General features: G+C 41.0%; 1 protein-coding gene and 1 pseudogene across 2 annotated transcripts; one reads left to right on the top strand and one right to left on the bottom strand.

Annotated features, from left to right (window-relative positions):
* Positions 1 to 2,236: 2,236 nt before the first annotated feature.
* Positions 2,237 to 52,674, bottom strand: letm2 (leucine zipper-EF-hand containing transmembrane protein 2). 2 transcript variants are annotated; one of them, XM_059966382.1, is made up of 12 exons: positions 52,596 to 52,674; positions 47,285 to 47,438; positions 44,119 to 44,170; positions 28,281 to 28,713; positions 26,817 to 26,960; positions 26,239 to 26,376; positions 9,994 to 10,104; positions 9,283 to 9,486; positions 8,304 to 8,423; positions 6,151 to 6,267; positions 4,710 to 4,823; positions 2,237 to 2,801 (listed from the first exon to the last, which is right to left on the bottom strand). In XM_059966382.1, the coding sequence occupies exons 2-12, from the start codon at positions 47,322 to 47,324 to the stop codon at positions 2,748 to 2,750; spliced, it is 1,527 nt and encodes a 508-aa protein (XP_059822365.1). In that variant the 5' UTR covers positions 47,325 to 47,438; positions 52,596 to 52,674; the 3' UTR covers positions 2,237 to 2,747. The 2 variants fall into 2 exon arrangements, with proteins under 2 accessions (XP_059822365.1, XP_059822371.1); XM_059966388.1 differs by lacking the exons at positions 9,994 to 10,104; positions 52,596 to 52,674 and having other exon boundaries at positions 47,285 to 49,500.
* On the top strand, positions 22,749 to 24,582 carry LOC132392960 (ras-related protein Rab-24-like; annotated as a pseudogene).
* Positions 52,675 to 72,089: the final 19,415 nt, after the last annotated feature.

Below are 72,089 nucleotides of genomic sequence, written 5' to 3' on the forward strand. Positions count from 1 at the left end.
TTCAAATCTGGAGCCATTCCGCAAGTAGTCTCTGTAAGTGCTGCCCGAGGGTTTCCCCACCTGTGACAGTCCAAAGATGTACCAGGTAAGTTAATTGGTCATTGTAAATTGTCCCATGATTAGGTTTTGATTAATCAGGGCTGTGGGACTGCTGGGGCAGCGCGGCTTGAAGGGCCAGAGGGCCTAGTCCACACAGTATCACTAAATAAAATACATGTTTGCATTTCCAATTCTAGATCATCATTACCAATTAGGAAAACAGCAGGACTGGATTAGAATTCATACTCACACCCAAGGCCAAGTGGCAGATGTTCATTGGTACAAGCGCTCATCTTGTGCATGTTAGCTGGTATCGACTGTGGGTTTTGTTCAGGGAACCAGAATGTTATAGCTGATTAGGTGTGGCTCCATAAATCAATTACACTCCATTTAACAGTTGTCGAGAGTAGTGTCAATAAGATTTGTTAATAACGTGTTTCCATTTCCATACAATTGTTCATTTTACTACCTTGCAATAGACCAGTGTTTTGGCTCATCGCCACTTTGAACAAATAATCACTCAAGGCAACAGACAGATTTACAAAAGAAGTTAAGTATATAGTTATAAATTAATAAAACAGTACACCTCCAAATCAGAAAGGATGAGCTTATGTTATTTTTTCAATATCTCTACAAGCCTAAGAATACAGTAGCACCAGACACACATCATTTAAGATGATGCACTCTGCAATAAATTGTCTTTCCTAGGTATAGATGGTACCTGAGGATTTGGCAATCTTGGCAAAAGGAACATTTTTGTCAAGTGTGACCAGCTTAGTTCCTTTTGCACTCTACTGGCATAACATCAATCCCTGTCAAAAGACACGCTAAGAGCCACATTTCATCTGTAAACCCAACAGCTACAATTAGCATAAGGTTTGTGTGAATTTGTCCCATTCCCGGTGGTGACAGCAGCAAGAAAATAAATATCAAACACGAGGAAATCTGCAGATGCTGGAAATTCAAACAACAACACACACAAAATGCTGGTGGAACACAGCAGGCCCGGCAGCATCTATAGGGAGAAGCGCTGTCGTCGTTTCAGGCCGAGACCCTTCGTCAGGACTAACTGAAAGGAAAGATAGTAAGAGATTTGAAAGTCAGGGGGGAGGAGGAAATGCGAAATGATAGAATAAGACCGGAGGAGGTGGGATGAAGCTAAGAGCTGGAAAGGTGATTGGCAAAAGTGATACAGAGCTGGAGAAGGGAAAGGATCATGGGACAGGAGGCCTCGGGAGAAAGAAAGGATGGGGAGGGGGGAAGCACCACAGGGAGATGGAGAACAGGCAAACAACTAAATATGTCAGGGATGGGGTAAGAAGAGGAGGAGGGGCATTAACATAAGTTAGAGAAGTCAATGTTCATGTTGTTGTTGTCAAGGTGTTGTTCCTCCAACCTGAGTTTGGATTCATTTTGACAATAGAGGAAGCCATGGATAGACATATCAGAATGGGAATGGGACGTGGAATTAAAATGTGTAGCCACTAGGAGATCCTGCTTTTTCTGGTGGACCAAGCGTAGGTGTTCAGCGAAACGGTCTCCCAGACTGCGTCGGGTCTCACCAACATATAAAAGGCCTCACTAGGAGCACCGGATGCAGTATACCACACCAGCTGTCTCACAGGTGAAGTGTCGCCTCACCTGGAAGGACTATCTGGGGCCCTGAATGGTGGTGAGGGAGGAGGTGTAAGGGCAGGTGTAGCACTTGTTCCGTTTACAAGTGCCAGGAGGGAGATCGGTGGGAAGGGATGGGGGGATGAGTGGACAAGGGTGTCACGTAGGGAGCAATCCCTGTGGAAAGCAGAAAGGGGGGGGGGAGGCAAAAATGCGCTTGGTAGTGGGATCCCGTTGGAGGTGGCGGAAGTTACGGAGAATTATACGTTGGACCTGGAGGCTGGTGGGGTGTTTAAAAAAAGAAGACATCTCCTTCGTCCTGTTCTCCATCTCCCTCTGGTGCTCCCCCACCTTTCTTTCTTTCTCCTGAGGCCTCCTGTCCCATGATCCTTTCCCTTCTCCAGCTCTGTATCACTTTTGCCAATCACCTTTCCAGCTCTTAGCTTCATCCCACTCCCTCCGGTCTTCTCTTATCATTTCACATTTCCCCCTCTCCCTACTACTTTCAAATCTCTTACTACCTTTCCTTTCAGTTAGTCCTGATGAAGGGTCTCGGCCCGAAACGTCGACAGTGCTTCTCCCTATAGATGCTGCCTGGCCTGCTGTGTTCCACCAGCATTTTAGAAGAATATAAATATGTTAGGTTATATGTCATAAAATGATTACATTTTTAAAAATCACACTGTAAATTGTGACATGGATTGTATCCCCCCACTAATTGTTCTTGTTCGTAAATTCATGAGATGTTCTAGAGGTAATGTTTTTACATTGCACCGTGAACATTGTGTAGGTAAGCACAGTGGGATTATTTTACCTGTGCCATTGCCTATGAGACAAATCGTTACTTTACAGACACATTATTATTCATGATTACTTTGCCATTTTTCATATTGAACGGAGCTGGATTCTGTTCAGCTGCAGCTTTCACACTGAGGTTTTGTGAGTGATATCCCATTTTAAACAGGAGAGCCAGCCATGGAGATATTTCCATCCCTCTTTCTTGATCATTAGTGTTATTGCCCAACTAGAAATAGAGTCCCTTTAACAGTTTCCCCATGGTGTGAAATCCTTGCATCGCCAAGTAACTACATTCATCATGATCCATTCACAGTGGCCTTGGTTTTCTGGGATTCTTTAATCTCTTGACCCTGCAAACAAGAAAAGAAACTTTCAGAGTCTGCACAGCAGCAGTTTACAAAAGGTTTATGCTGAAGAATTTCCAAAGCTTCACAACTAATCCAGTGTCCAAACTGACAATGGTGACAAGGGCAAAAGAGAGCATTGTGTTTTAATCTGAACTCCAGGTTCAAAGTTCAAAGTAAATTTATTATCAAAGCATTGTAAATATATGTCACATATATGCTTGCAGGCATTCACAGTAAATACAAAGAAACAAAATAAATCAATGAAAAACTGCACTACAAAGACTGACAAATAACCAATTTGCAAAAGATGACAAATTGTGCAAATACAAATAACAATTAATAAATAAATCATTCATATCGAGAACACGAGTTGTAGAGTCCTTGAAAGTGAGTCCATAGATTGTGTGTTGGGATAAATAAAGCAATCCACTCTGGTTCAGTAGCCCAATCACAAACAAGAGAAAATCTGCAGATGCTGGAAATCTAAGCAACACACACACAAAATGCTGGAGGAACTCAGCAAGCCGGGCACCTTCTATGGATAAAAGTACTGTCGACATTGCCAGCTGAGATCCATCATCAAGACTGGAAAAAAATGATGGAGTGTTTCCTCATCTTATTTTCCAGTCCAATGAAGGGTCGCAGACCAAAATGTCAATTGTACTCTTTTCCGTCGATGCTGCCTGGCCTGCTGAGTTCCTCCAGCATTTTGTGTGTGTTTCCTAGTTCAGGAGCCTACTGGTTGAAGGATAATAAACTGTTCTTGAACCTGGTAGTGTGGGACCAAAGGATCCTGTACCTCCTTCCTGTTAGCAGCAGCAAGAAGAGAGTATGGACTGGATGGTGGAGAGCCTTGCTAATGGATGCCGCTTTCCTGCCTCAGAGACCCTTGCAGATGTGCTCAATGGTGTGGAGAACATTACCTGTGATGCACTGGACTATATCCATTGTTTTTTGTAAGTTTTTCCATTCAAGAGCATTAGTGTTTCCATGCCAGACTGTGATGCAACCAGTCAGTACACTCTCCACTGTGTGTCTATAGAAGTTTATTACATTTTTAGATGACATGCCAAATGTTTGCAAACTTCTAAGAAAGCAGAGACGCTGTCGTGCTTTCTTTATAACAGCACTTTCATGCTGGATCCAGGATAGATCTGAAATAATAATGCTGAGGAATTTAAAGTTGATGACCTTCTCCAAGGTCCCCTGATGAGGACTGAATCATAGACTTCCGGTTTCTCCTCCTGTCGTCAATAATCAATTATTTGGTTTTGCTGATGTTGAGTGAGAGGTTGTTGTTGTGAAACCAGTCAGATTTTCAATCTTCATCTGTTTGCTGATCTGTCAGCACCTTTGATTCGGCCAACAGTGGTATCGTCAGAAAACTTAAGTATGGCATTGGAGCTGCACTTAGCCTCGCTGTCATAAGTATAAAGCAAGAAGAGCATGGGGCTAAACACACAGCCCTATGGTGCATCTGTGCTGTGGTGATCGTGGAGGAGATGGCATTGCCAAACTGAAATGATTACAGTCTGCAAGTGAGGAAATTGAGGATGCAAAGAGGTTATCAAGGCTAGGTCAGTTTATCGATTAATTTTGAGGGAAGCATTGTGCCTATTAAAATATTATATGCACAACTAACTTTAACACAACGACCCAAACTGGAGAAATTGCTTTGTCCTAATTTTACTTAGAGAAGGGAAAGGGACTGGCTTCTGAGCTTCCTTTACCTCCCAAGGCCAAACATCCATCTCACTTCTCCGTGTACTTGTAGTATATGCTGCTGTCCCTTTGAGTAAACTTTAATATGTTGATTTTTATTTAATGATGATTATGTTACCTTTATCACAAAACAAAGTTTAGCAGAAATGGACATTACTTAAAACACGATGTTCGCAGACACATCCATACCTTGGTGTCTTTCAATGTCAGGGGCAGGTCAGATCTGTCAGAGCTTGGTAAAGTTTGTCCTTCAGTAATCTCTTTCGTTGGTGGCTCTTTTTTCAGTGAACTAGTAATTCCCAGCTGGAAGATAAAGATCACAGTAAGTACAAATAATACAGGTCAAGATAACTTTTGTAATTAAATGCTCAGTTACAATGCTCTGCAGAAAATAGAGACAAATTCTCCTTTATATTACTTTTCCCATTTGCCTTTTTCTTTAAAAAGATGAATTTATACTTTCTTTTATAAATTGCTATAGCAGTAAATTGTAAGGATCAGTCTGTCAACAACACACACAAAATGCTGCAGGAACTTAGCAGGCCAGGCAGTATTTAATGGAAAAGAGCACAGTCGAAGTTTCGGGCTGAGACCCTTCAGCAGGGCTGGAGAAAAACGGATGAGGTGTCAGAGTATGAAGGTGGGGGGGAGGGGAGGAAGAAACACAAGGTGATAGGTGAAGCTGGCGGGGTGAGGGGGAAGGGTGAAGTAAAGAACTGGGAAGTTGACTGGTGAAAGAGATACAGGGCTGAAGAAGGGGGAATCTGATAGAAGAGGACAGAAAGCCATGGAAGAAAGAAGCGGAGAACCAGCGAAAGGCGATGGGCGGATAAGCAGATAAGGTGAGAGGGGGAAATGGGAATAGGGAATGTTGAAAGGGGTGACATTACCAGAAGTTCAAGAAATCAATGTTCATGCTATTAGATCAGAGGCTACCCAGACAGTATACAAGGTGTTGCTCCTTCAACATGAGTGTGGCCTCATCCCAACAGTAGAGGAGGCCATGGACAGACGTGCCAGAATGGGAATGGGAAGTGGAATTAAAATGGGTGGCCACTGGGAGATCCCGTTTATTTCTGGCCGATGGAGTATAAGAGCTTGGCAAAGTGGTCTCCCAATCTACGTCAGGTCTCACCAATATACAGGAGGCTACACTGGGAGTACCTATACAATAAATGACCCCAACAGACTCACAAGTGTCGCCTCACCTGGAAGGGCTGTTTGGAGTCCTGAATGGTAGTGAGGGAGGAGGTATAGGGGCAGGTGTGGCACTTGTTCCACTTGCAATGGTAAGTGTCAGGAGGGAGATTGGTGGGGAGGGACAAATAGACAAGGGAGCAATCTCTGTGGAAAGCAGAAAGTGGGGGGGGGGTGGGAAAGGTGTGCTTGGTGGTGGGATCCCGTTGGGAGTTTAGATTCAACAAATTTAGATTCAGGTTCAAACAAATGTGTTAAAAGGTCAAAATGGCTTATTTACCAATCTTTACTATCACCATGTAATAATGGCATTGTTTTGACACAAGTTGTGTTTCCATTTCGATCATATCTTTATTATCACTAGTCATAAGCAATACCAAATTACAGCACATATTGATATTTTGAAAATGAAAGTACATTTAAAGAAATTCACCTGGATTATTGGCACTTGGTGCACATTAAATTTTGGCTTGGCCTCAGTCAGATACATAGCACGAGACAACAACAGCAGTGATGGAGGCACATTCTCCTTCAGATGCAACTCAAGCCACTGGGGGAGAAACAAGATACTTCATTTCCCTCTCTAAGAGAGATAAAACAATTTCATAATAGAGTGAAGGACATAAGCTAAAACAAGGCTTTTGAAAATTCTTCCCCTTTAATGAAATCTAATAAAATTTTCTTGGATTGGTTATTTAAAGGGTTACTCAGCACAACGAAGTGAAGGATTCAGTAATTGATTCAGCTACTGGTTATATTGTTTGCCTTAGTCCATCAGCATAATAACAAGTTAACTCTAGTTGGTCTGCCCTGGTCCAAGAAAGACTGAAAATATTTGAGGTTCAATGAACATCTAAAAAGAGGGCAAAGAGCAAATTTGGCTTTGCATTGTACTAATTAAGATTGAATTAAACTAAGAAGCTGCCCTTTCTCAAAACATCCAGTATACTCTAAGCTTTGCCCTGTCAGAATATTAAATTAAACAGTGGACGTCCTCAAAAAAACTGCTGGTTGCAAAGTCTGGAAGCTTAAATATATGCTCATGATAATGGTGTACAAACTCTCCAATCTTTTCTCAGATGAGCAGATCATCCTCATTTTGTTCAAAGTAATGTAATGTGATGCTGAACAATGCCCTGAATGCATTACAGAACTGGTCTTCTGTCCTAGCTGTCAATCTGCAGATGCATTAAGCAGATTGCTCCACTATCCTCTTTACTCACCCTGCACATCAATTCTATACCCTGGGATGGATATGTTTATAACCACCACCAACCAGCTCAAAATAATTTTTTAAAAATAGTCTATACACAATTTGGCAGCTCAAATAAATTGACGACAGACAAGGAGGGTGCGTCCTGGATTTTAACCATAGGTCAATTGCACGGAGAGGTCTAGAGATCTAGAAGACTTAAGTTCTTGACAGATCAGCTAAACAGAATACCTAACAAGTAGTTTGGAGGCCCCTCAGGTTTCAGGAAGCTCAAGGAGAGATTTGTAAGATAGGAATAGTAAAGGTAATGGGGAACCTGGAGGCACTAGGGACAGAGATGCTGGGCTAGGGATGACAATACTGCCTTAAACCAAATTGAGGGCAATGCCTGTCACCAGTATCACAAGGGGTACTGACATCAGATGAGACAGTCTGCTTACCTTCTCAGCAAGGGACTTCCTATCATGAAAGGACTGTTGACAAACCTTGGGTAGTTGGAGGGAGATAATCAGAAAGCAGCAACAGAAGTTCCTTGCAAGAGCCTAACTAGTGATGGTAAGCATGAGGGGTAGATTATTGGGGATGGGCCTGAAGTACACATTCTTAACACTGCTGGCCCAAAGGAACAAACTTCTTAGAAAAACTATCCTTGGATATTTTTAAATGCCAGGTTCTCAGGAGATTGTAAAAGCTAGCCAGATGGAAAATGAGAAGTTTGTGGAAATGAAGCCTGAGAGGCTCATTAGAATTTTCAAATAACAAACCTTCCATCCAGGATCAGACTGAACACCTGCTTCTCTCCACACTTCTAATTAAATCCAGAGTCCTGGTTCAGATCATTTTTAAACAACTGACAGCATTCCAATCTACCAGAATTAAAGTTCAGACTCCTATGTCCACACCAAAACAGAAAAAATTCAAAACTCAAAACATGCTAGGCTAATATCAGCTAAATTTTGGTGATGCTGATACTATTCGCTAAAATTCTGTTAAGCACACAAATAGCAAAGCTCATGTGAGTTACTCCCCAGTCATAACCAAATTTCCATCACAGTTATTTCTAGGAATACTAACCGCACAATGGAAATGAAAAGAACAGCAGCCAGCGCCGGTGAGGCACTCAGAAAACCAATGTGGATCTGGTCTATCCACTTACTAGCCAGATTCCCTGCTTTTCACCAGAAATCTGAAGGCCATTACAATTTTGCTAATTGCATATTAAGAGGCATCTTAGCAAAAGTCTTCAATTTTCAACATTAAATTGACTTAATATGTCACAGAAGGCGTATTTTGTACTTGTTTCATTGGCAGATTGGTGATCAGGTGACATAAATGCTGCAGTATTTGCTCAGTTACTTCTCCATGTTCATCACCTGAATGAGCTGTTCCCTCAGTTGCTTTTCTGTCAATCCCAATGATCTCATACCCCTTGCTCTACATGCTGTCTGTAGTTCTGACACAGTCAAAACTTCACAACCTTCTTTGGCAATCATCTGAAAATCAAAAGATACAGTGGTAATTATTGGTAATGGAGCACAAATAACTCATTCACAAAATGCCAAATAGCACATGAATAGCACATGTACATACTATCATCAAATATCTATGGTATCTATCCTAATTTCATTTACCAGCATGGTTGGTAGTCTACACTGCCTTGGCAATTCAAATGTCTGTCCCTCTGCCACCATGACCCCCTCAGGCAATGCATTCCAGATTGCAATCATCCTCCAGGTGAAATAAAACCCCTGTAAATGTCTTACTCCTCTCACCTTAAACCTATGCCCACTCTTGAAACTCAGTTCTTTTAAGAATCGTGTTATAAAAACTCAAGTAATTACCTTTGCCACTTTTTTTAAAATCATTTAGTTTATTTTCCTTCAAGAGGTTTGTGAATATTCAAAGAGAAGAATTTTAAGTAAAACCTTCAAAGCCTGAAAATTAACTAGGCATATTAATCCATCACTGTATACACCATTTAGTTGTGAGTCACCAGCATGAAAATTCTTTTGTTTAAGGCCCACAAGAACCAGGGCACTTCTGAAACAACCTCATGTGACAGAACAGCCTTTGTTGCTTGTGTTGCGGCAATGCAGTAATCCAAGTAGGGAAATCGGCAAGTCTAGTCAAAGGTCAGGGAAGCCACAAGGAAGAGAGACCAGACAGGATGAGAGTCAGCTGCTGGCAATGGTGGTTATTATCATCAACAGTCAGCAGCATTGGCTGATCAGGATGGCCAAGTATGATGACACTTCTTAGGGGATATCAAATAGTTCGGAAATTGCTGTTACAAAGCAACCTGTGGTGATTTTGTTATTATGATTAAGAATAATGGGGACAGTTTGTTCTTACTTCATCATCTGCTTTTATGGATCTTAACTCCATCTGCAGCTGGAAACGAAGCAAGTTGTTTGTACCAATGGGCTGTAATTCCAAAAGCCTACACAGTGCTACCAGTTGAGGACGGCTGAGATGCTCCAGGGTCAATTCAGCTTCAAAGAGTTTGGAGAAACGCACTATGTCCTTTGTACTTGGATGTTCCCCTGAATGACGCACCTTCAGAGAAGCAGAAAACAACTATGATTACAATCACAGCATCACACTTTTTCTATTCCCTTTTATAAAATGACATTAATTCAAAGTCTACGCTAAACAAAATGCAGAATCAATTTAAAACATGGTATAAGCAAAGTGTTTTCCCTAATGCCTCTAAATTGAATTATTCTCAAATTCAAATATAACTATCTTTAAATCACAAGCTCATGCTGTATTTCTCATTACCCCCAAAGTGTAATTTTAAATTTAAGTGCAAAGATCTTGTATTGCAGTTTTCTTTAATTCACACAAATTTTAAATTTTTGCTCTTTTCCAGAACAAAACATCTTTTGATGTTATCTGAAATGTTTCAAAGCTGGCTTGTGTGGGACAGTGAGGAGGAAATGGGGCTCAGTAGATGACAGAACTATTTTTAAAGTAAGAAGCACATTAATCTATACAAATACCGAATATTTTAAACTAAAATGTTTGATATATTATAAATGGCATGCTTCTATTAAAAAAAACCTGTTGCTGCTTGAGAGGGCAGCCATGGAGTAAAACCCAATGCTGTAAAATTCCACGTTTCACATCATCTGGAGTTGAAGCACCCGTGGTCTTAAAACCACTGCCAAGATGCTATAATAAAAATTACAATAAAGATATCATGAAACAGATTGTATATTTTCTAAAACAGCAGCTACAACAAGTAGCTTCATGATTATAGTTCTAGGGGATGATGCTTTCATAATACAAGAATGAAACCAATAAAATTTAGATCCCCACTAATACCTTCACAAGAAGCTTTGGTACACTTTCTTTAGTACAATAAATAAGAACAACCTGACAAATGAAATTATTTTGTGGTGTGTGAAATGGCAAGTTTAAAAGCACAGAATTATATGGCAGGCAGTAATACATACAGCTGTTTAAGTGCATCTGTTTGTAAAGCAGTACATCCTTTTAAGAACAAAATGTCTAATATGTTTAAGGTCTAATGTCTAATACTTTCCAAAAATACTTAATGGAAATGGTTTGTTAAAATGTTCCTTAATAAATATTGATGACTAGATTTATCTGTTTAGAGAGATCCTGATGTCTCACCACTGCATCAGTTATGTATAATTTCCTATCCTATTCTGTCCTTAAGATTTTTTCTGTGTGCTGTTATTTTTGTGTTAAGAATTTCCTGATATTCATCTCAAAATGGATCTTCTTTAACTTGAAAGTTGAGTTGCCATATCTTTCATGAATATAAATTGATGTTCTGTATTAACTGTTTCTATACAGCCTGAAGCACTTTGTCACTCTACCTTCTTTCTTGGCTGAAGAACCCTAGACTTCAGGACGTTATACACATCCTGAAATCCATATTCTTAAGATACAAGATTATTTAAAAACATGCTGAAATGTGACACATGCATTAACAGCTAACACAGCCAAGGATGTGTGGGGGCAGTCTGTAACTGTTACCTCACATTCCGGCATCAATATAGTGTGCTCTAAATGCTCAGCGGACAAAAACCGAACACAATAAGTGACAAAACAGCAGCAAATCAAGCCCCATTCCTCCTTCCCATCTACCCATCCATATGCACAGTATTCCAAACCTGTGACAGGCCACCTTCAGCCTCTCAAATCCAGTGGACTCGGACTCACAGACACTGGCCCCTTGACTTCACCAGTGGACTTGCAGTGATTTGTGGCTCCAGGCATCGGGCCTTGATTCCTGGACAATCAAGCAACTTTCAATATTGACCGAAAGACTCGCCCATCACCAAACAGTAGGCCTTAAACTCCAGCCTCGTTAATGATAGGAGGCCAAACACTAGGCCTCAAACTCCAATCTCACCGATCCGCATACTTGGGGGATCTCCAGCCATTGTTCCTCACGCCTGCACAGAATTCCAATTCCAGAACATGTGGATGACTTGCTAGTCTTCATCCTACTACGGATATCCTACACCCACAACCTAAAGATTTGTCTGTTAACAATTTTCCATTCCATTTCCAATGCTTGTATGTCAGAGTTCATAGTTGGAAAAAGGCCCTTTGGCCCATACTCGTCCATACTGACTAAAATATATATTCAAGTTAATCCCATTTACTAGCACTTGGCCATATCCATTTAAATTCATCATATACCTGTCCATATACTTCTTAAATGTATCTTCCTTATCCACATCCTATGGCACTGGTTCCATACATCTGCCACTTGCTGTGAAAAAAAATTGCCCTTCAGGTTCTTATTAAACTTTTCATCTCTAATCTTAAAACTATGTCCTCTAGCTTTCAATTCCTCAGCTCTGGATAAAAGATTGCTCACCCTTTCAATACCCCTCAGTTTCCTATGCTCTAAAGAGCAAAGGCTCAGCCTGTCTAACCTCTCCCTATACCTCAGTCATGAGTACTGACACAATCCTTATAAACCTTCCTTGCACTCTTCCCAATTTAATCACATCTTTCCTAAAACAGGTGACCAAAACTGAACATAACACTCCTAGTGTGACCCCACCAATGTCTTGTACAATGGCAATGTGCCTTTCTAACTTTTATGTCCGATGCCCTTATTAATGCCAGCATGCCAAAAGTCTTTTTCACAACCCTATCCACCTGTAACTACATTTTAAGGGAACTATGCACCTGTACTCCAAGGTCCTCTGTTCTATAACACCATCCAGTACCTTCCATTCAATGTCAAAGTCCTACCTTGATTTGTCCTTCCAAATGTAACACTTTGCACTTAACTGAATCAAGCTCCATTTGCCATTCCTTGGTCCAACTATCTAATTGACCAAGATCACATTGCAATTCTTGCAACTCCTCCTCACTGTCTACAGCTCCAACTATTTTAGTGCCATCTGCAAACATAGTAACTGTTCTTTGTATATTCCCATCCGTCATTAATATAAATGACAATTAACATGTATGTCTCCTATTTTGTGACACGATGCTTGGTGCAGCATCTATGGGGCAGTGACCAGAATTCTATAACATTTGAGACCATCATCTGTTCTGACTTGCATTCCACTATTCTGGTCATGCAGTTAGCACATTTCACCTGCTGACTGCTGCTCTATAATGTTTAGATATGTCAGAATAAAACTTAAGGATTGATTATTGCCTCAAAATGACAGGAAAGAAAGGATAACAGTGGGGCTACTTTTCCCTCAAGAGGATTTGCAGTGGTACTGTTCAACAGTTAACCTCAAGTTCATTACATCTTATAATTTTTATGAATGACCCAGGAGGAGGAAGATTTTTAGCAATAGGGTGCAGCCAGATTTTTATACTGAATTTATTAAAATGTCTTTTTTTTGGGCTTCCCATTACCATATTCATGAAGTATCATCTTTGACGACATAAAATTTCAACCACTGTTGTTTTATTCATTAACTTACTTTGTCCAAAGTATTTGGAACTTTCTAAATTACCTTTCTGATTCCATCATACCTCTAGCTTGGTATCATCTGCAAATGTGACCACTTTACAATGAGTTTCTGAATCCAGATTTTTTTGGGGTAAACAGAAACAGAATTCCCAGCACTGAACATCAGGGCTACAATTCTCACCACCTGCCCCTTTAGCCACTGTGAATAAACTCCTTCAAAGATTTGGAAGTCTGGTTGATTGCCGAGCTTGGTAAAATGATTGCAGACGTTTTGGCTCCAATTGAGAAGCCATCATCAGTTGAGGGGGTTGTCTCCTCAGAATGCCGGCTAATATACTCCTTTGGGGTCCGAATGGATATTAATTAGACATCATGACCAAAGATTTCTTGTTTACTAATCTTCAAATTGGTTCTTATTTGTCCTAAAGCAGGGTTTATCTTAATTTCTAATGCTTTGACTTAAACACACAGTTGTATGAAATTTGGTCATGGGTTCTTTGAAAGTGAAAATAATGACGTTGCACATTCATATACCAACTAAAACAAATAAATTGATAAGCTTTGTAGTAGTAGTTTATACACTAGAATTAAATATTCAAGAATTTGTTGGGAAAAAAAATTACAAGGAATTTGACAAGAAAAAATTCTGCAGATGCTGGAAATGTGAATCAGATTTAATATCAGACATATGTCATGAAATTTGTTTTGCTGCAGCAAACAGTGCAACAAAAATACTATTAATTACAATAAGAAACATAGGTATAAAAATAAATTAAATAAGTAATGCAAAAAGAAAGCAAAAATAGTGCGGTAATGATCACAGGTGAGGTAGTGATTCATTGTCCATGCAGAAACCTGATGGTGGAGGGGAAGAAGTTATTCCTAAAACATTGAGTGTGTTTCTTCAGGCTCTTGTACCTCCCCCTCTGATAACAGTAGTAAGAAGAGAGCATGTCTTGGGTGACAGAGGTCCTTAATGATAGATACCACCTTTTTGAGGTATCGAATTTTGAAGATGCTTTTGCTGATAAGCAGAGCTTGAAACCCTCTGCAGCTTTTTTCTGATCCTCTTTGGTGGCCTCTCTATACCAGGCGGTGATACAAGTTAGAATGCTCTCCACTGTACACCTGTATAAATTTGCTGGAGTCTTTGCTAGACTTACAGGAGGGACGTGGATCTGCTAGTTGAGTGCAAGGCTGTTTTTGCAGCTACACTCAACTAGCAGATCCACATCCCTCCTGTAAGTCATCTCATCACCATTTGAGATTCTGCCAACAACAGTTGTGCCACTAGCAAATTTATATATGGCTTTTGAGCTGCGCTTAGCCACACAGTCATAAGTGTAGAGAGTAGAGCAACGGACTACGCATAGAGGTTGACTATCAGCAAGGAGGAGATGTTGTTTCCAAACCACATTGACTGCTGTCTCCTAATGAGGAAGTCAAGGGCTTGCAGAGAGAAAAGAGGCACAGGTTTGAAACTTACTGATTAGTTCTGAGGGGTTGATAGTGTTGAACATAATCAATAAATAGCAGCCTGGCATAGGTGTTGCTTTTGTCCAGGTGGTCCAAAGCCGAGTGGAGAGTCAGTAAGATTGTACCTATCCATCGTAGACCTGTTGTGGCAGGAGGTAAAACGCAGTGGGTCTAGGTCCTTGTTTACACAGGAATTAATTCTGGTCATGACCAACCTCTCAAGGCACCCCATCACTGAAGATGTGAATGCAACTGGGTGATTGTCGCTGAGGCAGCTCACCCTGTTCTTCTTGGGCATTGGTTCTCTTCTTCAGTAAATTTACAAACTGCTAGAGGAACTCAGCAAGTCAGGCAGCATCTCTGGAGGGGAATAAACAGATTCAGGCCAAGACCCTTCATCAGCATTGGAATGGAAGGGGGCAGATGCCATCTCTACTGACAGAATATCTAATCACATAATTTATAAAACTATCTTAACTCTCAGTTATCTAGACTATACCTCTTCCCACCCTGTCTCCTGTAAAAATGGTATTCCTTCCCTCAATTCCTCCACCTCTGTCACATTTGTTCTTAGAATGAAACTTGCCATTTTAGAACATCTGAGATGTACTCTTTTTTTCAAAAAAAAAACTGGATTTCTCTTTCACCACCATTGATGCTGCCCTCACCTCCTTAATTTCCTGCACATCTGCCCTCAGCCATCTTCTTACCACCACAACATGGACAGGTTTCCTCTTGTCCTTACCTACCATCCCATGAGCCTCCATATCCAGTACAACCTTCTGTCATGAAGATCCTACCATTAAGCACATCTTTCCTCACCAACCCTCCCCCCCCCCCCACCACCTCCACTTTCCCTAGGAATCGCTGTCTTTGATTTCTTTGTTCACTTATCCCTCCCTACTGATCTCTACCAGTGTGACAGGTGCTACACCACCTCCCTCACCACTACTCAGGACCCTAAAAAGTCCTCTTACTATCTCTCTATCCTCTTACTATCTATCCTTTCAGTTAGTCCTGACGAAGGGTCTCGGCCCGAAACGTCAACAGTGCTGGCTGGCCTGCTGTGTTCCACCAGCATTTTGTGTGTGTTGCTTGAATTTCCAGCATCTGCAGATTTCCTCGTGTTTGCCCTAAAAAGTCCTACTAGGTGAGGAAACACCTCACCTGCAAGTCCTTCAGGGATCATCTATTGTATCTAGTGTGGCCTCCTCTACATTGGTGAATTCTGAGGCAGATTGAGCGACCGATTCATCAAGCACTTTCAATCTATCTGATGCAAAAGACAGGATCTACCATGGCACCCATTTGAATTCAACTTCCCACTCCGATTCTAACATGTTTGTCTATGCCTTCCTCTACTGCCACAATCAGGCCAAACTCAGGTTGGGGAAGCAACACCTCAAATTCCGTCTGGGTAGTTTCCAACCTGATGGGATGAATATTGATTTCTCTAACTTCTGATAACTGTTCCCTCCTCTCTTTTGTCATTCCTATTTATGGCTACCCTCTTACCCCTTCTTTCTCACCTGTCCATCACCTCTCTCTGGTTCTCTTCTTACTTCCCTTTATTCCATGGTCCACTGTCCTCACCTATAAGATTCCTCCTTCTTCAGACCTTTATCTTTTATGCCTATCACCTCTCAACTTCTTCATCATCCCCTCCCCCACCATAGCAAATACAGATATTGTACATAAAATCTGAAAAAACAGCTACAACTTGTTTAGTTTATTATGTTTTGCAAAAGTACTTTAGAAATCCAGTGCTTCAGTGATAAACAACAATCTATCAGACTAATGTTAAATTTATACTGAATCCAATGAGCTTTAAGACAAAATTTTCAACAAGGCAGTGAGGATTAAAAAAAGTTGTGTGTTTTTTCCAAACCAGCATTCAAATTGTTTGGCTTTTTCAAGATCCCTATGAAATATACAATTTCCAAGATTAGAATAAATAAATCCATTTCATCTGCATATTGAAGACATAAAATGTGACAATATAATTGATTTGTGAAGATAGTCACTGGAGCTTCAGAAACATGGATTTGAAGCACAGGTTTGATGAAGTATGGTTAACAGGATAATGTAGGAGTGAGGCCTTCAGAATTATTTATCTTGAAGATTATCTGCGGGAAGGTGAGTTCTGTACAAGCAGGACCAAAGAACCTGAATTGAAACAGGAGTGGTTATCTTAGTAAGGAGGCTTGCTTCCAGTTTTGGGGAGAGTTTAAACAAATTTGGCAACATTATGGGCAAAGAGTTGATATACAGTTGAGGATGGCAGAATGAGGTATAGAAGGAATAAAAAAGGTAAAGTCTAGTTAGCAGAGTAGACAAATGCGTCTTCATGCATATGGGAGGAATGCATCTATTTTATTGCAAGCCCAACGCGAAAGGCAAGTGAACAAAACAGTGTTGAACAGCACAGGGAAATGTAATTTTACAATTGTTGAAGGAAGAGCAGGACCAGTAATACAACATTCTGCAGTGATAGGGGAGAAATTAAAGGGGGAGGGCTGGTTGTAATATTAAGGAGACCATCAGAGCAGTAATGGGGGAGGTTGCCTCGAGGAAACTTCAAATGAGGCGTATGGATGGAGCTTAAAAATTAAAAAGGGCTATCACTGGTTGCAGTTATACTCCTGGCATCCCAATAATCAGGAGAAAGGAGGATACACAGCAAATCACAGAGAGGTATACAGCAATAGGCTTATGGCAATAGGCTTATTTGAATATTTCAAATTCCCAAATTTAACTGAGATCACATTATGTGATTACCTGGGTGTCATTATACACCAGTCATTGAAGATGGGCATGCAGGTACAGCAGGCGGTGAAAAAGGCAAATGGTATGTTGGCATTCAGAGCAAAAGGATTTGAGTACAGGAGCAGAGAGGTTCTACTGCAGTGTACAAGGCCTTGGTGAGACCGCACCTAGAATATTGTGTGCAGTTTTGGTCCCCTAATCTGAGGAAAGACATTCTTGCCATAGAGGGAGTACAGAGAAGGTTCACCAGATTGATTCCTGGGATGGCAGGACTTTCATATGAAGAAAGACTGGATCGACTAGGCTTATACTCACTGGAATTTAGAAGATTGAGGGGGGATCTTATTGAAACGTATAAAATTCTAAAGGGATTGGACAGGCTAGATGCAGGAAGATTGTTTCCGATGTTGGGGAAGCCCAGAATGAGGGGTCACAATTTAAGGATAAAGGGGAAGCCTTTTAGGACCAAGATGAGGAAAAACTTCTTCACACAGAGAGTGGTGAATCTGTGGAATTCTCTGCCACAGGAAACAGTTGAGGCCAGTTCATTGGCTATATTTAAGAGGAAGTTAGCTATGGCCCTTGTGGCTAAAGGGATCAGGGGGTATGGAGAGGAAGCAGGTACAAGGTTCTGAGTTGGATACTGAATGGCGGTGCAGGCTTGAAGGGCCGAATGGCCTACTCTTGCACCTATTTTCTGTTTCTATGTAAGTCTACCTGCTCTGGATCTCTTTATTGCCAACTGCCAATGGGACATCAACCGTCTCGACTTCACCACACCTTGTTCCAATTCCAATCTCACTCCTTCCGAATGCTCTGTGCCCCACCCCTCTACACCAATCTTAACCTTACTATAAAACCCGCTGATAAGGGGGGTTGCTGTTGTAGTCTGGCATACTGACCTCTACCTTGCCGAGGCACAGCGACAACTCGCTGATACCTCCTCTGATTTACTCCTTGATCATGATCCCACTAAGGAGCACCAGGCCATTGTCTCCCACACCATCACTGACCTTATCAGCTCTGGGGATCTCCCATCCACTGCCACCAACCTCATAGTTCCCACACCCTGCACTTCCCATTTCTACCTCCTACCTAAGATCCACAAATCTGCCTGTCCAGGTAGACCCATTGTCTCAGCTTGCTCCTGCCCCACCAAACTCATTTCTGCATACCTCGACACTGTTTTATCCCCACTTGTTCAATCCCTTCCCACCTATGTTCGTGACACTTCTCATGCTCTGAATTTTTTCAATGATTTTAAGTTCCCTGGCCCCCACCACCTTATTTTCACCATGGATGTCGAGTCCCTATATACCTCCATCCCCACCAGGAAGGTGTCAAAGCTCTCTGCTTCTTTTTGGATTCCAGACCTAACCAGTTCCCCTCTACCACCACTCTCTTCCGTCTAGCAGAATTAGTTCTTACTCTTAATAATTTCTCCTTTGGCTCCTCCCACTTTCTCCAAACTAAAGGTGTAGCCATGGGCCATGTGGTATGGTCACAGCTATGCCTGCCTTTTTGTTGGCTTTGTGGAACAGTTTATGTTCCAAGCCTATGCTGGTATCCGTCCCCCACTTCTCCTTCACTACATCGACGACTGCATTGGTGCTGCCTCCTGCACGTATGCTGAGCTTTGCCTCCAACTTTCACCCTGCCCTCAGATTTACCTGGTCCATTTCCCACACCTCCCTCCCCTTTCTTGATCTTTCTGTCTCTATCTCTGGAGACAGCTTATCTACTGATGTTTACTATAAGCCTACGGACTCTCACAACTACCTGGACTATTCCTCTTCCCACCCTGTCTCTTGGAAAAATGTCATCCTCTTCTCACAATTCCTCTGTCTCTGCCGCATCTGCTCTCAGGATGAGGCTTTTCATTCCAGGATGAAGGAGATGTCTTCCTTTTTTAAAGACAGGGGCTTCCCTTCCTCCACCATCAACTCTACTCTCAAACGCATCTCTCCCATTTCACACACATCTGCTCTCACCCCATCCTCCCGCCACCCCACTAGGGATAGGGTTCCCTTTGTCCTCACTTACCACCTCACCAGCCTCAGGGTCCAACATATAATTCCCCGTAACTTCCGCCACCTCCAATGGGATCCCCACCAAGCACATCTTTCCCTCCCCCACCTTTCTGCAAGGATCACTCCCTACATGACTCCCTTGTCCATCCATCCCCCCCATCCTTTCCACCGATCTCCCTCCCAGCAATTATCCTTGTAAGCAGAACAAGTGCTACACCAGCCCTTACACTTCCTCCCTCACCACCATTCAGGGCCCCAGACAGTCCTTCCAGGTGAGGCGACACTTCACCTGTGAGTCGGCTGGTGTGATATACTGCATCCGGTGCTCCCGGTGTGGCCTTCTATATATAGGTGAGACCAGACTCAGACTGTGAGACCATTTTGCTGAACACCTACACTCTGTCCGCCAGAAAAAGAAGGATCTCCCAGCGGCCACACATTTTAATTCCACGTCCCATTCCCATTCTGATAATGTCTATCCATGGCCTCCTCTACTGTCAAGATGAAGCCACATTCAAGTTGGAGGAACAACACCTTATATACCGGCTGGGTAGCCTCCAACCTGATGGCATAAACATTGATTTCTCTAACTTCTGTTAATGCCCCTCCTCCCCTTCTTACCCCATCCCTTATTTATTTATTATTCCCCCCTCTTTTTTCTCTCTCTGTCCCTCTCACAATCACTCCTTGCCTGCTCTTCATCTTCCTCTGATGCTCCCCTTCCCCTCTTCCTAGGCCTCCTGCTCCATGCTCCTCTCCCTTCTCCAGCTCTGTATCCCTTTTGCCAATCAACTTTCCAGCTCTTAGCTTCATCCCTCCCCCTCCTGTCTTCTCCTATCACTCCAGATCTCCCCCTCCACCGCCCACTTTCAAATTTCTTACTATCTCTTCTTTCAGTTAGTCCTGACGAAGGGTCTCGACCCGAAACATCGACTGTGCTTCCTATAGATGCTGCCTGGCCTGCTGTGTTCCACCAGCATTTTGTGTGCGTTGTTCACATTGTGTAAGACTGGATTTTTTTTAAATCCAGGAGAGCTTTTTAATGGATAGTCACATGGATAGTCCTAAATCTTAAGTAATGAAGCTGGGCAAACAGTTGAGATGTTTGTGGAAGAGCATTTTGGAGAATAGTGACCTATAACGCTGCAAGTTTCAAAGTAGTTCAGAAAAAGATGAAGGTATTTGGGAAATTCTGACATGCAAGAGACTTTTAAAAGTGAAATAGTGTGAGGTAAGTTCAGGCAACCCTGGATTTCAAGGGATATTATGGGTTTGCTAAAGAAAAAGCATTTGGCATGCGGTCAAGGGGAGAATGTAAAAACTCCTTCCAGGCAGTGGTGGGAACTGAACCCAGGTCACTAGTACTGTAAAGCATGTACCACTACATTCATTAGATCAAAAGTACTTCCCTACACCTGCCCTGTCTCATTTCCTGAGATTCAGTATCATGCTCTCTTGTTGAGCAAGAGAATAATGCCAAGGGGTTTAAGAATCAAAGAGAGAAGGCAGGAGAATGATGTTGAAAATAAAAATCTAAGTTTAGTTTATAACCAGAAAAAATACCAAATTGAACCAACAAGGATAAACTAGCGGGAATAGACCTATCAGGGTCAGAAATATATAACAGCAAGTCATCAGCATAAAGTGAATTATTTCCCTTAAATGCACAAACTTTATTGAGTGATAGGATACCATTTAAAGTTATTACTGATAACTTTACCTATTTAGGTATAAAAATTACCAAGAAATATAAAGATTTATTTAGACTGAATTTTTTACCTATGCTTCATCAAATTCAACAACTTACTACAAGATGGTCTCCTTTATTTTTATCATTAATTGGTCGGATTAATGCTATTAAAATGATGATCTTACTGAAATTTTTATACTTATTTCAAGCCTTACCAATTTTTATTTCTAAATCTTTTTTTGATAACATTGATTCAAAAATTTCCTCATTTGTGTGGCAAAATAAAAACCCTAGGTTAAGTAAAAGGCAATTACAAAAATCTAAAAAAGATGGTGGTTTAGCTTTACCTAACTTTAGATTTTATTATTGGGCAAATAATATTCGTAACTTAATGTATTGGAAACTAGATTTGGATTCACCATTGTGCCCACAGTGGGTAAATTTGGAATGTAATGAGGTAAAGGAATATTCTCTATTCTCTGTTCTTGGTTCTTGTCTTCCTGCTGATTTAGTTAAATTTAATAAACAAATATCTAATCCTGTTATTAAACATACATTACGAATTTGGTTTCAATTTTGTAAGTTTTTTACTTTGAAAAACTTTGTTCTTGATAGCCCTATCTTACTTAATTTCTTTTTCAAACCCTCTTGGACAGATCAAGCTTTTAACATATGGAAAAGGAAAGGTATAAAATGTTTTCGTGATCTTTTCTTTGAAGATACTTTGATGTCCTTTGACCAACTTTCTAACAAATTTGAATTACCTAAATCTAATTTTTTCAGATATTTACAAATTAGAAATTTCTTACATAAAGTTTTACCATCTTTTCCTAATTCAACTTTAGTGGATTTTGCAGATTTGATTTTTACCTTAAACCCCTGTCAGAAGGGATTAGTAGCTTTTATTTATAATATGATTATGAAGATACAACCAGAAATATCAGTTAGAATTAAACAAGAATGGGAAAAAGAACTTCGATATAATATATCAACAGATAAATGGGAAAAAATTTTACAAATGGTTAATTCCTCTTCTATATGTGCTAAACATGCTTTAATACAATTTAAAATTGTACATAGAGCTCATATGTCTAAAGATAAACTTGCTCGATTCTATTCTCATATTAACCCTCAATGTGACAGATGTCATTCAGAAGTGGCCTCATTGACCCATATGTTTTGGTCATGTCCCACTTTACATAACTATTGGAAGGACATATTTACTACCATTTCCTCAATTTGGAATATTGATTTACAACCTCATTTTATTACTGCAATTTTTGGCAAACCAAATGAAGATGGTAATCAGTTTTCCCCTTCAATCAGTCGAATGATTGCTTTTGTAACATTAATGGCCAGAAGGTCTATATTACAAAACTGGAAAGAAGTAAATCCTCCTACCACGTTCCAGTGGTTTTCTCAAACTATTTCTTATTTGAGCCTGGAAAAAATTAGAAGCACTATTTTTGACTCATCAATTAAATTTGAAGAAACTTGGAGACCGTTCATTCGACATTTTCATATGAATAAATTTGGCCTTTTCCAGACCTTCTTTCTGCTTATTCATGTTCAGGTATGGAGTTCTGGAGTTTTTTGACACTATCATATACTTGTAAACTATTATTATTGCCCATGTTAGTTTAGTTTAGTGTTTTATTTTTCTTAATATATATATTTTTTTCACATATTTTCAAATTTTTTCTTCTTTCAACGGTTATTTTTGTTTTTTTTTCATATATAATTATATGGATTTGATTGATTAAGGTATTTTCTTCTGTTGATGTTTAATAGGATATTGTTATCTTATTATTAATGCGACTTCAAGTCAATTGTATTCATAATTTACTCATTATTATGTTATTTTTTTATATGTATATATGAAACAATAAAAAGATTGAAAAAGAAAGAAAGAAAATAAAAATCAGCCATGATTGTATGGAGGAGCAAACTCAATGGGCTAAATGACCTAATCCAACCAAACTAAAATCATAGTAAAGTTAGCGGCATTGTGTTTGAATACAGGAGGCACTAATAATCAAAATTGTTGACATAGACACAAATGATTATTGATCTTCTATATATTATAAATAAGTAGGTCAGGGATGATACATATATTCCAGGGAACCTGACAATTAGAAGGAACAGAAAAAGATGAACAGATGTGTGCCCATACGCACTAACTATAAATGAGTACCGATCACCATACCCAAAGGCGGTTACTCAGGCTTCAATTCACTAAATTGATTCTTAGGAAGAGGATTAGTCCTGGCACAACTTCTGATCTCGGTTAGCTCTGCCTCGCCTTGTGCGAGGCCCTGCCTCTGTTTGTGTTTCGCTCCGCGGGGAACCGAGGATTGCCCCTCTGCTACTCACTCTGACACATCGACACAGTCCCAGCCCGTGCTGTAGGTAAAGGTGAAGCCATTCCTGTTGACAACAACGTTGTTGTTGTGAATGGTGAAAATAAGGTTCTACTATTGCATCTACACACATTGCAGGCAGCAGAAACCACAGAATGAGTGGACTGAGGGTTGATGTGAAGGTGGTAATGCTGGGAAAGGAGTTTGTAGGAAAGATTAGTCTGGTGGAGAGATACGTTCACAATCGTTTTCTCAATGGCCCATTTCAGAATACAATTGGGGCTGCGTTGTAGCCAAGCTCATCCACATTGGTGAAAAGGCAATCACACTTGGCATCTGGGACACTGAAGGATCAGAACGGTATGAAGCCAAAAGCAGAATCTACTATCGGGGTGCCCGAGCAGCTGTGGTGTGCTTTGATCTGATTGACAGTAGCAGCTATGCAAGTGCTAGATTCTGGGTGAATGAAGTCCAGAACTGCGAGCATTGCAAGATCTACCTCTGTGAAACAAAGGGTGATCTTGTACAAAATTATCACAGTGCCCGGGGAGTTGATTATCGTGATATTCAGGATTACTCAGATGAGATTAAAGCCAAGCTGTTTGAAACCTCTAGTAAGACTAAACAGAATGTTGATGAACTCTTTCAGAAAATAGCAGAAGATTACGTGAATATAACAGCTTTCAAGGTGACAACAGGAGATGAAGCTGTGAATTTGACTGAGAAGAAATCTCCCTAGTTGTTTAGCTGTTGTCATCAATAGCACCAGACTTGCCAATATTTTAAGGAGAAATTCTTGCACAAATTCCATGGACTTAATCTCCTTACTCAAACTGTTGGAATAAGCTTTCAAGAATTTAGAGGCTGGATCAACATAATGTTGTTGTCGAAATGATCCTCGTACTGAAGTGACCTTTTTTGTTGCAATACTTCTTTTGAGTTCATCGTGGAGTCCTATGGATAATCTCTACAAACAGCTAACCATAAGGCATTTAGAAAGCTCTGAGATTTTCTGCATAATGTACATTTTTTGCCTTATTTTGTGATAATTTAGTTATTTTTGTGTTATCTAATGAAAACAGTGGCAGATTTCAGGAATATTCAGCACAACAAGCAGGTGCACTCCGCCTGTCTTATTGCTTCACTAGGTTCTAGGACCTGTGTTTCCATATCTGGATTTTTAAACAGTGCATTAACTTTTTTTTTGTTTTGGAGATTATTTTCAGCTAGTACTGAAACAGAATTGGCTATGTGAGTATTGGATCTTGATGCTGGCAAGGTCAAGTAGGAGCTGAGTAGGATGAGTTTGCACTGAGTGTTTTCTTTTTGGTTTTACTGTTCTTCATTTTGCTATGCCGTTTCTGAACACGTTCCAACACAAAGAGCATCCCAGATGCTCTAGAGTTTTGCCCCTCTGATCGAAGGGAATTCTAAATTGCTGCTCAAAGGTGTAACACTGACAAAAGCCCAAACAATCTCTGATGTACCTATGCTGCCTATTTGTCGTGAATGCAGAGGAAGAGGAGAGGCTGGGAGCTGTTGTGGAACCTGCAGAATATGAGATACCTGCAAAATAGGAAATGCCATGCTTAGACGACGATGGTTGCACTAGGATTTAACGCAAGACCAAATCTCAGAACACCTTTCTGGGTGCCCTTTACTACGTTTGACTATATGAATTCTGTCGTGTATGAACTCTACCATTTACAGGTAGTAGCCTTTGTGCCACAGCCAACATGTTAAGCATTGCAAGTTTCCCTGAATTATGATTATCTTAGTTTTTGTCATCATTGCAGGCAGCATCATCCCATTATTCCCAATACAACTGGCCGTTAACTCTGGGAAACTCTAATATTGGCCTTGGTAAGAGGTTAGGTGTTAAATGCTAATAATCTCTTGTAATGCAGGGTACATTTGGGTAGACAGAAAATGCTGTTTATGCCATCTGTTCAAATTTAAGGGGACAATTGAACTCAAGCAATGGTTGGCTATTTTACTGAAACCTGTGAAGCCTTTTAGTACAATTAGTTTTTAAATCATTTTTCTCCCTTTCTGCCCTATTGTTCTGCTGTTAGGAGGAGCATTTTCCAATTGCTTCTGCCTTAGTGACCTAAGGAAGCAATATTTGCAGTTACCTCTAATTTGATGAAGTTTCCTGATTTGGTCACTATCTGAACACTTGCTGTGCCCAAATTTCAAAATGAAAGTACTAAAACTTGTACTAATACCCAAGGTAAGCTCAATGTGGTCTACTTTTTAATAATGAAAAATATCAGCTAAACAAATAATTGAAAATATTTCATTACCCAAGATCATGTCCTCTGAATTTAAAACCAAATTTAGAGATATGTGAAGGTATTTGGAGTTTTAAGTGAAAACAAATGACAGTTCAAATAACTTATTTCTTGGGAGTTTATGAAAGCTCTATTTGTTTAACTGAGATTGAAACTCCCAATGGAATCTTTTGTCATCGTAGCTGGGATCTTCTCCCTGTTTTGTTGAATGGCCTTGTTCAAGTTAGAATATTATTATGATTAAAGTTGTACACATAAACACTTAAAAAAAAAGGAAGAGGATTAGTCCTAAGAGGGGAAGTTGAATAAGACTGACTTGCACTAACCAGAGTTAGAAATTGCAAGAGATTATTTCACTGAAACGTACAAGACTCTTGCACACTTTTCGAACTCAACGATCTGGATGCCATGATGTTGGTTTCAAGGGCTGGTTAAGTTAAGAGGGTACAGCCACATTATAAGGGATTATCTTATTAGAACTAAAATGAGGAGAAATTTTTCCAAATAGATGGCTGTACATTAAGGAATTTTTTTTACATCAGAGGGCTGTGAATGCTCTGTTATTGAATATACTTGCTGACATCCATAATTTTGGACACAAAGAGAATCACAGATTATGGGTCTCAGCCAGAAACAAAGCACAAAATCATCCATGACCTTATTGAATGAAAGTACCAACTTCAGGAGACTTCTAAGTTCTCACACACTGACTTGTGATAGTTAGATACCTAACATTGCAGAATCTGTGTGAATGGTTGAAGCAAACCTTCTGCACGTAGGAAGAAAACTGTTCAGTAGCTGCTCCACTTTTTGTTTTATTTCTTTTGGCCATTTCTATGATGGTTTCCTGGAGAAATTTTGCAATTTCAAGTTTTGCTGCCATGGTCTTCTTCTGCTTTTTTTCCTAGAAAATAAACAAATGTACAAAGCACATCAGGCAAAATTCTTACATATCACTGTCACCTAAAAGTTGGTGCCAGCAGAAGCCACTATTTAAGTAGCTTTTTCCAGTTTTAACTGGATTATGCCAAGTAGTTATTGATTCTACCTCACCACTGTAGGACAATTGAGTAGGAGTATGGTTAATGGTATGCTACTTTATGTTAGTTCTTCCATTCTGCTCTATAAATTGACAGCTCAGAGTGAAAAAAAATGCTAGTTTCAATATTATTCCAAAGTTTCATTTTCTTTGATTGGCACTTCATCCCTTACTCTGGTTTCTAGACACCTACATATTTCTGCTCAACATAATTTCCACACATTGACATCTTTTACCTTATGCAAAAGTAGTGGTTAAATATTCCATCATATTACAAGTTTTATGTAGAACAAATTGTCACCAACCTGACTCAATTTTGTCTCAAATGTAGACGGCAACATTTCAGGAAACAACTTTAAGAAGACAGGCAGCAAAAACTCCATAAATGGCACAACCAGGAAGATTATGAAAGGAACTAGACGGAAGAGGTCAACAGAGGTACGCAGAAGCTGAAACAGTTTAATACAGAACAAAATTTATGAGCTGCATACCAACAAAAGTTTACTTACAGATTCTAGTGCATAAAGAACACACTGATATGATAAAACATTGACCATTTTGGATGTTGTCCAGCTGCATCAAAAGCTAGTTGTGGCACATCAGGCCCACGGCTGCTGGAAGGTTGGGGATGCGGGTTTAAGAGCGGCTGGATACTTGAGGCTATAGTCAGAAAGGAATCGATATTAAGAATCCTTCTAGTAAAGAGTTTTCCAAGAGAACTACAACCTTGTCGTGGTTTGAAGGCTTGCGTACCTCAATGACCCAGAGAGTTTTGCTGGCTGGAGTCAGGGCTTTATGCTCTGGCTCTTGGTAGGGTAACTCATGCCAAACAGGTCAAATGGTACACCTGTCCTCGGGGGTTCAGCTCAGGGCTAACAACCCTGACCGGTAAAACAAAATTGTTACAGAAACAGCAATAAAGCAGCGTAAGTAAGTAGAAAGGAGTGGGGGCTGATTGCCCAGCATTTGGGATGGAGTAGAGGGAACATTGACCACAATGGGGAGAGGGTTTTTTAAAATCAAGGACGCTATCGTATTTTTGCAAGAGGAAATCAGGGGCAAGACCATGACAAACACCAGAATGGGACAGAGATCTGGAAATCAGTGAGGCAAGTGAAGGTAGTTTTAATGAGGGCTGTGGACAAGTAAATATATTAACTAATCTGTATGTTCAGTATTGTGATTTAATGACCATCTTCTTCAACAGTACAAAAAGAATGACATAATCACACACACTCTGACTTGAAATTTTTGTCAAGATTAAAAGGTTTTGCTGGGTCAGGTTTCATCATTGCAAGATTATTTGACTCAGTGTTGGTTGCAAATGTAATTTACTCAGGATTAAATTTTTATTTTGTAGCATTATACTGCAGACCTAAAGTATAAAACCCTACTTTTAAATGACTAACCATAATGATTTATTCAAACAACAATTTTTTTAATTGGAAGTCAGTAATAATCTAAAAAAAATCAGATTATGGAAACTAAAGATTATCAATCCCTGGTATAACATTTGAAGAGATTTCACAAATAGTATAAAAGGTGGGAAATAGAACAGGATGCACTACTGGCAGCTTATGTATACAGAGTATGTACCTGCAGTATGTGAACAACCACAAAACACAGATCGGGAATTGCTGCTTCATAGCAGGAGGGGAAAAACATGGAGAATTAAAACAAAGTATTGCTCCACCTCCTTAACATTTCAAATAAAATTCAATTACAACTCAATTACTTTTAAGAAATGGCTCGTAGATGAGATTACATACCCTTCGCCTCTCTCTACGGCTGATCTGGAATCCATACAGTAATCTTGACAGTATCCTTGTCGCTATCTTTATGTCAATCCAAAGTAATCTGAATCCATTGTAGTAATGTTTCAGGTCATTTATGACTTTGTGTTTCCAGGATTTTTTCACCACATCCTTTTCAGTTGTTTGCGAAAGTGAACCTGGTCTTTCAAAACTTGGTTTGTTAATATGCTTATGGGATGATCTTTTACATTCTTCAAGCCATTGACCCGACAGGTGGAAGTTGCAGATAGGTACGACAGAGGTACATCTGTGAGGTAGATTGCAGTGGAGGAGATGAGTCCTCCCAAGTTCTTGAACTCTGGGATATAATCTATTTGAATGTAAAGCACGGACACGCAGGACCACCATAGACGGGTACAAAGTGCAGTGCATTAGACAGTGTCGTCCTCTGTTTCAAAACAAAAGTGTTTTTTACTTGAAAGTACAACAATAATACAAAAAGACAGTCAATTAATTTGAGAGCTAGAGGATTTTTGATTACTTTTCTTGCAAAAGGGTAGCACAATAAGTGAATGCATTGTGACAATCATATTCAGCAATTTTGCTCAGAAAAGACTGTGAACTCAGTGATTGATAATTCTTTGTTTCAATTGACCAACTTCAACAAAAATTATTCAGAATTTTTAACAGAAATTCACTTTGTTTACATGCATTGCACTTTCTCTGTAGTTGTTACACATTATTCTGCATTCTGTTATTGTTTTACTTGTTCTACCTCAATGCACTGTATAATGATTTGACCTGCCTGAATAATATAGAAGACAAGCTTTTCACTATATCTCTGTAGATTTTACAATAATAAACTACATCCAATGAAATAAGGATACAAACAACACACAATTTTAGGAAATAAATTTGTCCAACTTTCTTTTTGAAACCAATTCTTCATAACAATAATTATTCTGTTCCTGTAAATGTACCTTTACTTCTCCAATAAACAAGTATTGTACTAATTCAAGAGACTTTTAATGTCTTTCAGTTTATTAACTTGTATAAATAACATGCTGTAACATTGTTTCCTCAACTTTGTAAACAATATATTAGTAGAATTTCAGGCTTTTCCAATTGGGCCAATTTATTAAATTTTAAATAAACAAACAATATTAAATGAAAAAAAGGGATGAACAATTCCTGACTTCACCTTTCTACAAGGAATATTGAAATACAGAAGATGCCCCTCCCAATGCACTACATGCAACTGGTTTAAAATATATCACGATTAATCAATTGAAACAGGGTGAACAAAAAAGGGGTGTCTGAATTATTCCTATCAGCTTCAACTGGTAGAATTTCAGTCATAGATTTATATCATTTAATGTTGTCTGAAGATAAACTGGGGCACATTATATAGTCTACTAATAGAATTTAAGACAGAATTTCCCACAATGGTTGTGTTTGTTATTACAGATTACATACAATATTTTCAAAATTTATCAGACCAATCTTCAGCTTCTTTATTGATGACTCTCCTTCTAACACAAGGTCAAGTTTAGAGCAACAGCTTGACAAGTTCAGTGTTCAGATCCATTCATAATCCTACCCACAATACAGTATTCAAACCTACTTATGTCAAGATTCAGAGTACATTCTGCTTATGTTAACAATAAGAAAATGAAATCTATGCCCTAAAAGAGCAGACAATGATTCCCTTTAACAAGAGAAATTGTAATCATCTTCCTTTTAGTTATGAACAGTACCATATCACCACCATGCCCAAAATCAGATCTGGACAGAAACTGGCCTGTCTCCCAATACTTGAAAGATTCTTCATCATTAAGGTCATTCAAGCTTGGAATATAATAAATACATATGGTGGCATGCAAAAGCTTGGGCACCCCTGGTCAAAATTTCTGCTACTGGGAATGGTTAAGTGACTAGAAGATGAATTGATCTCCAAAAGTCATAAAGTTAAGGATAAAACATTCTTTTCAACATTTTAAGCAAGATTAGTGTATTATTTTTGTTCTACTGTGCAGTGACACCTACACAAATATGACCTTCATGGAAGAGTCATCAGAAGAAAACCTTTCCTGCATCCTCACCACAAAATTCAGTGTCTGAAGTTTGCAAAGGAACATCTAAACAAGCCTGATGCATTTTGGAAGCAAGTCCTATGGACTGATGAAGCAAAAATAGAACTTTTTGGTTGCAATGAGCAAAGGTATGTGCAGAATTTCATGAAAAGAACACCTCTCCAACTGTTAAGCATGGGGGTGGATCGATCATGCTTTGGGGTAGTGTTGCAGTCAGTGGCAGGGGGAACATTTCACTGGTAGAGGGAAGAATGAATTCAATTAAATACCAGCAAATTCTGGAAGTAGACATCACACATCTGTAAAAAGCTGAAGATAAAAAGAGTAAAAACACAAAATGCCGGCAGAACTCAGCAGGCCAGGCAGCATCTATGGGAGGAGGTAGTGACGACGTTTCGGGCCGAAACCCTTCATCAGAAGTGAAGTAACATGGGATGGTCAAGGGGGGATAAGAAGTGGGGGGAGGGATGAAGTAGAGAGCTAGGAAGTGATAGGTTGGAGGGAAATGGGCTGGGGGAAGGTGGAGAATTATGGGAAATAAAAGAGAAAGAAAGGTAGGGCTGTGGGGAGACAGACAACCAGACTGAAATAATAGCTAGGGATGGGAGTAAGGGGGAGGCAGGGGTATCAACCGTGGTCTGTGAATTGGATGTTCATGCCGGCAGGTAGGAGGCTACCCAGATGGGAGATAAGGTATTGCTCCATCGACCTGCGCGCGGCCTCATCTTGACGGTAGAGGCGGCAAAGGACAGACATGTCGGAGTGGGAGTGGTCTGTGGAATTGAAGTGTGTAGCCACAGGGAGATCCCGCCACTGCTGGAGGACTGAGCGCTGGTGTTTGGCGAAACAGTCGCCCAGTCTGAGGCCGGTCTCCCCAATGTATAAATGGCCACATCGGGAGCACCGGATACAGTATATCACCCCAGTTGACTCTTCCATGAAAGTCATATTTGTGCAGGTGTCGCTGCACAGTAGAACAGTGCACCACCACTCCAGAGTCTGCTAAATCTTCCTGAAGGTCTTTTGCAGTCAAACGGGGGTTCTGATTTGCCTTTCTAGCAATCCTATGAGCAGTTCTCTCAGAAAGTTTTCTTGGTCTTCCAGACCTCAACTTGACCTCCACCGCTCCTGTTAGCTGCCATTTCTTGATTACATTACGAACTGAGGAAACAGCTACCTGAAAACTCTTTACTATCTTCTTATATCCTCCTCCTGCTTTGTGGGCATCATCTATTTTAATTTTCAGAGTGCTAGGCAGCTGCTTAGAGGAGCCCATGGCTGCTGATTGTTGTAGTCAGGGTATTTATAAAGCTTTGAAATTTGAATCACCTGGCCTTTCCTAATGATGACTGTGAACAAGCCATAGCCCTAGCAAGCTAATTAAGGTCTGAGACCTTGGTAAAAGTTTTCTGACAGCTCAACCCAAACTTCTGCATGGTGCTCCTTTCCCTTTTCCCCCACTCTAAAATTGTACAAAACAAAAATAATACACTAATCTTGCTTAAAATGTTGAAAAGAATGTTTCATCTTTAACTTTATGACTTTTGGAGATCAATTCATCTTCTAGTCACTTAACTATTCACAGTAACAGAAATTTTGACCAGGGGTACCCAAACTTTTGCATGCCACTGTACAGGTGGTACTTACAAATGGACAAGTAGTACAACACATTAAGGTCACTGCAATGAACTTGATAATGAATTGCTCCATCACTGCTAAATAAAAGACCCCCTTCAAGTTGCTTCATTGTAACACCCACCACCCAGAAAGAAGTCAAGTCAAGTCACTTTTTATTATCATTTCAACCATAACTACTGGTACAGTACACAGTAAAAACGAGACAATGTTTTTCAGGACCATGGTGCTACATGAAGAACAAAAACTACACTGAACTATGTAAAAACAACACACAAAAAAAACTACACTAGACTACAGACCTGCCCAGGACTGCATAAAGTACACAAAACAATAAACAATTACAATAAATTACAATAAGTAATAAATAAGATGATAGGCACATTAGAGGGCAGTAAGTCGGTGTCAGTCCAGATTCTGGATATTGATGAGTCTGATGGCTTGGGGGAAGAAACTGGTCATGTCTGGTCATGAGAGCCTAAATGCTTCGGTGCCTTTTCCCAGATGGCAGGCAGGAGAAAAGTTTGTATGAGGGGTGTGTGGGGTCCTTCATAATGGTGCTTGCTTTGCAGATGCAGTATGTAGTGTAAATGTCTGTAATGGCGGGAAGCGCAAACCATATGAATATAATCACCTCCAAGATAAACCCCATCCTGAACTGGATGTATAATCACCAACATTTTCCTACCCAATAGGATTACAGAAACAGATACATCACCGGCTTCTCAGGAAAAGAAGTCAGGGTACAATCATCCAATCTTGTAGATAAGAAATATGCAACACTTGAATCATTGGATTCAGCTGATTGTTGTAGCAGGACCATTTGTACCTATTGCTTTCAAGTATTTAAGTGAGTGATCCATTCCTCTGTAACGCTTGTAAAGAGGGTTTCTTCTTTTTGTTAACTAGCAGGAATGCTAATTTACTGATAACGAGAATGGTATTCCTTTGTAAACCAAATGGGGATTAATGTTCTTTCTTCTGAGTCTGTAAGCTTTTGTTGACGGGCTTTTGGGCAGATCGGCGCGAGGGGGTCGAGAAAGAGGACGCAATGCTCTAAGCTGGGCGAGGATCGGACCCCAAAGGGGGGGTCCGAGGCCGGGAGATTCTCCGAGGAGGGGGGGGGATGAAGCTAGATGTGCTTGGTTGACCACTCGGAGGGTCCTGAGCTGTTTGGAGAGTCGAGGAGTTCGGAGGGTCCTGAGCTGTGAGTCGAGGAGTTCGGAGGGGATCGAATGGTGGCCAGAAGACTTCAGTAATTGAGCTCCAACGGTTGTGCACGAAGTGGTTTGGACTTTGATAAGTTTGGCGCCTTTTCTTTAATTTTCTCTTCATATATACTGTATCGTTATTAATCACTTAGTTATAGTAACCTTTATAAATTGTACTCATTTAATCGCTTATGGTGTACTGTCTGTTTTTGGGCGAGGCGGGGACATCACACAGCATCCACACCAGCTGATTACCCAGTTTGGCGGGGCCGAAGGCTGCTCCCCCTAGACGAGAACGAGCTGAGCGAGCCTGAGGCGACCCAGGGGGTTACATTGTGGGGTGCTCGTCCGGGGTTGATTTCTGTGGAAGCTGTGTGATCACCCTCTTTAAATTGTGTCTGCGGCGAAGAGCTGGTGTGCCTTTGTGGGTGTGTGATTGCTGGTTATCGCTGCGTGTGTGTTGGGTGGGGTGGCTGCTGTTGGTAGCCTGGAGGTCGTTGTTCGAGTTCCAACTAGTGCTGACGAAATGGTGGTGGGACCATGGGTTGTCCGTGCTGTTTGGAGAGTGAGGAGTGACAGGTTGGGATGTTTCAGCAGTGGTGGGCTCCGCCCGGTTATTGGAATAATGTCCAGCCCTAAAGGAGCGGAGGCGTGGGCGGACCGGACCCCTCAGTTGTTGGGTGAGTGGCAGTGCTTGGCTGAGGGAAAGCGACAGGGTCGGGTTGAAAGTTTGAGTAGGCGGGCTGGTGACTTTGTTAGAACTGTCGGGCGCAATTACCTCGAAGTGACCGCTGCCAGTTCTGGGAAAGTGTGGGAAAATGCGTGTGGTTCGACTGGAAGTCAAATGCCGCAGCTGGGGGGCTTATCATATCCGTGGCAGGAGATTGGTGGGAAGTTTTTAGGGTATCTCTTTTTACCTAGGGGGGCAGATAAATTGCTTGTGGTGCCAAGGGGATCTGTCAAGGGGACCAGTTGTTCCGTTGATTCGAGAGGTGTCGGGAAACTTAGAGGAGGCCCAGTGGGGGAACGGCTTGGGGTCTCTGGGGGAGCACATTCCCAGCAATGTACCAAGGAACTCCCGAAAGGAACAGACCCTATTCCTGAAGGCTTAGAGGGGCCATGCGCACAGGTGTTGTTACGGATGGATGGAAGTCAAGTTAAAGCCATCCTCGGCACCGGGGCGCCGGTTAAGTTGCTGTACAGTTTGTTTCATAACCGTTATTGGAAGCATTTACCCTTGACGACATTGAGGACACTGGAGATTTGGGGTACCAGTGCCGGTGATTATCCAGACGACGGTTGTTGGTCAGTGAAAATGGAGTTCTTGGAGGCAAATGTGGAGGAGACTGAGGTTCAGGAATCATTAATGCTGATGTGTCTGGACACTGTTGAGACGGGCAGCGTTTCTGTTCTAGAGAGAACCAATATCCTGCTGGTGCGCTTGGGAGCCTGCCCGGAGGAGGCGGGTGAGCGTTGTTTGGAGGCATTGGCGACGCACCCAGAGTTTCGAGCTGCTTGTGTGGACGTGTGTAGCAGCATTGGGCCGATACCGAATTCAAACAAGAGCCAGTGGTGGTACGGCCTGGGGGAAGTATCTGAGGGTGAGACCCTCTTAGTGGACGCTGCGAAATACCACGAGGGAGGGGAGTTGACCGCTGAAGACACCTCGGAGAGAGAGAGGTTGCAGCGACTGGCCCCTGAAGCCATGGAAGACGTAGTGTGTGTGGATTGTATTGCGTTGAAGAGACGCACTGTCAGTGACCAGAATACGTCCCTGAGGGCCAGAGAGGCGATAGCCTGTCTGAGTGGTGCGAAATGGTTTAAGGTGCTGGATCTGGGGAGTGGATGTTGCCAGATCCCGTTGATTGGGGCCGACAAGGAGAAGACGGCCGTTATAAATTCCCTAGGAGTCTTCGGGTCCGAAAAGATGCCACAGGGCATATCTGGAGCCCTTGCAACCTTCCTGCGGGGCAGGTGGAAGACCATAGGGGATGTGGAGGCGTTTGGAGTTTTGGTGTATGTGGATGATCTATTGGTATTTGGATTTGCCTCAGGAGAATATGAAGTGAGGTCGTTGCAGGAGCAGCTGAGAACTACCGAGTTAAAGTGTTTTCGGGACACGTGCCAGGGCTGGCGAAGGTCGCAGCTCGTGAGAGACTGTCTCTACGGAATCAAGTTTGAAATGAAGACGGAGAGACTGGAGAAAGTGATCTGGAACCATTCGGAAGACTTACAAGTTGGAGAGAATGAAGAAAGTTGTCTGACTGAGGGTAATAGCAAACTGAGAACCCGGAGAGGGGAGTTTGCGGAGGTGAAGAAATTACAGACAAATCTCAGAAGAGAGAAGCGGAGGCTTGAAGGGAACCTGAAGGTGACCATCGACAGTTCAAATGAAGTGCAAAACCTGAAAGTTTATCTGGAAGAAGTCATGAGGAAGAAAAAGCTGGAGAGAAGTGCAGTGAATACTGAACAGGAGGCTGAAGAGACTGCAGGAGCAGTGCAGGCCACGTGTTTCGATTTGGAGAAGATCAAACAGCAGCTACCGATCACAGGAATGAGGAAGAATACAGATTCGATGGATGATGTGCTGGATGTGTGGTACATGCTGCCTTTTGCTGACTTTCCCTCGATTGAGGAAGAGACCTTTGGCCCTTCTCCCATTGAGTCAGGTGTAGCGGGAAGGGTTAGCTGTGTGCAGTGTGGGGCATGAGTGAGAGGTTGAGAGAGGAGTTGGTAGTGGGCCCAAGGTATCCCCAGTTGTGTCCAAGCCTGAAGGGTTTAGGTGAGGGGGTACGGAGGTCTCAGAAGGGTTAGGGAACTCCCAGATAGTTGGCCTAAGTAGCGCCTGAAAAACAGGGCGTGAGGGTTACTGTGTGGGGAGGAGATGTCACTGTTTGTGCTTGGGTTACGGTGTGTTGGCAGGAAAGGTGGCGAGTTATTTAGTAGTCATGAGGACATGACTTTTATTTGGTGGAGGGAGAGTGTAAAGAGGGTTTCTTCTTTTTGTTAACTAGCAGGAATGCTAATTTACTGATAACGAGAATGGTATTCCTTGGTAAACCAAATGGGGATTAATGTTCTTTCTTCTGAGTCTGTAAGCTTTTGTTGACGGGCTTTTGGGCAGATTGGCGCGAGAGGGTCGAGAGAGAGGACACAATGCTCTAAGCTGGGCGAGGATCGGACCCCAAAGGGGGGTCCGAGGCCGGGAGATTCTCCGAGGACGGGGGGGGGGGGGGGGGGGAATGAAGCTAGATGTGTTTGGTTGACCACTCGGAGGGTCCTGAGCTGTTTGGAGAGTCGAGGAGTTCAGAGGGTCCTGAGCTGCGAGTCGAGGAGTTCGGAGGGGAGCGAATGGTGGCCAGAAGACTTCAGAAATTGAGCTCCAACGGCTGTGCATGAAGTGGTTTGGACTTTGATAAGTTTGGCGCCTTTTCTTTAATTTTCTCTTCATATATACTGTATCGTTATTAATCACTTAGTTATAGTAACCTTTATAAATTGTACTCATTTAATCGCATATGGTGTACTGTCTGTTTTTGGGCGAGGCGGGGACATCACACAGCATCCACACCAGCTGATTACCCAGTTTGGCGGGGCCGAAGGCTGCTCCCCCTAGACGAGAACGAGCTGAGCGAGCCTGAGGCGACCCAAGGGGTTACACACTAAAGCAAGGTTTCTCAACCAGGGTTTGCAAAAGATCGTGACTTAAAAAAATAAACATTATTTTTTGAACTTCTTGTAATGCGTGATGCTAGCACTGCTAGTGACCGAGCAGCCACATTAGCCATCTCATTAGAGGTCTCTCAGCCCAGTATGGCTGTGCACAGTAGGGCCGTGTTTAATTGGCTGAGTCCATTCTCAGTTTTTGACACGAGATAGGAAAGGCCATTGATAATTAGTGAGCACTGTATTGCACTGAGGGGAGGATGGTAGGCTGATGAGGAACGTGAAGTGCGTTTTTCAGGCATTGAATAGACCTGTCCAAATTGGGCTGTGACTTCTGCCTCTCCCTCCCAAGTTTCTCCTCACCTTCCCATTGCGAGCCGCCAACTGACTTATGGGAGCGAACTATAGTGGAAAATTGGAGTGAAATTTTCATTCTAAAGAAGGAATTTTTACACACTGTGACTCAGCTGCTGGCCTGCTGCCTTGTTGCTTTTGTAAATGTTGCAAAAGGTGGATTGTGTAGGCTATTTTTAGTGGTTTTCTTATTTAGATTCTGATAAGAATAATGATAAAGCATTACAATCTTCTGAATAATTTCGCTGCACTAGTGCAGCAATGGACAAAACAGAAGTCCGTATTTACAATGAAAGCTACTTATCAATGAGTTTTGCATGTACTGATGATCCAAGTTGTCCTATTCCATTGTGCTTAGTGTTACATACCTCGCAGGTATTTTGTGACTGTCTTATGAGCATGATGTACTTGAATATCTTATGACATGATATAATTGAATATCTTGTGAGCATGATGCAATGGTCTGGTGATGTAATTATCCTGCCAGTGAGGTCATGTGATTACATGTTATCAACAGGTATATAACAGGAAGCCCCTGTTGTTACGCAGTTGATTCGTTGTTTAATTTGTCAGTTACTCCATTATGCTGTGTATTTGTCTCATGATGTAGTTTCATTTTAAAGTGGAGTTTTACTTTCTATTGTAAGGTACAGAATCATTGTGCCAGCAGTTTCACCAATCGCTACCTGTTTTAAAATCTAAGTATTGGAAAGTGAAGACTTTACTGAAGTATGGGAACCCAAAAGATCGAGTAAAGTTGGTATCATTCAGTGGTTTTATGAAGGATCGACCTTATTGAATCTTTGTTCAAAAATAGTGGCCTGCATTTGAGATAACCTCTGCAAGAACAGGAAGGTTTGGTGCAGTGTCTATCCTCCAGAATAAAAAGGTCAGTTTCTTTAAACCGTTTTATTTCCTTCATCGTGAATCCTTCGGACAAGGCATATTTTGGCTGGGATCAGCAGTAACGTCATGTCGTTGAGGAATTCTTTACTTCAGGAAAGTCTCTCCTAATTGACTGCATAAATCACTTGGACTTTCGAATTTACCCCTTTAAAACTGTTTTCACATTTACCACTTTAAAACTTGTTCAAATTTACCACTTTAAGAACTGTTCCAGAGTTGCTGTTTAGCAGTTAACTTCTGGTTAAATTAGTTGTTTGAATACTTTTCACTGTTGTTGAGCAGAGTTTAATAAAGGTTTATGTTTGTTTATAAAACTTGACTCAATTATATATTCATTGTTGCTGGACACGTGACACTAGTCTGTGGCAAACAATTTAGCAAGACAGCAATGGCTCCCACAAAAATGATAAGACACAACTACAAACCATAGCCATATGACACATTAAAAATGCTGATTGTTTTAAAACAGCTATTGGAATCTGAAAACAGAGTAAAGCTTTTGTTTGTAAAGTCACAGTCAGTAAAAAGACTCAGGAAACAAGTTATTTAGTAGCAGAACTTATTTCCCAGAAAAGGAAAAGACACACAGTTGGTGAGAACCTAATACAGTAATGCCACGTGTAAAATTTACAGTGGGTAAAATGTTAGGACAAGAAATTGAAAAGGTTTCACTCTCAAGCAGTATGACAAATCAAAATATTGATGACATGTCACATGATACTGAAGAGGTTTTGTGTAATAAACTGAAAAACTACAGCTTCTCTATCCAGGGTGATGAGCTTTAATTAAAATCAATTTACAACCTTTGTTTAAATTAAATCTACCAAGCCTACCTTCAGAAAATTAAACCCTATTTTGGCTTAAGTCAGATAATTAACAGAAATTTATTAAGCTTGCCTTATGAGTTTTTAAAATTTACAAAAAGAAAGATTAATTTCAAGAAAGGTAAGCTGAGCTTAACTACCTATTTTTTCATGAACAGTTGGCTAAAAATTCATTTTCTACTCAAAAGAGTTTTGACACAAAATGCTGGTGGAACGCAGCAGGCCTGGCAACATTTATAAGAAGAAGCACTGTCGACGTTTCAGTTCGAGACCCTTCATCAGGACTAATGAAAAGAAAAGATAGTAAGAGATTTTAAAGTAGGAGGGGGAGGGGGAAATCCGAAATGATAGGAGAAGACTGGAGGGGGTGGGGTGAAGCCGAGAGTTGGAAAGGTGATTGGCAAAAGGGATACAGAGCTGGAGAAGGGAAAGAATCATGGGACAGGAAGCATAGGGAGAAAGAAAGGGAGAGGGGAGCGCAAGAGAGATGGAGAACAGGCAAAGTGTGATGGGCAGGTAGAGAAAAAAGGGGGAGGGGGAATAAATAAATCAGGGATGGGGTAAGAAGGGGAGGGGGGCATTAACGGAAGTTAGAGAAGTCAATGTTCATGCCATCAGGTTGGAAGCTACCCAGACGGTATAGAAGGTGTTGTTCCTCCAATCTGTCTGTGGCTTCATCTTGACAGCAGAGAGGCAATGGATAGACATATCAGAATGGGAATGGGACGTGGAATTAAAGTGTGTGGCCACTGGAAGATCCTGCTTTCTCTGGCGGACAGAGAGTAGGTGTTCAGCAAAACGGTCTCTCAGTCTGCGTCGGGTCTCACCAATATATAAAAGGCCGCACCAGGAGCACCAGTCGCAGTATACCAGACAAAGCCAACTCACAGGTGAAGTATCGCATCACCTGGACTGCCTGGGGTTCTGAATGGTGGGGAGGGAGGAAGTGTAAGGGCAGGTATAGCACTTGTTCCGCTTACAAGGATAAGATGCCAGGAAGGAGATTGATGGGAAGGGACGTGGGGGACGAATGGACAAGGGAGTCGTGTAGGGAGCCATCCCTGCAGAAAACAGAAAGGGGGGAGGCAAAGATGTGCTTGGTGGTGGGATCCCTTTAGAGGTGGCGGAAGTTACGGAGAATTATATGTTGGACCCGGAGGCTGGTGGGTTGGTAGGTGAGGACAAGGGGAACCCTATTCCGAGTGGGGTGGTGGGAGGATGGGGTGAGAGCAGATGTGCATGAAATGGGAGAGATGCGTTTGAGAGTAGAGTTGATGGTGGATGAAGGGAAGCCCCTTTGTTTAAAAAAGGAAGACACCTCCTTCGTCCTGGAATGAAAAGCCTCATCCTGAGAGTAGATGCAGCAGAGACGGAGGAATTGTGAGAAGGGGATGGCATTTTTGCAAGAAATTTCCAGTATCTACAGATTTCCTCGTATTGACAATTAGATTTGGATTATTATATGTACAACTTACTGATCATGCTAACGTGTCGTGAGGTGTAGTTATAGTAATTTTTTTTACGCAGGGGTTTCCTAAGACCTGAAAGCTATTTCAAGGGTCCCTCCAGGGTGAAAGGGTTGAGAAAGGCTGCACTAAAGACTAGACACAGCTTCAATTTCTATTTACATATCATTAATCTGTTTATTAAGCCACTTTGTATAAAAAGCTGTTTAATTCAGTTTTAGAAAGGAAAAAATGCACAGTGCAGGCAGTAGCACCTCAAATATATGCTTGACTGTTGTTCATCCTTCTGAAAAAAAATCACTACAACCTGCAAAGGTACCTGAATATTTTTCTCCAAAATTGAATATCTTCCATTATCAATAAGCACAATAGTGAAAAGAATGCGGTCATGTCTATAAAATTCTCTGAGGATGTTCTTAGTCCCATACCTTTGTTAGCTCACATAAACAAAAGAAATGAAAATACTACCACCCTGCAAGAGGATAATTTTATATTCCTGCCGCAGATCAAACAACAATCTAAAGCATCCCCATAGAAATTCTTAGTTTGAACAATAGCTAGAAGAAAAGGTTGGAAAAGCTTGGATTGCTTTCTCTGAAGTGTTGGAGGGCAAGAGCAACCAAAGAATACAAAATTGAGGGTCTAGATACAGCAGATATTTACAACCCATTTCTCAGGATGGAGATGTCAACTGCAAGGCAAGTACAACTTTAAGATAGAAGGTACAGATGCCTCAGGACTTTCAACGTCAGATTTTGATGTTGAAAGGTTCTTTAAGGCTCAAAGTTCAAAGTAAATGTATTATCAAAGTACATGTAAGTCACCATATAAAACCCGGAGATTCAATTTCCTGCAGGCATACTCAATAAATCCAAGATAGAATAACAAAATCAATGAAAGACCTCGCCAATTTGGGCATTCAACCAGTGCACAAAAGACACAAACAGTGCAAATACAAAAAGAAAGAAATAATAATAAATAAACAATAGGTATCGATTCCATGATATGAAGGGTCCTTAAAAGTGAGTCCATGTGTTGTGGGAACATTTCAATGATGGGGCAAGTGAAGTTATCCCTTTTGGTTCCAGAGCCTGATGGTTGAGGTCATTCTGGAAATAAGGAATTTAATTTTTCAATATTGATTGCTTAGTTTAGAAGATTGAAACTGCTTCCATTTTCAACAAAATTATGGCCTGAGTACAACTTCTTTCCATTTCTGTATTTATGAAGGATACCAATCACAAACACTGAATACACTACGTATAAAAACCTTCTTTTCCAAGCATCCATTAAGGTCAATGTCCTGAATTATTCATCCAGTTGTTTGGGAAGTGACAAGCTCCCTGTATATACAGACATCCCATCTCTCCTGGAAGTTCCGGGAGTCTCCCACATATTGATAGCGGCTCCCTGACGCCTGCAAATTATGTACAATATCCTGGAAATCAAGTCTTTTGGAGCGCGGGGGGCAAGAGGGCGACAAAGTGACAGAGAGAGCATCCTAATTGGTCTCTCTTTGTGCTAAGAAGACCTATCATTTTTTTCTGTGGGTGGGCTTTACAGACAACCTCTCTCTCTTCTATTGTCCATCAGTTCAGTTTAGTGACCTGCAGTGCCATGGCAGTGTGTTCCAAAAAAAGAAAATGTAAAACATACTTCAGCCCAGACTACATGAAAGTGTACCCCTGTCTAATAGGGGTCAAAAATAATGACAGTGTTGCTTGCTGCACTGTTTGCAACAGTGACTTTTCTATTGCCCATGGTGGGTTAAATGACTGCAAAAGACACATTGAGGTGAGTTTAACAGGTGTCATTTGTTCATTAGCATAGCTAACGTTATTTAAACTAGCTGGCTGGTTGCTAAGGAGCTACTCTATTGATGTCCTAAGTGATGAGGCCAAACTCCCTATAGACGTGCTTAAAGTTGCAATAGAATAAAATTACTCCATGATAATATAAGTACATATTTTAATGTCACATTTTTGCATAATACAATATATTAAAGAATTCAGAAGTCAGCTGTCTCACAAAACACTTGTGAATCTGACATTTTGCAAAATTAACAAATTCATTGATACAGACTGCTATGAGGTTGAGACATTCGGCAAAATGCTCAAATCTGCCAAGCAACCCACATCACAGTACAAGGAAAGTTTGCAAAAGAAATCGAAAAGCTATTTACATTAGCATTTAGCTATTAGCAATGAGACTCTACAAGGAATATGCATATGGGGTCGGCCCTCCTTATCCGCAAGTTCCACATGTGCAAGTTCAACCAACCGCGATTCGAGAAAGCCCGGAAGTGCTCTTCCAGCACTTGTTGTTTGAGCATGTACAGACTTTTTTTTCGTGTCATTATTCCCTAAACAATGCAATATAACAACTATTTTACATAGCATTTACATTGTATTAGGTATTATAAGTAATCTAGAGATGATTTGAAGTATACGGAAGGATGTGCGCAGGTTATCGTGGATCAAGATCGATTAAAAATTGGAAGTTCTCTTATTAAGTAAGTCAGAACAGGTACATCCGGTATTATTTAGCATCAGTTAGTCAAACATTTGTCTTAGTATATAGTATATATTTCACCTTTCTATGCATATAAAACACTTAAGAACATATGTTTCAGCGCCGGGTTTGGGAACAGAAGTTTCCGAGTTCGATCCAGTGACAGATCACTCCTGAGCACTAACATGCCTGGTAGATGTGAAGGATCAAAAACCCAAAACCCCAAAAAATTAAACCACTGCGTTGCTTAGTAATAATCGTAGCTTTCTTCGGGGAGGTCCTTTCACATGCTCCATTAAAATTGTTCCGATCATTGACCGACTGTAGCCTAACGCTTTTCCAATGACCGATGGCGTTTCACCTCTTTCCGATCGTTTATTATTTCCACTTTATTTTCAATCGTGATCGTGATTATTTTTGTGAACAGAAACACTGCAGATTCAGAGCTCCGCCACCAGGTCCTAATGTCCACTTCACTGAGACAGGTTAAATAAGGTCTGGGGTTCCGCTGGGTCCTAAGATCCACCACATTAAGGCAAGTTGAATAAGGGACTTGAGCATCCACATTTTTTGGTAACCATCAGGGTTTCCGGAACCAATCCCTTGCGGATAAGGGGGGGGGGGGGAAGTGGGGGTGTGTGTGTATGTTTATATAAATAGTTTCAATATGTGATCAGTTAAATTATTGTTCTTTCATAATCAAATCTCCTGTATACATATACCCTTGGAGGTCGACCATGGAGGGGGGAAGATATGGGGTTGCAGGGGGCAGGGATGGTGGTGCTGCCTCCCTGAAATGAGTTTTTGCAGGGTGGGATGTCTGTATATCATTTATGTACTATCAGAAATGAGTAAATGAATATTACTTTATCTTTCTCAGCACTGAGAAAGTACAAGTTCCAATAGTGATTGTGCACCTTTCTGTCATATGGAGGATGTGAATGGAACCACAAGAAAATTGTGGAAGTGTCTATAAGAAAATCAGAGGGGCATACATACATGTTCATGCTCATTAGAATTAAATACTGAATTTTTTACAGCTTTGATAGGAAAAGAAATCCTGAGCAATTATTATGACAGTGTAGTCAGTATACAAAACAACATCGTCTGCTGAAAATGACACTGCAGGAGTTTCAAATGTAACTGTTCCTTAGTAATATAACTTTAATGAGGGTTCTCCATCTTACCTTGATCTGGCAACAGAGGTAAGTAAGGAATAGTTGCAATAAGCCATGTCTTCTGTAAACAGAACATGTGACTTTAAATGATGTATTTATATAACATGTTAATTATTTTTAAAATACAAAAATGACTATTAATAAGTTTAAACAATGTTTTACTTAACAAGTGGAATGCCAGCTTGTACATTTAAAATTACTTACACATGGTTAGAAATTTGGGGCAATATTTTAAACATTAGACAAATATTAAACAATATTTTTAAACCCATCACTGCAGAAGCAACATGTATATTAAATACTCTAATTTCTTCAAGAATATCTGGCATTAAAACACAAAGCTCAAATGTACTACGTTTTGCACTAATAAGCTATAAAATCAGAGTTAGGTCTTCAAGTAGAAACCAATTAAAAGCACAAAATCGAACTCTGCCCAGAGTGAAACATCAGTCAAGATTTTTAATAGTTCATTATCACAACAGAAAAATGTACCCATTCAATCTGTATGCCTGGAATTAAAGAGAAGGCACCACATTCTGGAAATTGTACCTAGTGCTAGATCTAGATCCTTTTTCATGTAGGAAAAGAGAACATTCAGCAGATTTGTTTAAAATTTTTAAAAAGATCTTAAGTTTTAAATAGAGGAAATTATATTCTAAGAATATAATTAAGAATTTAAGTTAAAAGTTATGTTTTATAGCAAGCAGTTGAAAATGTTCAGTAAAAGTGTTAGTTCTGTATTCATACAATTTTAGCAAGTCTATATCTCCTGTTGCTTATTCATGACCAACTACAGTATTACCAGTCTGTAACCTTTCCATGCCAACTATAGAAAATGTAATCTTGTTTAAAGTAGTTCCTAAATGCTTTGCTTCTACCAGTAAGTAAAAACTGGTCCCTAACCTAAGTGAACTTAGTTTAGTTTCTAGTTCACAATAGCAACTCTGTTCATAATTAACTGCTGCAATGTTCAAAAGGTAATATTAATTTTGCATTATCATTCAGTAAGTTACACTGTAAAAGCACATGAAGGTTGGTGAGAACAGAATTAAGCTCAAATTTGGTGGTTCCCATCCTGCCAGTAATTCTATTGGTACAAGGATGCACATGAAGGATTGTCATTTGAGTGACATTCACAAGCACAACCATCAAGTCACATCAATGTAACAAATCAAAAGTTCTAGGATGGGGAGGGATATTCAACAATAAAATGTTGGGAGATTTTTAAAAATTTAGCTGTGTAATTGATAATTCCTTTAAAATTGATTTTCAAATAGAATACTGATGATGCAATTATAAAAGCCATTTACTTTCAGCAACAGTGCAATAAATAGAACATTTCTATTTCTTGCTGGATCAGCTCATCTACAAAATTCTTGTGTAAGAGTTCCATTCAAGCAGAATTCATGAATTATCATTCACTTGGAAATTGAAAGATGGACCCAGACTCTCTCCCAGGAATAATATCTATATGCTTTTTAAAATATAAACCTGACAAACTACATCACAAAATATTACCAGAAATAACTATAGAAGGCAAACTGCAGAAATGCAAATATTCCTTACATTGAATCTTCAGTAAACTCCAAATATTTTACAATCTCACCATCCAAAATTAATGAAAAGGTGAATATCAAAATTGTTTTTAAGACTCCTGTTTTCAATTACAGTGTATAGAATTCAGACTGAGTTTATGTGACTATAGAGAGCAGCAGCAAATAAGCTTTTGTTCTAACACAGGCTCTATGATCTAGATAGTAAATCAAAAGCTAAAACTCATCAAGGATCCAAAAAAATGCCCACAAGAAAATGAATCTCAGGGTGACATATTGATGATAAATTTACTTTGAATTTTTTCAAGACCATCAGGATAAGACGGTACAAGGTGCTAGCTGTTGCCCATTGCTCAAATTGAGCAATATTCTTAATTGTAACTGTACATTAAGAAATGAATGGGTTCAGATGTAACAGATTCCTCACCATGGCATAAGGCACAGAAACAAGCCATTCAGCCCACAGCTTTGCTGACTATAAAAACCTACCTCTAGCAATCACATTTACCAGCATTTGGATTAGACTCCTGCACCTTTTGCACTTTTCGTCAGCTACCTACAGGAAAGATGTAAATAAGGAAAGAGTACAAAAAAAAATCTACAAGGATAATGCCAGGTCTGGAGGTCCTAAATTACAAGGAAAAGATTGAATAGGTTAGGACTGAATGGGTCCTAACCTAAGATTGAATGATTAAGGGTGAAAGGTGAAATGTTTAAGAACAGAAGGGGAAGCCTTTTCAGAGGGCCACAGGTCTGTGGAACGAGCTGCCAGCACTATGACACATGCAAGCTCAATTTCAACAATAGGTACATATATGGTATGGGCATGGAGGGCAACGGTCTCAGTGCAAATTGAGAGGAGTAGTCAGATTAAATGGTTCAGCACAGAGTAGATGGGCTGAAGGGATGTTTCTGTGCTGTACTTTTCTATGACATCTTGGCAATCCAAGTGCTCATTTGGACTCTTCTTAGATGTTGTGAATATACCTGCCCCCTCTCCCCCCCCCCCCCCCATCATCTGTCACATCCGGGGCGACTCATGTAGCAGCAGAACTCTCAATGGATATGATTAAATATTCTTGTTTCAGCTTGACATAGCTAAAAAGCACATATACTTCCAAGGTCAGTACAGTCAACAAAGATGTCTTAATGTATTTAAACAAACTATTGCTGCTTAAAACTGACGGAAACAATGCTGATTTGGGTCGGATTTGTCCTCATAGGATTCCAAGCAAAAACATGACCGCAGGTCAGGGATACAAGTGTGTTGAAGGAAACAGGGTTTTAAACTCCCAATACCGACTATCTTACGGGCAAATATGCTGTCTCCAGTGAATAAAATCGATGATCTCAGAGCTAGGGAGCTGAATCAGAGGGACATTAGGACCGCATGTGTCCTTTGTTTCACAGAATCCTGGTTAACCCCTTCCATGCTGGATGCAGAGATTCAGTTCGACGGGTTCACAAAACAGCATCAGGATAGATCTATAGTCTCTCAAATGCAGAGGTGAAGGAATATGCCTCATGATCAACTCTTCTTGGTGCACAAATATCAATGCCGTCCCAATTCTGCTCACCAGACCTGGACTATCTAGCATTTAAGTGCCGTCCTTTTTACCCACCTCGAGAGATTTCCGGTATCATTTTGGTAGCAGTAAACATTCCACCTGAGGTCAATGTCAATCAGGCTCTAGATGATCTGAGCAATGGGATCAACATGCACGAAACAGAGCTCCCTAAAGCTTTCACCATTGTTTTGATTTTAACCAGGCTGGTCTGAAAGAATAAAATCACTAAGCAATTACCATCAATACTAGAGGAAACAACATTGGACCATTCTTACACCACCATCAAGAATGCCTACCATGCTATTCCATGCCCTCACTTCAAGAAGTCTGATCACCTGGCTTTACTTTTGCTCCCTGAGTATAGGCAAAGACTGAAGACTGCAGCACCAGTAGTTAGGACCAAGAAGGTATAGACAAGGGAAGCACAGAAGCGCCTACAGGACTGCTTTGAATCGGTGTACTGGACTGTATTCAGGGATTCATCTTCGAACCTGGATGAGAATGCCTTCATGAAAACCTGTGTGGATGAATGTGTGCCTACAAAGACTTACCATACATTCCCAAACCAAAAGCTGTGGATGAACCAGATGATACGTCATCTGCTGAAGGCTAGATTTGTGGTATTCAAGTCTGCACCTGATGACCCTGTGATCTCTGTCTCAGAGGCCGACGTTAGACTGTCTTTAAAGAGAGTGAACCCTCACAAGGCAGAAGGTCCCAATGGAGTACCTGGTAAGGCTCCGAAAACCTGTGCCAACCAGCTGGTGGGAGTATTCAAGGACATTTTCAACTTCTCACTGCTATGGGCGGAAGTTCCCTCTTGCACCAAAAAGGCAACCAGTTCCCAAGAAGAATAATGTGAGCTGCCTTAATGACTTATCACCAAATAACACTGACATATACAGTGATCAAATGTTTTGAGAAGTTGATCATGACTAGACTGGATCCATTGCAATTTGCCTATTGCCACAATAGGTCAATGGCAGATGCAATCTAAATGACTCTTCACATGGCTTTAGACCGCCTGAACAACACAAACACCTATGTCAAGATGCTGTTCACTGACTATAGCTCAGCATTTAATTCCAACATTCCCACAATCCTGATTGAGAAGTTGTAGAACCTGGGCCTCTGTAACCTCGCTCTGTAATTGGATCCTCAATCTGTGCAGATTGGTGATAACATCTCCTCCTTGCTGATGATCAACACTGGTGCACCTCAGGGGTGTGTGCTAGCCTACTGCTCTATTCTCTATATATCCATGACTGTGTGGCTAGGCATAGCTCAACTACCATCTATAAATTTGCTGATGATACAACCATTGTTGGTAGAATCTCAAATGGGGACAAGAGGGTGTACAAGAGCGAAATATGCCAACTAGTGGAATGGTGCTGCAGCAACAACCTGGCACTCAACGTCAGTAAGACTAAAGAGATGATTGTGGACTTCCAAAAGAGCAAGACGAAAGAACACACATGAATCCTCATAGAGGGATCAGAAGTGGAGAGAGTGAGCAGTTTCAAGTTCCTGGGCATCTAGATATCTGAGAACCTAACCTAGTCCCAACATATCGATGCAGTTATAAAGAAGGCAAGTCAGTGACTATACATCAATAGGAGTTTGAAGAGATTTGGTATGTTAACAAATACACTCAAAAACATCTATAAATGTACCATGGAGAGCATTCTGACAGGCTGCATCACTGTCTGGTATGGGGGTGGGGGGGGGTGCTACTGCACAGGACCAAAAGAAGCTGTAGAGGGTTGTAAATTTAGTCGGCTCTATCTTGGGTACTAGCCTACAAAGTGTGCAGGACACCTTCAAGCAGCAGTGTCTCAGAAAGACAACATCCATTATTAAGGACCTCCAGCACCCAAGGCATACCCTTTTATCACTGTTACCACCAGGTAGGAGGTACAGAAGCTTGAAGTCACACACTCAGCGATTCAGGAACAGCTTTTTCCCCTCTGCCATCCAATTACTAAATGGACATTGAACCCTTGAACACTACTTCACTTTTTAAATATATATTATTTCTGTTTTTGCATGATTCATATACTGTAATTGGTTTGCTTATTTATTTATCTTCTGTATTATGTATTGAACTGCCGCTGCTAAGTTAACAGATTCCAAACACATGTCAGTGACAATAAACCTGATTTTGATCTTCTCCTCTTGGTGAAAAACCTTCCTCAGATCCACACTTACTCATCTTAAAAACTTCTGAAACAGAAAAGTTCCTTCCCATCTATGTCCCTCATAGCTTGATAAACCTGCATGAGCTCCCCCCCCCCACCCCCCCAGGCTTCTTCATTCCAAGAAACCCTTCTCTCCTCATCATTGAATTGTTCCTTCCCAAGCATCATCCTGGTGAATGGACTCTGCACTCTGTCCTGCGTGGTAACCAGAAGTGGATACAACATGCTGTGGTCTAACCAATGTTTTATAATTTGTATCAAGAACTTCCTGCTTTTATATTCTATACCCTGGCTAATGATGGCAAACATCCGGCATACCTTCTTCACCACTCTATCTACCGGTGTTGCACCTTCAAGGATTTTTGGCCTTGCATAACTAGCTCCTTTTGTTCCTGAATACACCCTGGGAACCTTATTGTTTATCCCCTACCTTTATTAGCCACTCAATGTACATCACCTTAGGCTTAAAGGGATTAAATTCTGACAGTTGAACAGCTCATCAATTTGATATATAAAGGCATTTTTAATAACAATTTAGTAAGCTCTTGAACTGCCATTGCAGCTTTCAGTACCTTATTCACAGAATGATAATGGTATAGAAAGGAACCACCCAACCTGAGACTTTGCTTGTTCCTTGTAGAGCAAATTATTCAGTCCCAACACCTTGTTTTTTCCCAGCTAGCCCAGCAGGCTACTTCCTCTCAAGCATTATCTAATTCACTTTTAATTGGATACATGATTCATTTTGCAATTAATGAAAGCAATGAGCAAACAGAAGTAGAAACCAAAATATCAGCTACTTAAGGAAGCATATAAATTAAATACTGTGTGAATGTTTAGTGCAGATTTTTCTGACTACATCATATGGGAGTTTTAAGCACTAAGAAACAATAGGTTTGGTGAATTAGGTGAGTAAAATAAAACAAAAATTTCCAACTCATCCACCAACTTTCAATTTTCACGGTAAAAGATCAAACAATTAAACTTCTTAAGGAGACTCTATATATATACCTTTTAACTGCAATTTTATTTGAACTCAAAACTAGGATTACTGACAAATTAAAAAGAACCAGTTAAGTTATTTAGGTTCTTCTTGCTTATTGGTAAAATTCCATCTCCCCTGGAAAACACTTGTGCAATTCTACTCTGCCACCACAGAGAGCATCCTCACATCAGCCATTACTGTCTGGCTCGATGCAGCATCATCTCAGAATATACTAAATCTACAGAGAACTGTTAGGTCAACAAAAAAAAAGGTCATTGGTTGCTAACTACCATCACTGTAGTACTTATATGCGTCAAGGACAATGAAGCGGGCAGGAAAAAAATCATTGTGGACACTACCCACCTTTCAAACAGCCGTTTTCAAAAGCTCCCTTCGGGAAAGCATTATAAGGCTACTAAAACCAAAACTTCAAGTCAACTTAAAAGCTTCTTCCCCCAACCATTCTAATTAGAATCTCATTCCTGTCTATTACCCCTGTCTTTGCACAACACTATAAACACTTTAAACCACTCTTTATAATGCTGTGGTGTGTTGGCCAGGGTGTGTCATGCAACAAACAAACAATATTCAACAAGTATAAGAATTATATAAAAATAAAGTTAGAGATTAAGGTATGGATAGGGAATAAAATATTATGAACATATTTCTTATTTCTTTAATCTCTAACTTACACACCAACACACACCACAGCAAATTCCCAATACATGAAAATGTTTATGACGAACAAAATTGATCCTTGATTTATTTGTTGGTGAGTCAGATCTTTCCTCTAGATCTTTAATAAAACTTAGCTCCACACAATTACACCTCCATGATACATGATTGTCTGCTGGGGTAGGAAACCAGAGGTCTGTGAGCCAGTCCTCTTCCTAAGTCCAGCATGTAAGTGCCTTCCAATGAAAGCACAGCAGCACTTCTACTTTCTTAGAAGTCTGTAAAGATTCAGCACATCATCTGAAACTTTAACAAATTTCTATAAATGCATAGTGGACTGTATACTGACTGGTTGCATCACAGCCTGGCATGGAAACAACAATACTCTTGAATGGAAAAGCCTACAAAAAGTCAAGAATATAGCCCGTCAATCATGGGTAAAGCCTTCCCACCACTGAGCACATCCTGCCACAGGAAAGCAGCACCGCTCACCAAGGATCCACACCACCCAGGACACGCTCTCTTCACGCTGCTGCCATTAGGAAGGAAGTGTCTCAGAACTCCCCACCAGGTTCACAAACAGTAATTACCCTCCAACCAAAAGGCTCATGAACCATAACTTCACTCAACTTTATTCACTCCAGCACTGAACTGTTCCTTAACCTATACACTCACTTTCAAGGACTCTTCAGTTCATGTTTGTTTTTTTTTGTATTTGAAGTTTGTTGTCCTTTTGAACACTGGCTGTTTGTCCTAACTGGTGTGTGGATTTGTCATTGATTTTATTGTCTTTCTTTGTGTTTACTGTGAATGCCCACAAGAAAATTAATAACAGGGTTGTATATGGTGCCATATGTATTTTGAACTTTGATCAGCTTTGTCCAACTACTGACCACCTCTACCCCTATACAAGGTCCAAAATAGTTTTCCATATTCTTAAACACTTCTATACCAGCCTTCCCCTGTCCACCTCCCCCCACCCCCACAAGCCACTTCCCCTACAGCCTTTCCCCTACACCCCCCACAGACTCCTTCACCCCACGAATCACTTCACCCCACACCCTTCCCCTACAGCCTTTCCCCTACACTCCCCACAGACCCCTTCACCCCACAAATCACTTCACCCCACACCCTTCCCCTACAGCCTTTCCCCTACACCCCCCACAGACCCCTTCACCCCACGAATCACTTCAACCCCACACCCTTCCCCTACAGCCTTTCCCCTACACCCCCCACAGACCCCTTCACCCCACAAATCACTTCAACCCCACACCCTTCCCCTACAGCCTTTCCCCTACACCCCTCACGGACCCCTTCACCCCACGAATCACTTCAACCCCACACCCTTCCCCTACAGCCTTTCCCCTACACCCCCCACAGACCCCTTCACCCCACGAATCACTTCACCCCCACGGAGTCCTCCCCCTGCACTCTTCCCCCACCGCTCCCACTTCCCTCTGACGAAGGGTCTTGGCCTGAAACATTGTTTCCACGGGTGCTGCCCGACCTGCTGAGTTCCTCCAGCGTGGCTTTGAGCCCAGCATCTGCAGAGTACCTGGTGTTTACGTCCCCCTTCCCCTCTGCCCAGCCACCCCGACTCCCCGCTATTTGCCTAACCCTTCCCACCCGGGCCTTCGCCCCTCCCTCGTTCCGGTGACACTCACCCGCCAAACCCCGCCCATGCGGCGCCTCCGCCGGCCCCCGGCTCCCGCAGACGGAGCGGCCGCCGCGCCAGACGGCCAGCCGACCGGCCCGAGACAGAACGACGACGCCGGCCTGGGGCTGAGGGGAAAACAACCGTCAAACCGCCGCGTCACGTCGACCGGCACGCGAATAATTGACACCCCAGCTCTCCAATGAAAAGGGCAGGTGTTAAGATTGACACATGACTTCAGGAGATGTCGCTTTGTGACGTACAACAGGGAAAGAGACCAATGGACGGCGTGGCCTCATTTGGCCGCTAGGTGGCGTCTACAAATAGCGTGATTACAGAACAACAAAGTACTTTGTTGATCCCGAGTGGGAAATTATTTCGTTACAGCAGCAACAGTTAAAAACACACTTAGCAATAATAATAACCAAGTATAGAATAATAATATACACGATCATAATTTACCAATGTGCAATAACTTATGAAATAATAAAGCAGAGACTGTGATCTGTGTTCTGTCTCACAGATATGCACTCTTGTAAATGCTTATTAAATTATTATTAGGAAAGCTTTTCTGTAACGATCCTTGTGACAGCGAAACTGAATGAGTCTGTTCGAAAGGGTGCTCCGCTGCTTATTCAGTAAACCATGGAGAGGAGGTGCCTGAATTTCCATAATAGATAATTGTTTAGTGACCTCCTCTCCACCACTAACGCAAAAGAGTCCGGGTTGTAGCCAAGGACGGATCCAGCCTGTTTGATTAATTTATTTAGCCTTTTTGCATCACCAGCACTAATGCTGCTCCCCCAATATAAAGCGACAAAGAAGACCACGCTCGCTACAACAGACTGGTAAAAGATCTCCAACATCCTGCTGCGCACATTGCAGGGTCTCGGCTTCATTGGAAAATAGAGCCTGCTCCTCCCCTTCTTGTAAACAGCCTTGTTTAAATGATGCTCAGGGACAGGTAACTAAAAGGAAAATGTCACTGCACAGGAACACCATGGAGCAATTTGCACGTGAAGCCAACGTGTTGTTCAGATTCAGTAAACAGATTGATGTGACTATTTACATCATAATTTAGAGTCACTGAGTAATCAAACGGCGTGGAAACAGATCCTTCAGCCCAACCTGTTCGTGGTACCCACCAAACTAGTTCCATTTGTCCACCTTTGACCTTCAGCACTCTAAACGTCCATGCTGTTATTGGACCACCTTGACAGCCCATTCCATGTACAAACCATCCTCTGTGCGAAGAAGTTGCCCCTGAGGTTTCTTGAAACTTCCACCTCTCACCTTAACCCTCTGCCCTTTAGCTTTTGGGTCCCCTTCGATTCAGGTTGAGGTTAGAGACATGCAGGAGCATATGGATGCTGGAACCTGGAGCAACAGAGAAGGGGCTGGAGGAACTCAGCGTGTCAGGTTCATCAACAGTCCACTTCCCTTCCTAGATGCTGCTTGAGCCGCTGAGTTTTTTCCAGCATCTGTTGCTTCAGATTCAGATTAGTTGTCATAGACACAAGGGTGCAATGGAATTTCTTGCTTGTGTGAAGCCTACAGAGTAAACAATATTGATATTAATAGTGAATACAACAATAAATACAACTATGAGCATGGAACAATGGAATGGTGCAAAATATTATACAGTAGTACTGCAATCTGAAATATATAAAAAATGATGATAAACAAACAATCCTACTAATGTGATGAACTGATAAGTGAGGCTTTGGGCCTACTCCAGGCTGCTCTGGGTTTCGGATTGGAGGAATCAATTTTGGTTTGAAATGCTGTTGTTTTCTTCAATTATTTACAGTTGAATTGAAAACACAAAATGCTGGCAGAACTCAGCAGGTCAGACAGCTTCTATGGGAGGAGGTAGTGACGATGTTTCGGTATCTGCAGATTCACTCGTGTTACAGTTGAATTGACTTTATTTCTTACATCCTTCACATACATGAGGAGTAAAAATCTTTATGTAACGTCTCCATCTAAATGTGCCGTGTGCAATCATAGTGATTTATGATAAATAGAACAGTCAATGTAACATAGGAATACACTCAAATCAACGAGACTTAAGCAGTCTGATGGCCTGGTGAAGGAAGCTGTCCCGGAGCCTGTTGGTCCTGGCTTTTATGCTGCGGTACCGTTTCCCAGACGGTAACAGCTGGAATAGATTGTGCTTGGGTGGCTTAGGTCCCCAATGTTCCTTCGGGCCCTTTTTTCACACCTACTATGTAAAGGGGAAGTTTACAACTACAGATGTGCTGGGCTGTCTGCACCACTCTCTGCAGAATCCTGAAATTAAGAGAGGGACAGTTCCCATACCAGGCAGTGATGAAGCCAGTCAGGATGCTCTCAATTGTGCTCCTGTAGAAAGTCCTTTGGATTTCGAGGCCCATACCAAACTCCCTCAACTGTCTGAGGTGAAAGAGGTACATGATTTGTATTTTTTTAAATTTCTCTTGCACATCGAGAATTGTTTTATTATTTTTGTAATTTTTTCCTTTTAGAAATGTAGAAAACCTACAGCACAATACAGGCCTTTCGGCCCACAAAGCTGTGCCAAACATGTCCTTACTTTAGAAATTACCTAGGGTTACTCATAACCCTCTATTTTTCTAAGCTCCATCTACCTATCCAGGAGTCTCTTAAAAGACCCCATCATACCTGCCTCCACCACCGTTGCCAGCAGCCAATTCCACACACTTACCACTCTCTGCGTAAAAAACTTACCCCTGACATCTCCTCTGTTCCTACTTCCAAGCACCTTAAAACAATGCCCTCTCATGCCAGCCTTTTCAGCCCTGGGAAAAAGCCTCGGTCCATCCACACGATCAATGCCTCTCATAATCTTATACACCTCTATCAGGGGTCACCTCTCATCCTCCATCTCTCCAAGGAGAAAAGATCGAGTTTACTCAACCTATTCTCATAAGGCATGCTCCCCAATACTTGTAAATCTCTTCTGCACCCTTTCTGTGGTTTCCACATCCTTCCTGTAGTGAGGTGACCAGAACTGAGCACAGTACTCCAAGTGATGTCTGAACAAAGTCCTATATAGCTGCAACATTACCTCTCTGCTCCTAAACTCAATTCCATGATTAATGCATAGTAGCTTTGAGTGTCCTATGGACTCGGAGCTCAAGATCCCTCTGATCCTCCACACTGCCAAAAGTCTTACCATTTATACTATATTCTGTCACCATATTTGACCTACCAAAATGAACCACCTCACACTTATCTGGGTTGAACTCCATCTGCCACTTCTCAGCCCAGTTTTGCAACCTATCAATGTCCCGTTGTAACCTCTGACAGCCCTCCACAATACCCCCAACCTTCATGTCTTCAGCAAATTTACTAACCCATCCCTCCACTTCCTCACCCAGGTAATTTATAAAAATCTCTAAGAGAAAGGATCCCAGAACAGATCCCTGAGGCACACCACTGGTGACTGACCTCCATGCAGAATATGACCCATCTACAACCACTCTTTGCCTTCTGTGGGCAAGCCAGTTCTGGATCCACAAAGCAATGTCCCCTTGGATCCCATGCCTCCTTACTTTCTCAAGAAGCCTTTCTCAACTTTTAATTGGGTTCTTTTGGGTTTCTTGCTATGTGGCTACCTGTGAGCAAGCAAATCTCAAGGTGGTATAATTTTTGCATTCTTTGATAATAAATGTAGTTGAATCTTGAACCTTGAATGAAGAGAGGTAGAATTAAGTGTCCGAGAACATGGCAGTACCTCCAGGAGCGGGAATGAACGAGGTCTCAGAAGCACAGGAGACAGGTCATTTGTAAGTCTTGTGCCAAACTCAAAACACTTTTTCCCTCCGTCAAACTAAGGCAGTGGATCAAGGATGATAAATAAGTTTAGTTAATGGTACCTGCTTTCGGTGAGAGGTGGCTCCCAAGATGTGGGAGCTGGTCCATTCTTTTTCCAGGTTCTTACCATGAACTTTTTCTGTTGCAGAGCAGTATCGGGCTGCAGGGACAAATTGACAGATGACCTTGGCCTTGCAGGTGTTGAGTGGAACATCGATTCTGTCTTATGCTTCATTGGATGAGCTGATGGGTGCTTTGGGATCTGCCTCCAAAGCTGCATAACACAAGCATTTCGCCAATTAAACTTGGTGGTCAAGTTAATGAGTTGTTAGTAATGGGTTAAAGGTAGAAGAGGGATCTGTGGATAGTTAACAGAAACAGCCAGCATCTGCTGTAACAAATGATGCAAGGACTGTCATCCTTTCATTAGGGAAAGATGCCAGCTGGAAGGAAATTTCATAATTGCTCTGAAGAATTGGCAATTTCCCCAAAGACTATTACAAATGTAGCAGATTAAGTATGAATACCGACATTTAGCCGTAACAGAAATGACAGAAGATTGGACAAATATATCAAGCACCTGAATGATTTTACCTTAAAATATAGAACATAGAACAGTACAGCTCAGGAACAGGCCCTTCAGCCCTCTATGTTGTGCTGAACCAGTTAGATTAGAAATCAAATGGCCAACTAGCTAATCATCTCTGTCTGCACAATATTCATATCCTTCCATTTCCCTCACATTCATGTGCCTATCTCAACGACTCTTAAAATTCTCTGAAGTATCTGCCTCTACTACCACCCCAGGCATCCACAACTCTCTGTGTTAAAAAAAAGGTGTCCCTCACATCTCCTTTGGAGTTACCCCTCTCACCTTCTGTAGCATCATTCAAGAAACACGATAATGAATGGATTAGTACGATAGCAAAAGGTCTTAACACAAGACCATAAGAAATAGGGCCCACCTGTCCAGCCTGTTTCTCCAGTCTTTAAGATTCTAGCTGATATGTACTTGACCTCAGCTGCATTTTCTTGACTAATCCCTATAACCCTTCATTCTTCTAAAGTGTCTCGTCAATCCATCTCTGTTTTAGATATATTTCGCACTTCAGCCCCAGAGTATTTTGGGATGGAGGCTTCCAAAGATTTCCAATCCTCTGAGAGAAGAAAATTTTCTACATCTTCATCCTAAGTAGGAGACCCTTTATTATGAAGTTGTCAAACTTCATCCTAGGTTCCGCCAGGTGAAGGGACGTTCTCAATGCAGCCCTCAGAATCTTCTGTGTTTCAGTAAGATTCTTATGTAGAGTGATGTGTATTAGTTAATACTGGAACCAAGCTTATTTCACTGGATTATTGCATACCGTGAAAATATGAATATAAATATAAACTGTTATTATCTTTATGGGATGCCTATGAGACTATAAGATATAGTCTATCAAGTCTGCACTACCATTCAATCATGGGCAGAAGGTAAAACGTATCTTTTGCCTGAAGGGGAAATCACAAAAGATCCTCCTATTAAGTAAAGTATCCTCCTATTACTTGTTTACAGGCTAAATATAGATCTAGCCCAGTGGAAAAGCAGAAATCTTTCATGTTGCTATATTGACTACCAAAAGGCATTTGACCCGGCCCTTCTCTCATGTTTAGCAAAAGTTCTTAATATATATATGAACTACACCCAATACTGCAACACCTGATGAAACATTGGTGTACTATAATCATCTGATCTATTAATAGCCAAAAAAGAACAACAGCCATCATCAAAATAAACCGTGGCATTTTCCAAGTTGACTGTCTAAGCGCAATATGGTTCTGTCTAGCTTTAAACTTGCTCTCTAATTTACCAAACAGAGGAAAACTGGGTAAAAAATCAGAAACAACGAAATGAGCTACACCTTAGCACACCTTCTATGCACAGATGATTTGAAATTATATGCTCCTTCATATAAGCTAAATTAAGCTAATTGAATTAAGCTAAAGCAATTAATTCAAATAGTAGAACTACTTCCAAAAGATATAAACATGAACTTTGGACAGGATAAATGAAGAACATTAAACATAAAGAAAGGTGATAGAAAGCTCATAGAATTTTTAAAAAAACAGAGCAGCAGGATACAATACAACCGATGGATGAATATGAAACATATAACCATCAGAGATATCAACAAGAAAAGGAAATAGATCAGAACATGATAAAGGGAAATCTTCTGGCAGAATTTATTTCAAGGCTTAAGAAAATCTGCCAAACAGAGCTCAACTGTAAAAATATAACAAATGCAATAAACACTTCCACTACACCCGTATTAACATCTTCTTTTGGCATAATATCTTGGTCCAAAACCAATGTGGAAAATTTATAAAGAAAAATAAGAACTGAAATGATCAATTTCAGTAAACATTTTGTACATTCACATGTACTGAGATTAACACTACCTAGGACAGAAGGGGGAAAGAGGAATAACAGACATTTAAAAAAACTACACATCAGTCAGATAAACTTCTAAGGATATATTTGCATCAATGAAAGCAGGAATCAGCACTCCACACAATTCCGATAAGAAATGTACACCACTAAACTTAAATGAGAGCACAACCCTGAAAAATGAAGACATTATCACTATTGAAGAAAATGTTAAGCAAAGGAAGAACATGACCCTCCACGGAAGACATCCCCACCATCTGACCAGACTGGACGTCAACAAAGAAGCATCGAACGCTTGGTCAGAGTTTCCAGAAACAGAAGGGTTCCTTGTGACATTTACAGGACCAAGTGGTTAACACAAAAGATGATCAAAAATATAAAATAAAACACCAGAAAGAACAAGGTGATAAATGTAGAAAATACCAAGAAAAACTGGAACAATCCAACACATTACAGGATCCTGTAGCAGTTTAACACAATCTGATTACTTACACAGGCACAATCAAATGACAAACATCATTCGTCAAAATCTTGCTTTAAAATACAAACTCATAAAAGGACCACATCTTACTCTAGATACAAGCCTGATCCAGCTTTAGAGTCAGAACACCACAAATTATATTATGACTGATCGTTATTACAGATAGGATAATCAGCGGTGACCCACTTCCTAGCGCACTCGAACCGGCTCACAAATAGCCAACGCGCCGGCATAAAGGCCAGTCCCAAAAGGGCGCAAGGTCTGCTTCACTAACAAAGGGAAAAGCTCACGTGGGACTGTGAATACGTGCCCCCTACACATCCACGCCCGGGGAGGGTGGGATCAGGGAGGTTTTAAAGCGAGGCCGCGAAGTTCGAATAAAATCTTCTTTAACTGCAGTTTACCGACTCCGTGTCGTTATTTCAGCGCTGCGTGTAGCACACCGCTTCAAATCCATAATAAACAGCTGGATAGAATAATACAGGATAAACAAACAAGAACAACTTACTTAATGGATATAACCATTCTAACATTTTTCCTGTAATTTATATTTTATTGAAGTTCATCATCAAATGAACATTTTCATAAGATGTATTTCAGGTAATGTACATATATATCATATAGTCATATATGCCACAAATCTCCACATAATATTTATCTAAGATTTACACTGATAGAAAAGAGAGGAAAGAAAGAACAAGTGAAAGGAAAGAACTATGTACAAGTAGGGAGTGATCTTTTTTTTTACAACAGATTCATTGATTTGTGAGGATAAAATCAGGCCTATGAGGCATTTTCCCCAGTATGAATCAAATTGTTCCAACTTATGACTAACAGATGCTGTTATCTTCTCCATTTTGTAAATGTCCATTGTCATTTCCATCCATGTATTTAAAGTTGGGCTCTCCTGTGATAACCATTTCCTAGTAAGAGTCTTTTTACCAGCCACCAACAGTATATTCATTAAATATTTATCTCTTTTCAATCATTCTTAAGGTATATATCCAAAATATATGGTCTTACTTTCTAAGGGTATTTCACATTTAAAGCTGCCTTGTAAGGCATTATGTATCCCACTGCAATATTCTTTGATTGAGAGGGATAGATAGAGTTGACGTGAATAGGCTGTTTCCATTGAGAGTAGGGGAGATTCAAACGAGAGGACATGATTTGAGAGTTAGGGGGCAGAAGTTTAAGGGAAACGCGAGGGGGTATTCTTTACTCAGAGAGTGATAGCTGTGTGGAATGAGCATCGTGTCGAAGTAGTAGAGGCCAGTTCAGTTGTGTCATTTAAGGTAAAATTGGATAGGTATATGGACAGGAAAGGAGTGGAGGGTTGTAGGCTGAGTGCGGGTAGGTGGGACTAGGTGAGATTAAGAGTTCGGCACGGACTAGGAGGGCTGAGATGGCCTGTTTCCGTGCTGTGATTGTTATATGGTTATACGGTTATAATGGGGCATTCCCAGAAAATATGATAATGGTTTGCATTTTGATTTCCACAATTTCTCCAGCAAACAGGGAGGTTACTATCATAATGGGATTTCTGAGAGGGTGTATTAAAATATCTTATCAAGTTTTTCCTTCCGAACTCCCTCCATTTCTGTGAACTGGTGCACTTCCATTAATATGATACCTTCATATTGTTGTCCATTCTTCCTCAGATATAATTATCCCTCCTTCCTTCTCCCATTTTGTTTTAATGTATGAAGTTGAATGTGTTTTAAGATTTGACAAACCCTTATACACGCTTGAAATAATTCTACTACCGTTATCTGAATTATATGCTTTTCTAAAGAGCTCTATCAAACACGTACTTGCCTTAGTTACATTTTTAACCATCCTCTTAACATATTGTTGCATCTGTAAATACCAATAAAAGTCTTGTTTTCTAATAAGTATTTCTCTTTAATCATTTCAAAACTGAATAGTGTTCCTTCTTTCATTATATTGCAAAGAACTTATTCCTTTAGCTGTCCAGTCCTTAAATCTGGCATCCAGTTTATTCGGCGTTCAATCCGAGTCATATGCACACCATTTAAGAATTGCAATATCTCCCTCTAGTTTATATTCTTTTATAATAGTTTTCCATATTTTAAGAGTCTATTTCACCCATGGGTTTGCAATAGTATTTATGTTCCTTTGTAGGTTGTTGTCAGCCAAAATTGCCTGTATGGGAATGGGAAGTATCCCCCCTCAATGTTTTTCCATTGAGCATCATATGATGGGTTGCACCAACATATCACAGCTCTCAACTGTGCTGCAAAATAATAATCTCTAAGAGAAGGTAGGCCCCATCCCCCCTTTTCCTTGGCTAATTGCAAAGTTTTGAGACGAACCCTAGGCCTTTTACCCTGCCGAATATATCTTGATAACATTTTGTTCCATTCATTGAATTGATTTTGATTGATCTCTATTGGTAGGGTCTGAAAGAGATATAACAGTCTGGGCAGTATATTCATTTTAATAGATTCAATCATTGAACTGAGACTGAAAAAAGGAATTAGGTTCCATCTTGTTATAACTTCCTTAATTTTATATATATATAGGTTGCTAATTGCATTCTGATAATTTTGCCAAATCTTTTGCCATAATGATGCCCAAATATTTGAAAGGCCCTGTTTGCCATGCCCAGGGGTATCTACTTTCAATTTCTCTTGGTGGGCTATAGTAATATGAAAGTAATTGGGTTTTATCTATGTTGATCTTGTATCCTGATAATTGACCATATTGTTCAAAGGATTGCATCAATTTAGGTAGAGTATGTTGGTTGCCCTCGATAGATCAAACTGTGATCCGTGTAACAGGTCAATTTATGCTCTGTCCCTTTAATAGTAATTCCCCTGATATCTTCATTTTGTCTGATGTATTGAGCTAATGGTTCCAGATATAAGGTGAAGAATAGTGGTGACTATGCACAACCCTGTCTCATGCCCCTTTCTAGGGTAAAATTATTTGATAAATATCCATTGATTTTATTCCTAGCAGTAGGGTTGTCATATAGTGCCTGTATAGTTTTAATAATTGTGTCATGGAAACCAAATCTATGTAAAACTCTGTAAAGAAAATTCCAATTAACCGACCAAACACACATAACTTAAAGAAATCCATGAGTAAAAAACACTAGGAACTATCTGAATTAAATGAGGAAAGACTTTGGAACATGAACAGGATATACATTGTCCCAATAGTAATATCTACAATTGGTATCATCCCAAAGGCATTACACAATACCATTAAACAATAAGAGCTACGCAGTAATACTTATGTAAATCTTCAGAAAACTGCAATACTAAACACCACTAGAATAGTCCGAAAGCAATTGGTAAATTGGCTTGTCTATGCCCGAACCTCAGGTTTTACCAGCTTGAGCTGAGAAAAAAAATAATAAAAGTAACTTATTTATAGAGCACTTTCCATACAAATGATGTAGTTAGAATAGGATAACGTGCAAACATAAAAGCAATAGACAAAATTATGTTATTTAAAAGCAAGTTAATAAATCGGTTTTGAGCTGGCATTTAATAGTGCCAACTGAGTCTGCATCCCCTTATAGTTTTAGGCATTGAGTTCCATAGTTTAAGAGTGTATTTAAAGAAAGCTGACCACCAATTGTCTTTGAGGGAAATTGTTTAAATTTAAGAGGCAGTGGAAAAATACCTGAGAGCTCGAGCAGGATTATAAAACAAAAGCGATTCTGTGATGTACTCCAGCCCAGACCATTAAGAGTGTTAAAAGCAAGCAAGAGAACTTTAAAAACTATTTGAAAAGGTACAGGAAGCCATTGCAGAGTAGTTAGGATGGGAATGATATACTCCCTCATCCTGCTAAAAATCTAACAGTGACATTCTGAATTAAGTTTAAGTTTGTCAATAGATTGCATTGCAAGGCCAGTAAAAAGTGCATGCAGTGATCTAGTCTATTCTACAAAAGGCATGAATTAGTTTTTCAGCATCGTTACGTGACAGAAAATAACTCACCTTTGTAATATTTCTGAAGTGTAGAAATGCTGCTCTGGTCACCTTCTTTATGAGAGATTTAAAATCCAAATCTGAATCAAGGTTAAAAACCAGGCTAATTACTTCTGATTTTTCAAGGGGAGCCAAGCTCCCAAGTGTATCCAGAAGTTTATCTCTTTTGGCCTTGGGACCAACTAAAAGCATTTTAGTTTTAACTTAATTCAGTTTTGGGGAATTATTGCTCGTCTATTTCTTTATTGCAGCCAAAGCAGAAGTCAGAGAAGATAGGGTGTTATCGCCATCAGACTCAACTGACTTAGACAATTGTGTGTCATCATCATGGCTGTGGAAATCATGTTTATGCTCTCCAACGACGTCTCCTAAGGGGAGTATGTATAACGAGAAGAGTAGAGGACCAAGACAGTTTCTCTGAGCACCACCAAAAGGTTCATTGTACCTTTTAGAAAAATTATCACCAAGACAGGCAAACAATTTTCCCTCTGAGATATGTGAGCAAAATCAATCGGGGTGCTACCACAGGGGCCAACGCAGTTCTCAAGTGATCTCGGAGAGTGCTGTAGTCAATTGTTTTCAGGGCAGCACTTTGATCTAGAAGAATTACAACTGAGACTCTGTTGGCATCAGCACTGTGCCTAAGGTCACTGACAACTTTGGTAAGGACTATTTGCACACTGTGGTTTGCTCCAAAACCTGACTGAAACTTTTCTAGAATATTCTTCTCATTCAGAAAGCTGTTAAGTTGGCTGCAAATTACATCCTCAAAGAATCTTGCCCAAGAAGGAAAGATTTGATATAAGCCTGTAGTTAGCTAGTACCTCACTGTTAAGGTTTGGCTTTTTAAGTAGGGTTTTGACAGCTGAAACTTTGAACTTCACTCACCTCAATGCAGAACTGACTCCACAATCTGCGGACTCGTTTCAAGGACTCTACAACTTATGTTCTTGATATTATTCATTTCCTTTTTTATTATTTGTATTGTTTGTCTTCTTTTGCACATAGGTTGCTTGTCAGTCTTTGTTTAGGTGTGGCGTTTCATAGATTTTATTGTATTTCTTTATTTTCCTGCAAGAAAATGAACTTCAAAGTGGCAAATAGTGAGGTACTTTGATAATAAATTTACTTTGAACCTTGAGTGTCAAATGAGCTGCCCGCAGAATTGGTAGATAACAGTTGAATGGCAACATTTGAGAAATTTGGATATGTACATAAGACCATAAGACATAGGAGCAGAATTAGGCCATTCAGCCCATTGAGTCTGCCCCAACATTCCTTCACGGCTGATCCCATATCCCTCAACCCTATACACCTGCTTTCTCGCCATGTCCTTTGATGCCCTGACTGATCAGGAAACAATCAACTTCTGCCTTAAATATACACACGGACTTGGTCTGTGACAGAGCATTCCACAGATTCACTACTCTCTGGCTAAAAGAATTCCTCCTTACCTCTGTTCTAAAGGGTCGCCCCTCAATTTTGAGTCTGTGCCCTCTAGTTCTGGATAGCCCCCAATGTAGGAAACACCCTCTCCACATCCACCCCATCTAGGTACATGGATGGAAGCGTCTGGTTGCTGGTAGGTGGGACAGCAGAAATCCAGCTGGCACAGACTAGATGGGCCAAATACCACTGAGACATGATTACAACATCAAGTGATTCTTCTGAACAACATTGACTTCTGGACGTCTCTAAAAACAGAGCTTGTTTGTAACTAAGAGACTGCCTATACTTTAATAATCATCCTGTGAATGATGAGGTATGATTAGTAAGTCGGCAGATGACACAAAAACGAGTAGCTTTATCAATAAAGAAGGTAGTTATCAGTCATCATTAACCACTCATTTACACCAACCCTACATTAATGTTGATAAGCAGAGAAATGGCTGAAGGAATATAATTTTGAAGTAACACACAAAATGCTGGTGGAACGCTGCAGGCCAGGCAGCATCTATAGGAAGAAGTACTGTCAACGTTTTGGGCCAATACAGGATTAACTGAAAGAAGAGATAGTAAGAGATTTGAAAGTGGGAGGGGGAGAGGGAGACCTGAAATGATAGGAGAAGATGGGAAGGGGAAGAATGAAGCTAAGAGCTGGAAAGTTGATTGGCAAAAGGGATACAGAGCTGGAGAAGTGAAAGGATGATGGGATGGGAGGCCTAGGGAGAAAGGGGGAGGGGAGCACCAGAGGGAGATGGAGAGCGGGAAAGAGTGATTGTGAGAGGGACAGAGAGAGAAAAAAATAGATAAATAAATAAGTGATGGGGTAAGAAGTAAGAAGGGGAGGAGCGGCATTAATGAAAGTTAGAGAAATCAATGTTCATGCCATCAGGTTGGTGGCTACCCAGATGGAATATAAGGTGTTGTTCCTCCAACCTGAGTGTAGTTTCATCTTGACAGTAGAGGAAGCCATGGATAGACATATCAGAGTGGGAATGGGACATGGAATTAAAATGTGTGGCCACTGGGAGATCCTGCTTTCTCTGGCGGGCAGAGCGTAGGTGTTCAGCAAAACGGTCTTCCAGTCTGTGTCGGATCTCACCAATATATAGGACGCAGTATACCACACCAGCCGACTCACAGGTAAAGTACACTACACCATAGAAAGGCTGTGATTGCACTGGGGAAAGTTCACTAGGATGTTGTATGCGATGGAACATTTTGCCTACAAGGGGAGACTTCGTTTTGTTTCCTTTGGAGTGAAGAAGGCTGAAGGGGTACTTAATAGGGGTGCAGTATATAAAATTATTAGAGACATAAATGGCTTAGCAGAAGTATCTATAACAAGAAAATAAATGTTTAATGTAATGGGAAAGAGGTGTACAGAAGATTTCTTTTAACGCTGAGGTTGGGAGATCTGGGACTCCCGGCCTGAGGAGTTGGTGAGACTCTATAACCACTCTCAACACATTTAAGATGAGCTTAGATGAGCACTTGAAACCCCATGTGGCTGTGGACCAGGAGACTAATATAGCTAGATACTTAATGGTCAACACAGAGACTGTGTACTGAAGGACTTTCTCCATGCTATATGACTCTGTGACCTCTTTCTTCCTGATTTCAGATGATTTATTTGCTTTCCCAATAAAAGAAATCAATTTTCCATTGGTGCTGACAAAATTATTGCTCAGAACCCATCCCTACAATCTCTGTTCTTCAACATGTTTCCCCTAAGGGCTGGAAGTTAATTGGTATCTGATTTGAATGTGGGGAAAGCCTTGTGTTAAATTATAATGAGCATTGGAAGGCTTTAACTATGAAATTAATAGTGTTCAACCTCATTTATAACATAAACAAGGTGAGAGAATTTAATAAAATGCAACTTGTGAAAACTGAACTCATAAATAAGAATTGTTAAATTATTAAGTCTAAGTATTGCTGTGATGTAGAGTGTAATATTCCAGTTGTTGCTCTTTACCGGCACGAGGCACTCTTTTGTATAGCACAGTCGAATGTTAAATTATTGGTTTGAAAGACACTATAAGCATAAGCACAGAATCTAGAATACAAATGCATTGCTGGGAGAAAAGCTGCTTTTCAAAGTGAGACCACTCTGTTGTTACCTGTTATATAGAGTATATTCACTTCTAGAAGCCATCCTATCAGAAGGACATGATTAAGGCTGAGCGGCGAGGAGATAATGGTATATCAGATTCTGAGAGGCATAAATAGACTAGATAGTCAGATTCAATGTTCCCTCTAATTCGTAATGACCAGTGTGCACAATAATCTTGTGCTGTGCAGTTTTTTTGTCCCGTGACAACAACATGTGCGCACTGAGTAATTTCTTTAATTTCTTCAATAAAAATGGTATAAATAAGCCAGTTCTAAAATCTGCAGACAAATCATCGCAAACTCCACGTTGTCAACACCAGGAACCAGGAAAAGAAATGAGATTGTGCACAATTGCAAAATATACTTAATATACCAACGAAGCAGAGGGTGACGACCTTTTATGCGCAGTTTAAATTTCTTTGTGCACTTGGAGCAAAAGATGTGTGCATGCACACCTTAGAGGGAACATCAGCCAGGTACTTCATCTCATTGTAGGAATATCAAAAACAAAAGGCACAGACTTGAGATGAGAGGAAGGAGAATTAAGGGAAACATTTTTCCCATAGAGAGTGGTTGATATTTGGAATAAGCTGAGGAAGAAGGTAGTGGAGGCAGATACCATCACAATATTTAAAGGGCGTTTAGATATTCACATAAATAGACAAGGCATAAAAATACTGACCGAACATGGGCAAATGGGAATTGTATAGGTTGGCACAATAGCCGGCATGGGCCTGGTGGGCCGAAGGGCCTGTTTCTGTGCTGTGCCAGTCTGTGACTCACTAAGTTACCTCTATGGATACCAAAATATGGGGGAAAGATTCCTGAGGCCCTTCATGGTTCATCTGTGACTTCCCCCCCCCCCCCTTCATGTACCTATCTTTGCCCATGTCCCTTAGGTTGGAAGAAGTTTCATTGATATCGCTATTAGACCAAGGTATTGATTGTGGGCTCCAGGAAGCGGAAGTCAGGGGCAGACGCACGAGTCCTCCTTGACTGGTCAGTGGTGGAAAGGGTGAGCAGCTCCAAGTTCCTGGGAATCAGCACCTAAGAAGATCTATGCTGGGCCCAACGTATTGATGCAATTACAAAGAAGGCATGCCAAGGGTAGATTTCATCAGGAGATTTGATATGTCACCAGAGAATCTAGCCAATTTCTACAGATGTACTGTGTAACTGGTTATCACCGTCTGGTGTGGACAGGTTGGGAAAAAGCCACAGTGTTGTAAACTCAGTCAACTCCATCATGAGCACAAGCCTCCCCATCATCCAGGACATCTTCAAAAGGCCATGCCTCAAAATGCAACATCCATCTTTAAGGACCCCCATCACCCGTGACATGCTCTCTTCTCATTACCACCATCGGAGAAGGTGTAAGATCATAACGAGCGAGATTGTGAGGTCGAGAGTCCATGTTATTGTACCAGAAGACCATTCAGTTGTCTTATAACAGTGGAAAAGAAGGTGACGTTGAGCCCAGTGGTGCATGTTTTCAGAGTTCTTTTATCTTCTCCCCAGTGGAAGAGGGGAGAAGAGAAAATGTCTGGGGTGGGGGGGATGGGCTTTGATTGTGCTGGCTGCTTTAATGGGAAAGTGAGAAGCGTAGACAGAGTCTGTGGAGAGGAGGCTGGAATCCATGATCTCCTCAGCTGTGCTCACAAATCTCTGCAGTTTTGTGGGGTCACGTGCAAAGCATTTGCTATACCAAGCTGTGGTGCAACCAGCCGAAATGCTTAATATGGTGTATCAACAGGGTCGACGGGGGCTTGACAAATTTCTATAGTTTCCTGAGGAAGTGGAGGCAATAGTGAGCTTCCTTGGTCATGCCATTTCTGTGGTTGAACCAGGCCAATCTACTGAACTCACCCCTCAGAACTTGAAGCGCTCAACCCTTCAGCCCCTCATCCTCAACACCGTTGATGCAGACAGGAGCGTGTGTATCACTCCTCCTTCCTGACATGCTCTTCTGTTTTGCTGATATTGAAACAAAGCTTGTTGACGAGGAGCCACATTACCAAGGTTTTGTTTCCCCTTCCTGAAATCCAATTCAATTGTCATTTGAAATGCAGCCCATTATGGTGGGATCTTCTGCAAATTGTGGTGAACTATCACAGCAGATAGCGAGGAGGCAGGCGGAGGCGAGGCTGGTTCAGGGGATGAGCCGTGCTGGGGCAACGCGTTCGACCTGGGTTCACAGACCCAGTTGGTGTTATCGCTGCTGGAGGTGGAGTCAGCGATTTGGAAAGGAGTCGGTGCGGAAGAGTTTCGATGCCCGTTTGCCTAAGCCGGTTGCGAGGTTGGATCACTTCAAGCGCTGAGCCGATATGGTGAGATTGAGAATGACTTTGGGCTGGACGGCCCAAGGATTATGAGGAGCCAGGGCCCAGGTCTCATTATCCAAGTACTTGGACAATTGAAACATCAGCACAGATAGACTAGAAACCCTGAGTGTCAGGTACAGAGGTGAGGGTCAAGCTGATTTCACTCCCTCTCCCGCCAAGGCGTGAACTGAATGGGCTGTTCTATGATTCTGCCCTGCTGGTGTTAGATGAACTGGGATTGAGGCTTGGGCCTACCCCGGCTGCTGCAGGAGGGATCTGGGGATTCAGTCTGGTTTGGAGGGCTGTTGGCTGGCTCCTATAGTTTGTGTGATTTGTGTTTTTTTCTCTCTCTTTCTCTGTGCAGTGGCTTTTGGTCTTTCTTTTCTATAAATTGGGTTATTCAGGCTTCCTGCTTTGTGGCTGCCCGTAAACAAACAAATCTCAAAGTGTATAATTTATACATTCTCTGAATATTTGAATATTTGAAACTTGTATGTGTGATTAGAGTCGAATCTGGCCACACAGTCATCAACACACAGGGAGTAGAGCATAATACACAGTGGCAAAATTTGTCCTTGCAATCAAAAGTTCAAATACCTTTCTCTCCTCTACAAACGTTCAGACAGGTTATTGTTTAGTTTGCACAGATCACTTTTTTTCACATTTGTACTCTCCAAACCATTTTATCAATTAAGCAAGCCTTAGGCCTTCCCAGGTTTGTCCAATAACCAAAGGGACCCAGCAAAGCCTGAGCACGTGATGTGTGGGCTGCACAGAGGCTCTGCTGGAAAAATAGGCTAAATGGTCTTTGTAAAATTGATGTAATTACTTCCTGTTCTTATCTCTTTCTCACTTTATACTGCATTCATGAAAACCATATATAATGTTAATTAACTGTCATGTAATTGTCTTTTTTCTTTTATATACTGTGCATATATTCCCAATAATGTCAGCCTCTGTCAGTTTGTCACACTGTCTCTGTGCAATTGTGTGCATGTTCCCATTACTGAAATAAATGTGGATCCCCTTTAGGAAAGTGGCACTTGGGATTTAATGGAAATCTTTATATCAGAACTTTTCATATATGAGAAAAGCTGCAAGAATCATTTATATTAACATCTGGAGCTAAATCATTTTTCCTTATTGCTTCAGATTATATATTCATGAATAGAAAAACTCTTGTTTGTCCAACAATTCTGCTGTTTTTTCCTCTTATACTCTCTGAAGTACCTCTGCATTGTGATTAGCGCAATCCTTTCCATTAAAAAACGTTTGAGCCCAGTGCAGTCTGTGTTTGAAGTACGCTTGCTCTTCACTTTTAACATTTCATTCTATTCCTTGTCTTGATTTTTCCCTCCAAACCTTTCCCTGCCCTTCCAGGGTTAGGTTCCAGAAATCATGGCTGCAAGAACAATGACCTTTAACCAAGTGTTTTCTCTGCACACATACGATTTGATCAGGGAGGAATCACTTCAGAGCCTCATCCGGTCATCACTCGGCGCTGGACCTGTGAACTTTTTGCAGGCAATCAATAGAAAGGGGGAACCTACCTGATTTCCACCCTGCTGACCCCATCGTCCTCCCCAGCCATCATCTCCCAGCACAGTTGCCATTGTCCTTGTTCAGATGAACTGACACACAGACCGGGCCAGTAAGAACCTTCTATTAATGTGGGCTGCCTTAACAACTATCGCCCGGTAGCACTCACATTGACAGTGATGAAATGCTTTGAGAGGTTGGTCATGACTAGACTGGACTCCCGCCTCAGCAAAGACCTGGACCCATTGCAATTTGCCTACCATCACAATAGGTCAATGGCAGATGCAATCTCGATGGCTCTCCACACGGCTTTAGACCACCTGGACAACAGAAACACCTATGTCAGGATGCTGTTCATCAATTATAGCTCAGCATTTAATACCATCATTCCCACAGTCCTAATTGCGAAGTTGCAGAACCTGGGCCTCTGTACCTCTCTGTAATTGGATCCTCAACTTCCTAACCGGAAGACCACAGTCTCTGCAGATTTGTGATAACGTATTCTCCTCGTTGATGATCAACACTGATGATCATCAGGGGTGTGTGCTTAGCCCACTGCTCTACTCTCTGTATACACATGACTGTGTGGCTAGGCATAGCTCAAACACCATCTACAAATTTGCTGATGATACAACCATTGTTGGTAGATCTCAGGTGGTGATGAGAGGACGTACAGGAGTGAGATATGCCAACTAGTGGAGTGGTGCTGCAGCAACAACCTGGCACTCAACATCAGTAAGACAAAAGAGCTGATTGTGGACTTCAGGAAGGGTAAGACAAAGGAACACATATGAATCTTCATAATCAGAAGTGGAAAGAGTGAGCAGCTTCAAGTTCCTGGGTGTCAAGATCTCTGAGGATCTAATCTGGTCCCAACATATCGATGTAGTCATAAAGTCAGCAAGACAGCGGCTATACTTTATTAGGAGTTTGAAGCGATTTGGCATATCAACAAATAAACTCAAAAACTTCTATAGTTCTACATGGAGAGCATTCTGACAGGCTGCATCATGGTCTGGTATGGGAGGGGCTACTGCACAGGACCAAAAGAAGCTGAAGAAGGTTGTAAATCTAGTCAGCTCCATCTTGGGCACTACCCTATAAAGTTCCCAGGACATTTTTGGGAAGCAGTGTCTTAGAAAAGTAGCGTCCATTATTAAGGACCTCCAGCACCCAGGACATGCCTTTTCTCACTGTTACCATCAGGTAAGAGGTACAGAAGCCTGAAGGCAC

Source organism: Hypanus sabinus, chromosome 1 (genome assembly GCF_030144855.1).
Source record: "Hypanus sabinus isolate sHypSab1 chromosome 1, sHypSab1.hap1, whole genome shotgun sequence".
Taxonomy (NCBI): Eukaryota; Metazoa; Chordata; class Chondrichthyes; order Myliobatiformes; family Dasyatidae; genus Hypanus; species Hypanus sabinus.

Excerpts from the sequence above, each read along its gene's own strand:
- letm2 (XM_059966382.1), bottom strand. The coding sequence starts at position 47,324 with ATGTTTACTGCTACCAAAATGATACCGGAAATCTCTCGAG. Across the intron at positions 10,105-26,238 it reads TTTCTTCCTACGTGCAGAAG|CATCTTGGCAGTGGTTTTAA; the intron begins GTTTGCTTCAAC and ends TTTTTATTATAG. Across the intron at positions 8,424-9,282 it reads CCATAAAAGCAGATGATGAA|ATGATTGCCAAAGAAGGTTG; the intron begins GTAAGAACAAAC and ends TTTGATTTTCAG.